Source organism: Schistocerca americana, chromosome 10, assembly GCF_021461395.2.
Source record: "Schistocerca americana isolate TAMUIC-IGC-003095 chromosome 10, iqSchAmer2.1, whole genome shotgun sequence".
Taxonomy (NCBI): domain Eukaryota; kingdom Metazoa; phylum Arthropoda; class Insecta; order Orthoptera; family Acrididae; genus Schistocerca; species Schistocerca americana.
Window position 1 is genome coordinate 100,294,584 of NC_060128.1, and position 72,089 is coordinate 100,366,672.

At 43.1% G+C, this 72,089-nt stretch overlaps 1 protein-coding gene across 3 annotated transcripts; it reads right to left on the bottom strand.

Moving 5' to 3' along the window:
* Positions 1-13,666: 13,666 nt before the first annotated feature.
* LOC124552426 lies at positions 13,667-47,712 on the bottom strand. 3 transcript variants are annotated; one of them, XM_047126699.1, is made up of 2 exons: positions 47,514-47,712; positions 13,667-16,824 (listed from the first exon to the last, which is right to left on the bottom strand). In XM_047126699.1, the coding sequence occupies exon 2, from the start codon at positions 16,757-16,759 to the stop codon at positions 14,981-14,983; it is 1,779 nt and encodes a 592-aa protein (XP_046982655.1). In that variant the 5' UTR covers positions 16,760-16,824; positions 47,514-47,712; the 3' UTR covers positions 13,667-14,980. The 3 variants fall into 3 exon arrangements, with proteins under 3 accessions (XP_046982655.1, XP_046982654.1, XP_046982656.1); XM_047126698.1 differs by having other exon boundaries at positions 47,445-47,712; XM_047126700.1 differs by lacking the exon at positions 47,514-47,712 and adding an exon at positions 36,351-36,373.
* Between the last annotated feature and the right edge of the window lie 24,377 nt (positions 47,713-72,089).

Genomic DNA, 72,089 nt, shown 5'->3' on the forward strand with positions numbered 1-72,089 from the left:
TCATCAGTCGCCTAGAACTTAGAACTAATTAAACCTAACTAACCTAAGGACATCACACGCATCCATGCCCGAGGCAGGATTCGAACCTGCGACCGCAGCGGTCTCGCGGTTCCAGACTGAAGCGCCTTTAACCGCACGGCCACACCTGCCGGCCACTATCAATGGACCACCCTGCATATACTGCTCTAAAACTGTATACGTTTTTCCCCTCAGTACCATTATGTCGATAGTGTTTTTCGATATATCGACGGCCGCAACTATACTTTAAATGTGGGTACATCGGAATCCCAATATAGAAATAGTGCAGTTGTTACACAAACAGCTTGCAGTTATCACTGTTGTCTTGGTGCTTTTTGGATCTGACGGAGTAGCAGGTGTCCGTACAATGCGTAGATAATCTTACATTCACTACATTCGGGGCTATGAATTTCTAACTGCATCGTGGTTTTGTTTTGTGGATTTTATGTCATACTATTACCACTACATTGTTACATGTGCGACGCTATGTTTACGAAAATTACTGGATATTCTATCTGACGCTGCACCGTAATACAACAAAAGAATGTACCTCGCCCTTTCAGGGTCAATTTCTAGTATCTATGTGATGTCTCTATCTATTTTGACGTTTTTATTTCGTAATTTATAGCGAGTATCTATGTCCCTCGTAAAATTACAATTTTTGAGGCTGCCACAAGTTCAGTAAAATGTTATACTGTTCGAATCACCAATTTGTTTTTCTTTTTTCAAGTTAATTTCCGTCTTTGAAAATACCGTACTGACTGGGAGACTAATATCGTTTTCAACAATGGACTTGAAGTCAGCGGAGGTACTGCTTACGCCTATATTTTTTCCATCAGTACAATTACTGCGATTTTTATAGAAATATTTGATGTTCCACAACAATATTTATGTAATAGTTCATTACGAACTGGCTTCGGCTTCATAGACCATTGTCAGATAATTCAATACCACACAGATAGTCCACATAACTTCAGTAAGAATTTATAGCTGTCCAAAGATAGTGATATTTTGTGACCTTTTTTTTCGGTCATCAGTCTTCCGACTGGTTTGATGCGGACCGCCACGAATTTCTCTCCTGTGCCAACCTCTTCATCTCAGAATAGCACTTGCTGTGCACCGAGGTACTCAACTATTTGCTTAACGTATTCCAATCTCTGTCTTCCTCTACAGTTTTTGCCCGCTACAGCTCCCTCTGGTGCCATGGAAGTCATTCCCTGATGCCTTAACAGACGTCCTATCATCCTGTCCCTTCTCCTTGTCATTGTTTCGTACATATTCCTTTCCACTACGATTTTGCTCAGAACCTCCTCAATCCTTATCAGTCCACCAAATTTTCAACATTCGTCTGTAGCACAACATCTTAAATGCTTCGATTCACTTCTGCTCCGTTTTTCCCACAGTCCTTCTTTCACTACCATACAATGCTGTACTCCAAACGTAAATTCTAAAAAATTTCTTCCTCAAATTGAGCCGTATGTTCGATACTAGTAGAATTCCATTGGCCAGGAATGTTCTTTTTGCTAATGCTAGTCTCCTTTTGATGTCCTTCTTGCTTCGTCCGTCATTGGTTATTTTGCTGACTAGGTAGTAAAATAACTTCATCTACTTCGTTACAATCAATCCTGATGTTAAGTTTCCTGCTTTCCTCGTTTCTGCTGCTTCTAATTACTTTCGTCTCTCTTCGATTTACTCCATATTCTTTATTCATTAGACTGTTCATTCCATTCAGCAGATCATGTAATTCTTCTTCACTTTCACTCAGGATTGGAATGTCATCAGCGAATCTTATCACTGAAATCCTTTCACCTTGCATTTTAATTCAACTCCTGAGCCTTTCTTTTATTTACATCACTGCTTCTTCAATGTAAAGATTCAGCAGTAGGTGCGGAAGACTACATCCTCGTCTAACACACTTTTTAATTCGAGCGCATCGTTCTTTGAGTTCTACCCTTATTATTCCCTACTGGCTCTTGTACATATTACATATTACCCGTCTCTCCCTGCAGCTTACCCACGTTTTTCTCAGAATTTCAAATATATTGCACCATCTTTGTCGAACGCTTTTTCCAGGCCGGCAAGTCCTATGAAACCGTTTTGATTTTTCTTTCGTCTTGCTTCCATTACCAACCGTAACTTCAGAATTCACTCTCTGTTGCCGTAACACGCCCTAGAGCAAAACCGATCGTCATCTAACTCATCCTTAATTTTCTTTCCATCCTTCTGTATATTCTTCTTGTAGGTGAGTTTGATGCTTGAGCTGTTAAGCTGATTGTGCGATAATTCTCGACTTGTCAGCTCTTGAAATCTCCGAAATTGTATGAATGATATTTTTCCGAAACTCCGACGGTATGTGCCAGACTCATACACTCTACATACTGAAGTGAATTTTCGTTTTGCTGCCATTTCCCCCAATGATTTTAGAAATTCTAATCGAATGTTATGTATCGCTTCTGCCTTATTTGGTCTCAAGTCCTGTAAAGCTCTCCTCAATTCTGATTTTGACAGTGGATCGCCTACCTCTTCTGAATCGACTCCTGTTTCTTCTTCTACCACGACAGATCTTTACTAATAGGGGCCTTCAATGTACTCGTTCCACCTATCCGCTCTCGCCTTTGTATTTAGCAGTGGGATTCACGTTGCACTCTGAACGTTAACACCCTCGCTTTTAATTTCACCGCAGATTGTTTTGAGTTCCCTATATGCGGAGCCAGTCCTTCCGACAATCATTTCTTTATCGATTTCTTCAAATTTTTCATGTAGCCATCTCGTGTTAGCTTCCCTGCACTTCCTGCTTATCTCATTCAGCAACTACTTGTATTTCTATATTCCCGCACTTACCTGAAGATTTTTGTTTTTCCTTCTTTCATCGATCAACTGAAGTATTTCAAATGTTACCCATAGTTTCTTTGCAGTTACTTTCTTTGCACTTATGTTTTTCATTCCAGCTTACGTGATTACTCTTTTTAGAGACGTCCATTCCTCTTCAGCTGTTCTGCCTACTGAGCTGTTCCCTATTGCTGTATCTCTACCCTTGGAGAATTTCAATATCTCGCCATTCCTTAGTACTTCCGTATCCCACATCTTTGCGTATTGATACTCGCTGACAAATCTCTTAAACTTCAGCCTACTCCTTACTGCTACTAATTGTGCTGCTCCTGGGTGCGCCTTACAAACCAGTATCTGATGTCGCAATCCCTGTTTGACCATGATGTAACCTAACTGAAATATTCCCGCATTTCCCGGCCTTTTCCAAGTACACCTCCTGCTCTTGTGATTCTTGAACGAAGCATTCGCTATTACTAGCTGAAGTTTATTACAGAACTCAATTAGTCTTTCTCCCCCTCATTTCATTTCCCAAGCCCATATTTCTTCCAGTCCTTTCCCTACAACTGCGTTCCAGTCTCCCGTAACTATTAGATTTTCATCTCCCTTTACGCACCGTATTACCCTTTCAGTATCCTCATGTACTTTCTCTATCTCTTCATCTTCAGCTTGCGACGTTGGCCTGTATACCTCAACTATCGTTGTCAGTGTTGCTATCGAGCCGGTGAGACCATCCCTATCACTGAACTACTTAACTTTTTATACCTGGGATTCACAGCCATGTAGAACTTCGTAAAAGACATCACTTTTACACCAGTGACTGTAACACTTTGTTTATTTCACGATTGCAGTTTCGGCCTTAGGCCATTATCAAGTGAAGATGTTATGGCTATTAAGCCATGTCAACCTAAAGTGAGCCGACACATTTATACACTCCTGGAAATTGAAATAAGAACACCGTGAATTCATTGTCCCAGGAAGGGGAAACTTTATTGACACATTCCTGAGGTCAGATACATCACATGATCACACTGACAGAACCACAGGCACATAGACACAGGCAACAGAGCATGCACAATGTCGGCACTAGTACAGTGTATATCCACCTTTCGCAGCAATGCAGGCTGCTATTCTCCCATGGAGACGATCGTAGAGATGCTGGATGTAGTCCTGTGGAACGGCTTGCCATGCCATTTCCACCTGGCGCCTCAGTTGGACCAGCGTTCGTGCTGGACGTGCAGACCGCGTGAGATGACGCTTCATCCAGTCCCAAACATGCTCAATGGGGGACAGATCCGGAGATCTTGCTGGCCAGGGTAGTTGACTTACACCTTCTAGAGCACGTTGGGTGGCACGGGATACATGCGGACGTGCATTGTCCTGTTGGAACAGTAAGTTCCCTTGCCGGTCTAGGAATGGTAGAACGATGGGTTCGATGACGGTTTGGATGTACCGTGCACTATTCAGTGTCCCCTCGACGATCAACAGTGGTGTACGGCCAGTGTAGGAGATCGCTCCCCACACCATGATCCCGGGTGTTGGCCCTGTGTGCCTCGGTCGTATGCAGTCCTGATTGTGGCGCTCACCTGCACGGCGCCAAACACGCATACGACCATCATTGGCACCAAGGCAGAAGCGACTCTCATCGCTGAAGACGACACGTCTCCATTCGTCCCTTCATTCACGCCTGTCGCGACACCACTGGAGGCGGGCTGCACGATGTTGGGGCGTGAGCGGAAGACGGCCCAACGGTGTGCGGGACCGTAGCCCAGCTTCATGGAGACGGTTGCGAATGGTCCTCGCCGATACCCCAGGAGCAACAGTGTCCCTAATTTGCTGGGAAGTGGCGGTGCGGTCCCCTACGGCACTGCGTAGGATCCTACGGTCTTGGCGTGCATCCGTGCGTCGCTGCGGTCCGGTCCCAGGTCGACGGGCTCGTGCACTTTCCGCCGACCACTGGCGACAACATCGATGTACTGTGGAGACCTCACGCCCCACGTGTTGAGCAGTTCGGCGGTACGTCCACCCGGCCTCCCGCATGCCCACTATACGCCCTCGCTCAAAGTCCGTCAACTGCACATACGGTTCACGTCCACGCTGTCGCGGCATGCTACCAGTGTTAAAGACTGCGATGGAGCTCCGTATGCCACGGCAAACTGGCTGACACTGACGGCGGCGGTGCACAAATGCTGCGCAGCTAGCGCCATTCGACGGCCAACACCGCGGTTCCTGGTGTGTCCACTGTGCCGTGCGTGTGATCATTGCTTGTACAGCCCTCTCGCAGTGTCCGGAGCAAGTATGATGGGTCTGACACACCGGTGTCCATGTGTTCTTTTTTCCATTTCCAGGAGTGTATGTCGTTGCCATTGCTATTAAATACATTGGTGACACTATGTAAGAGCATCCCCAGTGTATTTGGCTCTGAGCACTATGGGACTTAACATCTATGGTCATCAGTCCCCTAGAACTTAGAACTACTTCAACCTAACTAACCTAAGGACAGCGCACAACACCCAGCCATCACGAGGCAGAGAAAATCCCTGAGCCCGCCGGGAATCGAACCCGGGAACCCGGGCGTGGGAAGCGAGAACGCTACCGCACGACCACGAGATGCGGGCCCCCAGTGTATTTAATAGTAATGACAAAGACATATCAATGTGTCAGCTCACTTTAGGTTGACATGGCCTCATAGCCATAACATCTTCACTTGATAATGGCCCAAGGCCGAAACTGCAATCGTGAAATAAAGAAAGTGTTACAGTCACTGGCGTAAACATGATGTCTTTTATATCACTGAACTGTTCTCAATAACACACGCTCTGCCCTGCCTTCCTATTCATAACGAATCCTACTCCAGTTATACCATTTCCCGCTGCTGATGATATTACCCTATACCCATCTGACCATAAATCCGTGTCTTCTTTCCATTTCAATGGACTGACGCATACTATATGTAGACTGAGCCTTTAAATTTCCATTTTCAGTTTTTGTAACTTCCCTAGCACGTTCAAGCTTCTATCAATCCACGCCCCGTCTCATTCAAGGTCATCCTCTCGTCGGTTATTCAGTCTCTTTCCCATAGTCACCTACCCTTTGGCAGTTCCCTCCCGGACATCCGGATGGGGATCTACATGGGAATCTTTTGCCAATGGAGAGATCATCGTGACACTTTTTCAATTACCGGCCACACGCCCTGCAGATACACATTATGTCTCTTTAACGCAGTAGTTTCCACTGCCTTCTGCATCCTCATGCCGTTGATCATTGCCGATTCTTCCGCCGTTAGGGCAGTTTCCCACCCCAAGGAGGACAGAGCCCGCTGTCCTCTCCTTCGCCTTCTTTGACAAGGCCGTTGGCAGAATGAAGGTGACTTCCTGTGCCGTAAGTCTTCCGCCTCCAATAACGATTTAAGCGGTGGCGGGTTTCGAACCTGCGACCGAGGATGTTTTGATCACTAATCAAATGCACTACCCCTAAACAAGAGGTACTATATCGATACAGAAGGACTTAAAAGGAAATCTGAAGAAATAAATCTTATATTACAGTATATTCTAATACTGTACCTTTTCGTCACAATGTTAATGTCAACGTGAATATGTTGTGTCGCCAGTGATTGGGACAGTGCACGATGCTTATGAATCCACGAATAATTTTCCGGAAATGGTCAAACATTTATTATTATATTGTGAATTATGAATATATAGTGAAATAACAACAATATGTTTTATTATTTTATAACGAGTTTCCTACAAAGAATAACCACATAACAAAAGATAATACCACTAAAAGAGTGTGTTGGCTTTGTATTGTCTGTGGAATTCTTCCTTCTTATGTTCTTCTTCTCCGCGTTGAATGAAGCGGATGACATCGAAGATAAGCAGAGGTCTGTTCTTTTGAATATTGTAAAATGTAGTCAATAGTGGTCAATGGAAAATATAACGTAAAATTTACAAAATGGAATTCTATCATATGGACTTTCAATTGTAACTAAATAACCAACTATGAATGTTTTAAGTTTTGTGTCTGCAGCAGTCCAGACTGTGATTTGTTTGCCGCCATTACGTGAGCGTCTGGAGCGAATATTTTAAACTACAGAAATAATCAGACACCAATTCTTTCAATCGATATTACAATATTTGAACTCTGAGGACAAGAACCCGCAGGAATTTATTATTTTTCTATTGTAAAAGTGAAGGTAACATTCAGTAGAACAATCTTAAACTTTACGTGTGAAATAATTTTATGGCTGGTGCGTAAGATTAATTTTTCCAAAACTAATTCTTCAGTGACTTATAGAAATATTTACGACACCTGTGTTGTTACTGGTAGAGGTGATGGTGTGATATATTTTAATATCAAGCATGGAATTATTCAAACTCTTTATAGTAGGGCTCAGCAGCACATAAATAAGAATTATCAGAGTTTACTTATTTCTTTCAAATACTACTGTTATTCTTGCTGCTACATTTTCATTTGTTTTATAATAACACTTACACACCACAACAACATTAAATAGAACTCCAAAGCAGCCATTACAACATTCACCAGTTTGTCCATATGACTTAGTAGCCAGTGGAATTACTGACCTGTAGAACGTTTTCGGTTTATACATTCACGTATAGTTTCAGTATTTAAATATTCTGTAAAATAAAATTTATTTGTTCAGATTTTCTTTAGGCCTTACATTGTGGTTGTTTTTTGTATCGATGTACTCGTAAAATGTCACTTATATTTGTACATCAATCGCTGTACAGCTGTGAATCCTCGCTGAGCTATGTATACTATGTGTTTAGTATTATCTTACCTGACGATGTCCTAAGAAGCTGAAAGTCAGTTCATATCGAACTTTAAATAAATATTATTGTGGAACTTTGATAATTTGAATTCAAGTTATTGATATGCCTACGTTCCTCCAAGAACAGACGGAATATTCCATAATTATTAAGAAATATTTGAATATGACTCATCTTTTTCTTTTCGTTTATGAAGTACAAAAAAACTAAGGAGTAACGATCATATTTTCACTCTGCTCACTACGGTTCTGCACCTCACATTGCAAAAAATTGTAAATGAACCACATTAATTCACCACTGCTCACTTATAGGTCATTGTGGCCAATGGAAAAATTGAGAGATGATGTCATTCACTGCCGACTACACAGTTGCGCGCCTTACCGATCTAAATCTAACGGTTATAATTAAACTTTCCCTATTTAACACATTATAACACAGAATATAATTACCGCAGGAGTACCAAAATTGGTAGCATTAATATCCACAATATGGGGCGCATGATTTCCATGCATCACAGCGCCACGGTCCAGTTTCAACTATGGCCACCAGGTGCCATCATCAGTCATCGTGGTTCATAGTCTCACACACTTGACGAGTTACAGGGCAGTTGTTGATGTGTCAACATGACCTTGGACAAAAGGAGCAGGGCGTTATCGGTGAAGCACTGTTATCAAAACAACAGCAATACTGCAGCTGCACTTCGACAATATCGCCAGCTGAAAGGATTATGGAAGGGTCCTCTTCCTCCCCCTGTTGTGCGGAGCACGATGAAGTTTGAATCAACTGCAGAACTGGGTCCCACTGCCTTGATCCCCCTCACCCTCTGGTTGCTCCCCTCCTCTCCAACCCCCACCCTCTGCTGCGCCTTCACTGTTGTGTCCCCCCCCCTCACCCTCCATCTCTACACCCTTCATCTCCTTTCCCAAGGTGGCTTCTATCAACTCCCCCTCCCGAGTGATGCCCTCTCTCCCTCCATTTATCCCTCCTATCAACTCTGATCCTCACCCCCTCCTTTTTTTTGTCCTTTTCCCGGGCTGCCTCTTCCCCTCCTCTCTCTCCATCCTGTTTTTTTTCGCCTACCCTCTCTCTGCCTCCCTGCTCTCCACCGAGACCTTTTGCATTTTCCTTCCTCAGCCTTTCCCCATTGCCTTTCAGGTCAGCCCTGCTCCCCCCTTCATCGTCCCCCAACCCCGCCTTTCGTTTTTCTTCTCCTCCCCCCTTTTTCTTCCCCCTCATGTGTCCAGAACCCCCCTCCCATCTGCCCTTGAATGTGGAGTGTCATCTTCGTACCGACCTTTTAGTGCAGTGTTCCCAGTGATTGTTGAGTGTTGTGCGTCTTTTCCAAAGTGTTGCAAATGGACATCATGCCGTCACAGGGTGCAATCTTTTATACCTCTTGTGAACAGAATCCAGACTGTCGCCGTTATTTTTTAATTGCCTGTCTACTTTTTCTCTGTCTGCTTCCTGTATATTTTATTATAATCGCCCACCTATAGTTTTATGTTTTAACTTTCCATAATTTTCCGCCATTTTACATTTTATGTCACTGTTTTATCGCCTGTTTTTATTGTTTCTTATCTTCTTCTGTTTTAAGAATTCTGCAGGCTGAAGAGCGGCGTACTAAGCTGCTGCCAGCCCACCCCCTTCGGGGGCGTCAAATTCCAATAGAGGAAAAAAAAAAAAACAGAACTGGTCGTTGCTCCGGGAAGAGGCCGACGACAGGTTGCACCACTGGCGGTTGATGAAATCGCTGTTGCTGTGGCAGACAACGTTGCGCGCAATTCCTGATCTTCAGGCAGTGCGTGTGCTGTGTCATGACAGTTGAACATCCCGTGGTCCACTGTACGGAAGTTGCTTCGAACTGTTCTCAAATGGTATCGATACAAGATCCATATCGGACAGCAGCTTGCACCACAGGATGCTCAACAACGGGTCGATTTAGCTCTCCACCTTCTCGCAAGGATTGAAGTTGATGAGGGCTCGCACTGGACCATCCTATGGACAGACGAAAGTCATTTTTGTCAGGCGGGTGAGGTGAACACACAGAAGTGTGGAGGTTCTCTGTATGGTGAACCTGTCACTGTATGGTGTGCCTTCGTGGCTACATTGGTCATTGGCCCTTTTTTTTGTTGAACAGGTTGATGCTCAAGGACCAAACACGTGCTGTTTCGCTGGCCAGCATTACTGCGATATGCAGTTTTCATGTAAGAAGGGACCCCACCACACATCGCTCGTCAAGTTCGCCTGTTTCTCCGAAACACATTTGGAGACGATCGGATTATCAGCCGACCGTTTCCAAATGCTTGGCCTGCCCGATCACCTGGTTGTGGGGCTACCTGAAGGACAGGGTTTACCAGGGGAACAGTCATACATATGCTGATCTCAAGCGCAGCATACCTACAGACATGCTTCGCTCTGCTGTTGTGAATGCAATCCTGCTCTTTCAGACCCTTCTGGACACTGATGGGTGTCTACTGAGTCCCTTTCGTAGCAGTAATGGTACCGACATGACAACCACAAAGGAATTTACATGTTTTACCTAGTTTTCTGCATAGTCACCGTTGTTCTCAACACATTTCTCCCATCGCGGTACCAGTTTCAATGTGCACTGTTCGTAGAAGTCCGCATTAATGTTTTGACGTTCGTCGTGACGCAACCAAAGTTTTAATGTAAGCTGCAGCATTCACAGTGGACCTATGTCTATCATAGTCCACCAATAACACACCACATGTATCACACAACGCTTTTACAAGCACCTTCCTAGAAGACTGAGTCACTTTGAATTTGTTTCGTACTGTGGATCCAGCACGTTTTCAGACCATAGGAGCATGCCTGGTTTCAGGCGTGTGGTGGTACAGAAAGTCGTATGCTTCTGCGGAGTAACGCGATATGTGATCCAAGCTTGTAAACATTCACTAGCTCTAGTGGTTCTCTATCAACTTCTTCGGCACACGAGGAGCACTTATTTTCCAAAATTTCAGCGTTTCATGAATAATGTCGCACATTACGTCATAGGAAAGGTCGAACCGCTGCGATAAAGTTGGCAGTTGCACACGCCGGTCGTTCAAACTTGCTGCCTCAATGACTTCGACATTGTGAAGGTCCTAGGCGCTTCAGTCCGGAACCGCGTGACTGCTACGGTCGCAGGTTCGAATCCAGCCTCAGGCATGGATGTGTGTGATGCCCTTAGGTTAGTTAGGTTTAAGCAGTTCTAAGTCCAGGGGGACTGATGACCTCAGATGATAAGTCCCATAGTGCTCAAGAGACATTTGAACCAACCATTGTGAAGGGCAGCAGCTGTTACCGGCAGACCAGAAGAATGCACAAAGCCCAGGGACAGTGCTACGGTCCATACAGTAGTCCCGATACACTTGAGGCACGTGCCTCTGAATTTTATTCGGCCTGTGCCCTTTGGCCCACAAATACCGAACTACATTAGGCTGCCCTTCACAAGTTGACGACAATAACATGCGCGCCATGTTTGTTTCGTAGTTCAGGCTTCTCTCACTAGAGCTGCAAACAAAACTAAAGTACCCCCTGTTGCACACAATTCAAACTCTATCGTCATGAAATTTGAACATTCCAGCTGCAACACCAGGTGACAAAGAAGTTGTTGTGCTGTACTTTCCGAACCTCCCTTGTATCTTTTGGGGGACGTGCTTCAACATACCTGCGTTTACGATTTACTTAGCAAATTTTACTTATTTAAATGTCGTTGTTGATGAAATGCCTAAACTATGGCATCTCTTCATATTGCAGCATATTCGCAGTCCTGAGTGAGCTTAAATGCTTTTGTAAATACTGCTGAGAGTTACTGAAATCTGTTCGACCTTTTTTTCGCCAAAAGTAATGACGGCATCATTTATGAAATCAATATTCTTTTGTTGTTTGTTCACAAAATTCAAACGTGATCTTTTCTCTAACGTCGGCAACAAAACCAGATCTTCTGAGTCTAGAATTACTAAACTATATATCATCACGATTCAGACTTAACTATTTAGGCACAAGACTTTTGCGTGCCAGTTTCGTTGAAGGCGCCAGTCAATTAGATCACTTTGCCAATTCTTGCTGATTTTAAAATTTGGCGATTGTTATTAGTGCTCTATTCCAGAAGAGTTCAAGTTTGATTTATCAGTTTTTATGAAGCCAGTTTCTAAATCTCTGCATCGCTGCACTCCCTTTGCGAGGTTTTTCTTGTAAATAAACTAGTCTAATCGTTCTCTAAACGTTCTCGGTCACAACCGAAGCCAGCCTCTCTCTCTCCATCCAAAATACCTGGCCACTTAAGTGCTGGTAAGTACTTTGATAATGCTACTGGTGTGTTTTAGTTGTAATCTGTAACATATTTCATTAATTACAGCAGAATAATGAGAATATTCAGTTCGAATGCCTTATTCCTTTGAAATAAGTCTACAAGATGACCTTGTGTGAACACTGCACAGTAATGTCTTTCATTGTTCTGAAACAGAGTGACCAAAAAGTACTAAGGCCACAAGAGGTTAATGAGTGTAAATACGGCAAACGTACTGATGTATTCATTTGTTTCAGTCTTAGACTAATAAACAAGAGAACAGAAATTTCTAAACTTAACTACTTTAGAAAGACAATAATTTGTTCCTTCCAACTGAACTATTCCGTAATAGCTACATTTTGCACTAATTTTTAGCTCATCTTAATGTGCTGATTATTAGTACCTCATTTTCGGCAGGAGACATAATACTGTTTTCCTTGAATTACCAGGGAGTGTCTGCCGAACGGTGCTTTGAAAACAGCCACAGGCTGATACCTCTGCTGGTGTCTTACTCTGCTTGATGTATCTTGAGTGGAAGCTCATTCACCCGAGGAACAAGTAGGAATGAAGGCAAACTGATACATCAGTGAACACCTTTCCGGAATTTTCACTAGTTATTTAATTCACCTCCCATTCCTACCTCGTATGGATTATTGAATACCAAGTTTTCTTCTTGTTTGTTAAGTTTGCTCCCCATAACTTGATTAATATTTTAAAAATTTCGTGAATTATAACATTTTTATGACACACCATTAATGTTAGTTGCTGAACTTACCTTGCTGAGAAACTCAATAATCTATATCTTCTGACTGAAATACTTAAGTTCTCTCTCTATTCATATTTTCTTTAACTGTTGTTATGTTGGTTCTTCTGAATATATAATACTGTGTTTCTCAAGCGTGAGAGACAGTGTATTTATAGAGAACCATTTAATAAATGTTTGATAAACGTACTGAAAAATTTTTCTGTTGGTGTTCTATTCTGCTTTGTGTATGTTAAGTGGAACCTCATTCACATAAGCAATTAGTAGGAATGGAAGCAAAACCAAAACTTACTGAACTCCTGTTTGTAGTTCTCGCTACTTATTGATTTTGCCTATTCTTCCTATCTTGTATGCATTACTTAATACCACCTTTTCTTCTTGTTTGTTAAGCTTGATCCAGACCAGTCAAATGCAATACCATTACTCTCATAAAATGTTAACAATTCAACTAAAATCTACAAAAATATTTTGGACAGATAAGAAACTGGTGTTTGAGGCTCGTAATACGCACTGTGTAAATATGTGGACGTTAACATCACCAAATGGCTGTACTTTACTAGCTGACATATGTTAGGTACATGATGCAACAAAAACCCCAAACTTTCACTTAGGTTAAGACTAGGTGGTCGTATCTCATTCTGCATAAATTGTGGTTGATTGTTTCTCTGCCATTATTGCTTTTCCATTGTTTTAATTTTTTCTAACAACTGTTACGCCTTTGTGATGTTTGCTCTCTTATTGTACCCATAAGTATGTATTTCATAAAGATTTCCTTATCCCTAAATTATTTTAAATTCTTTTCTCATGCAATGTTTTCATCGTTTTAACAAGTTGAGTATGGGATTCTGAAGCAAAAAAAAAAAAAAAAAAAAAAAAAAAAAAAAAAAAAAAAAAAAAAAAAAAAAAAAAAACGTAACCTGCATAAAAAACTGAATTACAATTTTCTGCTGAAGTTCAGTTAAAATATTTAACTGTTTTCATGCCTTTATTCACTAAGATACAAACAAGTTATGAAAATGCCATTGTAAAATTCACGAAAGAAAATTCAACTTCACAGACAAAAGAGAACTTAAGGGACACTAGGGAAAAACATCTTACATACTGCACTAAAGTATTCCAAAAATATTAATGCAATCATCCTGGTACAAAAATATTTCAAAAGTACAAACTTTTCAGTGAAATCTTTTTGCACAGATGTTTGTTGACACGACAGTCAATACTTTAAAATAATTTTTTAGATTCGCTTAAAAAAGACAGCTATGGCGATTATAATGGTAGAATTCGATGTAAATGTACATAAAAATATTAATATTTTTATATGCTCACCTCATAGTCATGATTCACCAGACCTCCTGACTACAGCTATGATTAGTTTTATCACCATAGGACGCTAATTGCCCTTAAGACACTAGAATGATAATGTAAATCCTAACTGACTTGACAGTTGCACTTTTTAATATTTTTATGTTTAGCCAGGGATCAAGATAATATATACAGCGACAGGTGAATCTCGAGATGCACTGGTGACTTAACCATGCTAATCTGGATTTTGCGGAGTGGAGTGTATTTTGATTTTCATGTTTGTACACTGCAATTTCTTGGCTATGTTGCTTAGCTTTCCTGATTCACGAAAGCTGTTCCTCCAATTCCAATTTAGTTTCATTGCTACACAAAACTCCAGCATAGCATTCAATATAATCCAATAAATAAAACAAGTGAAGAAAGTCTATGACCCTCAGCTAGAATACAGCAGTCCCAAGAGACGAACTGTGATACAAAAATTTTGAGAAAACAGTGTGGTATTCGGAATTGCCAGAATTCCTTAACTAGACCTTGTACCCAAGCTGTCATTTCGTACTGATGACAACATTGAGCTTAAGTACAACATTATAATCAGTCATGTACTATTGTGATGATACCAACAGTTCATTTTAGGAACTGTCTTTTGGTAAGGCTATATTCATGTGTCATTTTTTAAATGAGTTACATTTATGGCCTGCAAATTTATGTTCCCAATGCTCAAGAATGCCAACACAGCTTTGTACAACAACTCCTTGCAAGAGTAAGCACAAATAACCTACCACAGCAATTTTATGTTCCTAGTGCTCTGGAGAATGAGGAGAGGAAACACCTAAGGATATCTAATATGATGTTAATGTGCAACCTAATAAGTGAATAGGTTGAAGCAGTAGAGTCAATGATATTCGAAAGATATTAATGGGCTTAAGTCTCTTTTGGCCATTTTGGAAATATGAGACAGTTCATATTAGCTGAATGTACCACTTTGTGTTAATCTATGATCTTCCTCATAATATAATTGAATGTCTGTGTACTTGAACTGTTCCATGCAACGACATCCCTTGGATCAGAAGCGTTTTGCGACTTCCTGTAGATGTGATGAAATAATCTGCCATCGAAGTAGGCGTCCAGGTGGCAGTCAGCTGGTCGTGGGAAGGACAAACCACACGCTCCAGCAACGTCCAACACGTGGAGTACAGTGCGCACAAACAGAGTGGCTAAGTAGATAGCGCGTTCGGTCGGGATTCTCACGTCAAGTCTCGACAGATCGTGGGCAGAGTAACTTTTGACAGACAAAGCGACAGTCATGAAGGTCTTGACCTCGTCCCTTGTTAGTACTTTAGCCTCATGGTACAAGAAGCAGAGTGCCGCTGCAGGAACCACTAGGTACTGGGGAGACAGTGAACAGAGAGCAGACAGGTCTTTCGTTGGAGATATCACCCAACTGAAGATACGCCAACGGGTATCCTCTGGACCTGACCACAGTTCTACGAGCCCTGGGTGGTGAATGCCCTCTGGCAGTCGTTTCTGTACCTCAACGGTCTCATGGTGCACCTCTCCTAACCCTGTCGGTATGTACTCGGTCACTCGGAATGGCCCGCTGCCGCTTTCCCATAGGAGCACCGTGTACATTCTCTGTAGCATCTCCCGCATCACCAGACCAGTTGGAGGGGAGGTTGAGCAACTTACAGACAGATCCTCGAGGACGTCACCAGCTCTCATGAGGCGGCACTTCATCACTGTATACACGTAGCCAGGAATCTCGCACGACACGTGTTTGGCCTCAATTTCTTGGAGCACTTCATCCCATCGGGAGACATTTCGAGTTGTCGCTGGCCTGATCTCTTCATACTTGTAGCTGTCAACACTTTTTTCGACCAGTTCGAGGCCTTTTCTCCAATTGCCGCCGAAAGCGAGCTCACACATTCTCCTCAGATCACCCCGAGGCTGTCTCCTCAACAGCTCTGCTACGAGGTCAGCTACTTGTCTGTGCCTGTAGGTCTGCCTCAGTTTTCGATGTGCCTCTTGTAAAGCCTCCCTTCTGACGATGTCGTTGCCCATAAAGGACGCTAACACTGGGAGGTCGTCCACCTCTATACGGAGGTGCCTGGCTAGATCAGTGGACCGGAAACGCCATCCTGTCACTCTCTGCTCTAGTCGCAGGTTGGAAAAAGTGAACAGGCACGGTACATTGGGATATATCAGGAAGTCTGAATCGTTGGATAGTACACCAATGCAGCACCTATTGCTGGCTGCAAACTTCGCCAGTTCAGTGTCGCAGTCATTTGTGGACAAACGTACCTCGCAGTCAAGATGCTTGGAGGTGCCAAGGTGCTTGAAGGTGACTGTTGCTAAAGGTACCACAGCTTCTGGTAAGAACCTACACGCGACATGGCCATTGTCGCGGGATTGCATTGCCCGCAATTTAGCAAATATCTTGCTGATTTCCTTTGCCTTATCTGCTCTCCTCTTCACCCACGTCAAAATTTTCTCCTCGACTGGAAGGCCATCGAAGAAGAAAGACAGCTTAATGCCCATGCCGTGGAACCGCTCGACGAACTGCTCACAGCTTTCCCGAAACTCCTTATACTGTCCACCATGAAGAGAGTCCATGTTTGCATACAAGTACCAAGCACACTGCGATCCGTCGACGGCAATCACAGGCTGCCCGACGTTACTGCTCCTGAAGTCGTTGGCAACTGCTTGGATGTCCACCTCCTGGTAGAGGCGATGGTCTTTGGCGTACTTTGACAGACCGTCGACGCCCATGCTGGAGACTCAGGTTCTCGCAGGTGGCAGGAGTGGAGAGGAGAAAAGTGGCGGTCGGCCAGTTCCTGTTGACAACAATTTTACACGAATGATTAAGTGTGAAACTCTCAAACCAGTAATAAAATTACCATAAAATAGCATTAACAAACAAATGTAGCACAACGCTGTGCTGGTTTATTAGTACAAGGATGTAGGATCTAGACTGTGATGACAAAATTTATGGGACAGCGACATGCACGTATACAGATGACAGTAGTATCGCATGTTGTTGTTGTGGTCTTCAGTCCAGACACTGGTTTGATGCAGCTCTCCATGCTACTCTATCCTGTGCAAGCTTCTTCATCTCCCAGCACCTACTGCAACCTACATCCTTCTGAATCTCCTTAGTGCATTCATCTCTTGGTCTCCCTCTACAATTTTAACCACCACACTGCCCTCCAGTACTAAATTGGTGAACCCTTGCCTCAGAACATGTCCTACCAACCGCTCCCTTCTTCTAGTCAAGTTGCGCCACAAACTCCTCTTCTCCCCAATTCTATTCAACACCTCCTCATTAGTCATGTGATCTACCCATCTCAACTTCAGCATTATTCTGTAGCGCCACATTTCTAAAGCTTCTAATCTCTTCTTGTCCTAACTGTTTATCGTCCATGTTTCACCTCCATACGTCGTTACACTTCATACAAATACTTTCAGACACTACTTCCTGACACTTAAATCTATACTCGATATTAACAAATTTCTCTTCTTCAGAAACGCTTTCCTTGCCATTGCCGGTCTACATTTTGTATCCTCTCTACTTCAACCATCATCAGTTATTTTGCTACCCAAATAGCAAAACTCCTTCACTACTTGAAGTGTCTCATTTCCTAATCTAATTCCCTCAGCATCACCCGACTTAATTCGATTACATTCCATTATACTCGTTTTGATTTGTTGATGTTCATCTTACATCCTCCTTTCAAGACACTTTCCATTCCGTTCAACTGCTCTTACAGGTCCTTTGCTGTCTCTGACAGAATTACAATGTCATCGGCGAACCTCAAAGTTTTTATTTCTTCTCCATGGATTTTAATTCCTACTCCGAATTTTTCTTGTGTTTCCTTTACTGCTTGCTCAATATACAGATTGAATAACACCGGGGAGAGGCTACAACTCTGTCTCACTCCCTTCGCAACCACTGCTTCCCTATCATGCCCCTCGACTCTTATAACTGCCATCTGGTTTCTGTACAAATTGTAAATAGCCTTTCGCTCCCTGTATTTTACCCCTGCCACCCACAAAATTTGAAAGAGACTATTCCAGTCAACATTGTCAAAAGCATTCTGTAAGTCTACAATTGCTAGAAACGTTGGTTTGCCTTTCCTTAATCTACCTTCTAAGATACGTCGTAGGGTCAGTTTTGCCTCACCTGTTCCAGCATTTCATCGGAATCCAAACCGATCTTCCCAGAGGTCAGCTTCTACCAGTTTTTCCATTCGCCAGTAAAGAATTCGCGTTAGTATTTGCAGCGGTGACTTAGTTTATGTAGTTCGATAATTTTCACATCTGTCAACAGCTGCTTTCCTTGGGATTGGAATTATTATGTTCTTCTTGAAGTCTGTGGGTATTTCGCCTGTCTCATACATCTTGCTGACCAGATGGCAAAATTTCGTCAGGGCTGGCTCTCCCAATAGTATCGCATATACACGATTTAAAAGGACAATACATTGGCAGAGCTGTCTTCTGCACTTAGGTGATGGAAGTCGTTAGGGAATTATGAGATTCACATTGTGAAGAGTGTGCCGAAAATACCATTTTTACTTCATTATTTATCACCACAGACAAGGCGGTGGCCGATGCCCATCATTTAAGGGGATATTTCTTCAAAAAATCGATTTTTCAAATATATTATTTTCTTGGTCTACACTGTTTAACCTATATTGTGCATGAATATTATCGTGATAGCAGTTTTGGTAATGCCTTTAAATTGTCAAACAGATTAACTCTGCACTGGCTGCCATTCACACCTTCTCCGACGTTTGGGAAACTGCTTACTTCAGCGGAATTTTTGTCAGTGTGAAGCCTATTTTCTTTTCGGTATCTTTGGCTGACATCTGTATCTCTGGCTGACATCTGAAAACTTTGGTTAGCATTCATCTCGCCCTAGGTGAGGAGAACTCTACGTCATAGTGACGTAAAGCTACGTTATAATGTAGCAAATAACCTAAATCGACTACATGAGTACGTATATCGATCTGTGCTGTTGTACCGATAACGTCAAAGCTAAATGCAAATACATGTGTACAAAGAAAGTGACAGGAATTGTGTGATATGCTCATCCCAGTGGAATAAATTATTACATGTAATCCCAACAACTAGCGATGTTATTGTGTGCTTCATGAACATAATGAATATCTGAATGAAGGAAACATACCCATAACGAAAGTTTAAATAAGTGTCTAGCCATTTTTTAAATTCCGATTAATCTCCTGTGAATAAAAACGTGAAATAGGAAGTAAACGAAGTGTTTGGTATTTTCATAAAAGCCACCGAATTATACATAATTCATGTGCGTAGGAACGTTAAACTGAGAAATTGAAGTGGTTCCGAAGATAATTCCGAATGTTGCTGGAAATATTAAACCATATAGTTCCAGTTGATTCTGCCTTCATATTGTAAATCAACTAAGGAAAATAGCGAAATCTTTCAGACTTATCTTTATGGATCATATCGAAAGCTTTCTCATCTCCGTGAAAGCCTATGTTCAGAACGACGTACACGCTAGCAACACCAGACAATAGGACAATGAAAGCACACAAACAAATAACAATGCATATTCAAGACGCACACAACAGTCGATATATCCAGAATGGAATCAATAGTCGATAGGACAACTCGTGAAACCCATTATGATGCGTGCCTACGTCACTATGACGTAGGGCTCTCCTCACCTAGCGTGAGATGAATGCTTCCCGAAAACTTTTTTCCATGCGGTTTATTTACGATTTGAAAATACTAACACGTATTAGTAGGTGGAAGGTTGAATTCGCAAACCTTTACGTGGATGTCACAATGTATACATTATGGGTGGTGAAAAACTGTAGTTAGGAGACAGAGGTTTCATGGAAATCGGTTTGCCCACAAAAAACAGGAAGCAGCTCGAAATGAAGAACGTAAGCTCTCAGCTTCAGCATTGAAACTTGGCACAGGAGAACTGTACAGGTGCGTGAATGATGTTGATATCCCACTGGATTCAGACTTATTGATTTACAGCTTCTCTGCCAGGCTATAAAGTTTTCATGTTCATATGTTATCTGTAAAACTATGGAATGCATTATTATTGTTGAAGAAAGAAGAGTGAGAATAGTTTGTGACTTTAAATTAATTTTGTTATTCGTGTGGCTATGGTGAATTTTCGTTTTCCTCCTACAAAATAGGTATGTATGATGAAGTTTTATGTTACAATAACAGAAATAATGGCAAGATTGAAGTGCTGAAGAGAGTTGGTATAGATTGCTGTTCACAACAAAAGCATTTACCACCGTCGACAAAAGCAGCGTCAAGAAAGCTAACAGAACTGCAAATACAGGCCAGGCAGATTCGAAGAGGAGAGAAGAGAAACCTGGGGGATGAGGAGTATCAGTATGGAGGATTTTAAAACTGAGGTAAGCTTATTACATGTAGACGTATGAGGAGAAAATCTTTCAACCTGATTTTCTGTTTTACATTTTGTACGTTATTAGAAGCATTTTCTGAAAAGGTATATGCGCTAAAGCTATGAAATTATCGGGAACTGCTGGCAACGTGCTGCTGTTTCCCTGGAACTGAAAAATACGAGATCCTGAAATTAAATTCTGATTTTTAGATGATTGTATGCAGAAAAAAAGTTGATTGTGGATGTAGAAAATTAAAAACTCTGCTAATGACACAATTTGTACCATGAATTAACAATTGTAATTCAGTAGTCTTATAACCTTCTCAGGACATTACAATAAAATTTACAGATTTGCTGCGTGATTAGAATTTGAGTTACGGCTTTTTATAAAAATGGCAATAAAAAATAAAAATATCTAGCAAAATATGAATCCTGTATATTTTATATTCCCGTTAAAACACAGATCTTTTGCTTTACACATGCAAAATCTTGCATTTGTACATTAATAAATATTGCTGTAATGATTTTTTAAGTAAATGTTTACATTTTGGTTACATCCGCACTTAACGATTAAAATGGTTCAGATAGCTCAGAGCACTATGAGACTTGACATCTGAGGTCATCAGTCCACTAGAACTTAGAAGTACTTACACCAAACTAACCTAAGGACATCACATACTGTTGTGTACATAGTTCTACAGAGTCAGCGCGTACACAACTTTCCCACTAGAGCGCGCGCCGCTAAGCACAACAGCGCAGGCGCAGCGCTCGTCCGTCTCCGCACTACGAGATGGCGCTGCCTTAGAGACGGACCAAATTCTGCTTCCGCCGATCCGCGTACTAATATGTAACACAGCCAGTGAGATTGCTGCTAACGTAGAACCTTTTCTCCTCGCGGATCAAACTCGCGCAGTGATACACGAACGCGCGAGGTATTATAATGAGTGTACAGACCTCCGATTAGTCAGTCTGCATTTGTCTGCACCAGTCCGTACCAGTCTGCATTTGTCTGTACCAGTCTATAGTCAAGTTTCAGTCTGCGCCTAATAAGATTATCATATTCCTGTACATAGCCATGAAGAGAAATGTGTAGACACTTTGTCAAGTATCAGAGATATGTGAGAATAAAATTAACGTACCAATACCAAAGGAACTTCAGACTGTCAATTGTAAATAGCATCCAGAATCAAGTTACTTAAGGTTTATGCTTCTTATTATTTTAATAAATGTGTGTGAAAATTAATCAAGGTCTGCTTAAAGTTGGTCACCGTCAATCTGCTAATCTGAGCGTGCAAGTGGCATTTCTATCGTCTGACCTAACGGCAGAAGATAAACACGCCACGATAAGACCACGAGACATATTGCAGACACTCGCCTACTTCGTTAGACGAAAAGTCGAATAATCTGATGGTGTGTGTACCGAAAGTCTTTCAATACGCACACCACACATGCATCCATGCCTGAGGCACGATTCGAACCTGCGACTGAAGCTGACGCTCGGTTCCAGACTGAAGCGCCTAGAACCTCTCGGCCACCACGTCCGCCCACCTTAACGACTGAGAAATGCAGTGTACGTGTATAGTTGTCCGTGTTAACAGACAAGCAACACTGCATGAAAGAATCGCAGAAATCAGTATGATGAACGTATCCGTTCGGACAGTGCAGCGAAATCTGTCGCTGATGCGCTTTGGCAGCTATAGACCGACGCGAGTGCCCTTGCTAGCAGCATGCCTCCGAAAGAAGTGGGCTCGTGACTGGGTAACCGTTTCGTATTGTATCGAGTGGATGGAAGTGTACGACTATGGAGACAACCTCATGAATAAATGGACCCTGCATGTCAGCAGGGGACTGTTCAAGCTGGTGGAGGCTCTGTAAGGGTGCAGGTCTTTGGCACGTGACTATCGATTACCCAGCTGTACTACGATCTTTGCCCCTGTTGTGAGGGTAGCATTCATCTCACACTAGGTGAGGAGAGCCCTACGTCATAGTGACGTTGTAGAATTTTAGAACATATTTTTTGCTCGCGTATCATGTCGTTTTTGGAAACCCAGAATATACTTTGTAGGAATCAACATAGATTCCGGAAACAGGGATCGTGTGAGACCCAACTCGCTGTATTTGTTCATGAGACGCAGAAAATATTAGATAGAGGCTCCCAGGTAGATGCTATTTTCCTTGACTTCCGGAAGGCATTCGATACAGTTCCACACTGTCGCCTGATAAACAAAGTAAGAGCCTACGGAATATCAGACCAGTTGTGTGGCTGGATTGAAGAGTTTTTAGCAAACATAACACAGCATGTTGTTCTCAATGGAGAGACGTCTACAGACGTTAAGGTAACCTCTGGCGTGCCACAGGGGAGTGTGATGGGACCATTGCTTCTCACAATATATATAAACGACCTTGTAGATAGTATCGGAAGTTCCATGCGGCTTTTCGCGGATGATGCTGTAGTATACTGAGAAGTTGCAGCATTAGAAAATTTTAGCGAAATGCAGGAAGATCTGCAGCGGATAGGCACTTGGTGCAGGGAGTGGCAACTGACCCTTAACATAGATAAATACAATATATTGCGAATACATAGGAAGAAGGATCCTTTATCGTATGATTATATGATAGCGGAACAAACACTGGTAGCAGTTACTTGGGTAAAGTATCTGGGAGTATGCGTGCGGAACGATTTTAAGTGGAATGATCACATAAAATTAATTGTTAGTAAGGCGGGTACCAGATTGAGATTCATTGGGAGAGTCCTTAGAAAATTTAGTCCATCAACAAAGGAGGTAACTTACAAAACACTCGTTCGACCTATACTTGAGTATTGCTCATCAGTGTGGGATCCGTGCCAGATCGTGTTGACGGAGGATATAGAGAAGTTCCAAAGAAGAGCGGCGCGTTTCGTTACAGGGTTATTTGGTAACCGTGATAGCTTTACGGAGATGTTTAGCAAACTCAAGTGGCAGACTCTGCAAGAGAGGCGCTCTGCATCGCGGCATAGCTTGCTCGCCAGGTTTAGAGAGGGTGCGTTTCTGGATGAGGTATCGAATACATTGCTTCCCCCTACTTATACGTCCCCAGGAGATCGCGAATATAAAGTTAGAGAGATTCGAGCGCGCACGGAGGCTTTCAGACAGTCGTTCTTCCCGCGAACCATACGCGACTGGAACAGAAAAGGGAGGTAATGACAGTGGCACGTAAAGTGCCCTCCGCCACACGCCGTTGGGTGGCTTGCGGAGTATAAATGTAGATGTAGATGTAGATCATGAGTTTCACGAGTTTTCCTATCGACTGTTGTGTGCATTCTGTACATATCGACTGCTGTGTGCGTCTTGAATCTGCATTGTCATTTGTTTATGTGCTTACATTGTCGTCTTGTCCGGTGTTGCTAGCTTGTACTTCGTTCTAAACATGCGTTCTAACGGAGATGAGAGAACTTTCGAGCAGATCCATGAAGATAGTCTGAAAGATTTCACTATCTTTCTTAGTTGATTTAGAACACGAAGGCAAAATTAAATGGAACTAGATGGTTTTATGTTTCTAGCAACATTCGGAATTATGTTCAGAACCACTTCGGTTTCTCCCCACATGAATTATGTACAATTCATTGGATTTTATAAAAACACGAAACAATTTAATTTCTTCCTATTTCACGTTTTTATCCACATGATTGATTCAATATTAAACGGATTGAAAACACGACTACACACTTTTTTAACTTTCATTATGGTTATGATTCCTTCATTTAGATATTCGTTACGTTCACGAAACACACAATAACATCCCACATTCTTTGGATTGCAGCTTAATAATTAATTACTTCAATTTTGTGTCCACAGAACTTACGCGCGATTCATCGGATTTAAAAAGAATGAGAAGCTTTTTTTTATTTCGTTATGGTTCCTTCGCTCAGACATTAATTATGCTCATGAAATACATAATTACATCGCAAATTGTTGGAATTACATTTAACAATTCATTCAGCTGGGATGAGCTTATCACACAACTCCTGCCACTTCGTTTGTACACATGTATTTACATTTCTAAATCTACATCTGCATCCATACTCCAGAAGCCACCTGACGGTGTGTGGCGGAGGGTACCTTGAGTACCTCTATCGGTTCTCCCTTTTATTCCAGTCTCGTATTGTTCGTGGAAACAAGGATTGTCGCTATGCCTCTGTGTGGGTTCTAATCTCTCTGATTTTATCCTCATGGTCTCTTCGCGAGATATACGTAGGAGGGAGCAATACACTCCTGGAAATGGAAAAAAGAACACATTGACACCGGTGTGTCAGACCCACCATACTTGCTCCGGACACTGCGAGAGGGCTGTACAAGCAATGATCACACGCACGGCACAGCGGACACACCAGGAACCGCGGTGTTGGCCGTCGAATGGCGCTAGCTGCGCAGCATTTGTGCACCGCCGTCGTCAGTGTCAGCCAGTTTGCCGTGGCATACGGAGCTCCATCGCAGTCTTTAACACTGGTAGCATGCCGCGACAGCGTGGACGTGAACCGTATGTGCAGTTGACGGACTTTGAGCGAGGGCGTATAGTGGGCATGCGGGAGGCCGGGTGGACGTACCGCCGAATTGCTCAACACGTGGGGCGTGAGGTCTCCACAGTACATCGATGTCGTCGCCAGTGGTCGGCGGAAGGTGCACGTGCCCGTCGACCTGGGACCGGACCGCAGCGACGCACGGATGCGCGCCAAGACCGTAGGATCCTACGCAGTGCCGTAGGGGACCGCACCGCCACTTCCCAGCAAATTAGGGACACTGTTGCTCCTGGGGTATCGGCGAGGACCATTCGCAACCGTCTCCATGAAGCTGGGCTACGGTCCTGCACACCGTTAGGCCGTCTTCCGCTCACGCCCCAACATCGTGCAGCCCGCCTCCAGTGGTGTCGCGACAGGCGTGAATGGAGGGACGAATGGAGACGTGTCGTCTTCAGCGATGAGAGTCGCTTCTGCCTTGGTGCCAATGATGGTCGTATGTGTGTTTGGCGCCGTGCAGGTGAGCGCCACAATCAGGACTGCATACGACCGAGGCACACAGGGCCAACACCCGGCATCATGGTGTGGGGAGCGATCTCCTACACTGGCCGTACACCACTGGTGATCGTCGAGGGGACACTGAATAGTGCACAGTACATCCAAACCGTCATCGAACCCATCGTTCTACCATTCCTAGACCGGCAAGGGATCTTGCTGTTCCAACAGAACAATGCACGTCCGTATGTATCCCATGCCACCCAACGTGCTCTAGAAGGTGTAAGTCAACTACCCTGGCCAGCAAGATCTCCGGATCTGTCCCCCATTGAGCATGTTTGGGACTGGATGAAGCGTCGTCTCACGCGGTCTGCACGTCCAGCACGAACGCTGGTCCAACTGAGGCGCCAGGTGGAAATGGCATGGCAAGCCGTTCCACAGGACTACATCCAGCATCTTTACGATCGTCTCCATGGGAGAATAGCAGCCTGCATTGTTGCGAAAGGTGGATATACACTGTACTAGTGCTGACATTGTGCATGCTCTGTTGCCTGTGCCTATGTGCCTGTGGTTCTGTCAGTGTGATCATGTGATGTATCTGACCCCAGATGGGTCTGAGCACTATGGGACTCAACTGCTGAGGTCATTAGTCCCCTAGAACTTAGAACTAGTTAAACCTAACTAACCTAAGGACATCACAAACACCCATGCCCGAGGCAGGATTCGAACCTGCGACCGTAGTGGTCTTGCGGTTCCAGACTGCAGCGCCTTTAACCGCACGGCCACTTCGGCCGGCTATATCTGACCCCAGGAATGTGTCCATAAAGTTTCCCCTTCCTGGGACAATGAATTCACGGTGTTCTTATTTCAATTTCCAGGAGTGTATATTGCTTGACTCCTCGGTGAAGGTATATTGTCGAAACTTTAACAAAAGCCCGTACCGAGCTACTGAGCGTCTCTCCTGCAGAGTCTTCCACTGGAGTTTATCTATCATCTCCGTAACGCTTTCGCGATTACTAAATGATCCTGTAACGAAGCGCGCTACTCTCCATTGGATCTTCTCTATCTCTTCTATCAACCACATCTGGCACGGATCCCACACTGCTGAGCAGTATTCAACCAGTGGACGAACAAGCGTACTGTAACCTACTTCCTTTCTTTTCGGATTGCATTTTCTTAGGATTCTTCCAATGAATCTCAGTCTGGCATCTGCTTTACCGACGATCAACTTTATATGATCATTCCATTTTAAATCACTCCTAATGCGTACTCCCAGATAATTTATGGAATTAACTGCTTCCAGTTGCTGACCTGCTATATTGTAGCTAAATGATAAGAGATCTTTCTTTCTATGTATTCGCAGCACATTACACTTGTCTACAATGAGATTCAATTGCCATTCCCTGCACCATGCGTCAATTCGCTGCAGATCCTCCTGCATTTCAGTACAATTTTCCATTGTTACAACCTCTCGATACACCACAGCATCATCTGCAAAAAGCCTCAGTGAACTTCCGATATCATCCACAAGGTCATTTATGTATATTGTGAATAGCAACGGTCCTATGACGCTCCCCTGCGGCACACCTGAAATCACTATTACTTCGGAAGACTTCTCTCCATTGAGAACGACATGCAGCGTTCTGTTATCTAGGAACTCTTCAATCCGAACCGATTCCTCGACAGGAAAACACGCCTGATACATTCTTTACGACACTGGTGACGGCATGTGCGTCACATGACAGGATTATGTTGTCGACCCACCTAACTTGCACACTTGGCGAATGGGTAAAAAGATTCTTCTACCTTGCCCTATTTAGGTTTTCTTGTGGATGTGATAATCACTCCCAAATAAGTGATGAAAACATAAGAGTTTGTCACATAAACTGCATCAAATGAATGCAACAGTTTCACAGTCGCACAGTTTTCCCTGTGCTCTGTCAAACATATGTATTGTACGTTTCCAAATGTTTCCGTGCGTAGACCGACAAATTCTGTATATGTCCAAGCAAATCTGAATATGTCCTGGAATTTTGGAGAGCGAAGTTGATTATGTGTGAGTGCCTGAACTTTGATAATTATCTGAAAATAAAAAATTAAACTTTTCACTAGAGAGAAGATTTGAACCAAGGACCTATCGCTCCGTAGCTGCTCACGCTAACCACGGGACCACGGCGCTCGTAAGCTAACACGCTCCTTGGTGTTGCCTACCTTGCGCATGGACTACTCAGTTTGTATATTTTGGTTATTTTTTTTTTAGTATTTCCATACAACTTCTTCCTGTTTTCTCGATTGATCTGTGTTCAGTTTTTCAAGGCCTATCCCTGTGCCAACTTATAACTAAATCTGAGGGGGGTGCGATGGGGAGGTTCCCTTGTGAGTCTCGTGGACGAATAGCGCGAGCTGGGTTTGACACGACCGTCTTTTTCGAAACCCTTGACGGTATCGGTGCAACTGCACAGTCGATATACGTACTCATTTAGTCGATTTAGGTTATTTACGTCACGATGACGTAGCGTTACGTCATTATGACGTAGGGTTCTCCTCACCTAGCGTGAGATGAATGCTACCCCGGTTCTGATATGGCGGTTGTTTCGGCGGACGGAGAGTTGGAGCCGGACTCGCTACGAGGTGGAAGGACGTGGTCGTGGGGACGAATGAGGAAAACACGCGGGCTCGGACAGCAGCGGCGCGGCCTGTCTGCCTTACACTGACGGTCGCGAGTTTGTGGAGGACCTGCCTGAAGCCAACTCCGGGCGTCACTCGTCGCACTGTTTCGGTGCCTATTTTCTCGGAGAGGCCCATCCCTCGAGACCATCTCCAACAACTCTCTCCATCGAAGGTGTGAGTGGTTTTGGTGCCTCCGTTTCGCTTAACCATTTGCGTTCCAGCGAGTGTACTTGTTTGCTAGTGTTGCTGAAGTAAGAGCAGCCGGCAAGGTGGGGAAAGCGTTTGACTCGGTGCCCCACTGCTGACTGCTAACTAAAGTACGAGCATATGGGATTGGTTCCCAAGTATGTGAGTGGCTCGAAGACTTCTTAAGTAATAGAAAAAATGGTTGGCTCTGAGCACTTTGGGACTTAACATCTATGGTCATCAGTCCCCTAGAACTTAGAACTACTTAAACCTAACTAACCTAAGGACAGCACACAACACCCAGTCATCACGAGGCAGAGAAAATCCCTGACCCCGCTGGGAATCGAACCCGGGGGAACCTGGGCTTACGTAATAGAACCCAGTACGTTGTCCTCGATGGTGAGTGTTTATCAGAAGTGAGGGTATAACCTGGAGTGCCCCAGGGAAGTGTGGTAGGTCCGCTGCTGTTTTCTATCAACATAAATGATCTTTTGGATAGGGTGGATAGCTATGTGCGGCTGTTTGCTGATGATGCTGTGGTGTACGGGAAGGTGTCGTCGCTGAGTGACTGTAGGAGGATACAAGATGACTTGGACAGGATTTGTGATTGGCGTAAAGAATGGCAGCTAATTCTAAATATAGATAAATGTAAATTAATGCAGATGAATAGGAAAAAGAATCCCGTAATGTTTGAATACTCCATTAGTAGTGTAGCGCTTGACACAGTCACGTCGATTAAATATTTGGGCGTAACATTGCAGAGCGATATGAAGTGGGACAAGCATGTATTGGCAGTTGTGGGGAAGGCGGATAGTCGTCTTCGCTTCATTGGCAAAATTTTGGGAAGATGTGGTTCATCTGCAAAGGAGACCGCTTATAAAACACTAATACGACGTATTCTTGAGTACCGCTCGAGCGTTTGGGATCCCTATCAGGTCATATTGAGGGAGGACATAGAAGCAATTCAGTGGCGGGCTGCTAGAATTGTTACTGGTAGGTTTGATCATAACGCGAGTGTTACGGAAATGCTTCAGGAACACGGGTGGGAGTCTCTAGAGGAAAGGAGGCGTTGTTTTCGTGAATCGCTACTGAGGAAATTTACAGAACCAGCATCTGAGGCTGACTGCAGTACAATTTTACTGCCGCCAACTTACATTTCGCGGAAAGACCACAAAGATAAGATAAGAGAGATTAGGGCTCGTACAGAGGTATATAGGCAGTCATTTTTCCCTCGCTCTATTTGGGAGTGGAACAGGGAGAGAAGATGCTAGTTGTGGTACGAGGTACCCTCCGCCACGCGCCGTATGGTGGATTGCGGAGTATGTATGTAGAAGTAGAAGGTGTGTGACCACATGGAGACCAGCAGTCACTACCTCATTTAAAATATCAGTGATCCCAAAAGATGTAGTAACTGTAAAGTGGTCAAGATAGTAGGTCATAGTAATTTTCTGGATGTCAAGCTTACACAATTGATAGCTACATCGCGGACCTATGCAACGAAAGTGCACAACCTGGTATCTTTGTGAAGTTGTGCATTTGAATAACATGATGTTGTCTTGAAATTATTTCCATTTCATGTTTCTACACATTGTCAGCCTTAAATCATATATATGTTGTTGTGTACATAGTTCCGCGTAGGCAGCGCGTACACAACTTTCCCACTAGAGCGCGCCCCGCTAAGCACAACAGCGCAGGCGCAGCGCTCGTCTGTCTCTGCACTAGATGGCGCTTAGAGACGGACCAAATTCTGCTTCCGCCGATCCGCGGATTAATATGTAACGCAGCCAATGACATTGCTGCTAACGTAGAACCTTTTCTCCTCGCGGATCACACTCGCGCAGTGATACCTGAATGCGCGAGGTATTATAACGAGTGTACAGACCTCCGATTAGTCAGTCTGCATCAGTCTGTACGAGTCTGCATTAGTCTGTACCAGTCTATAGTCAAGTTTCAGTCTGCGCCTAATAAGATTACCATATTCCTGTACATAGCCATGAAGAGAAATGTATAGATACTTTGTCAAGTATCAGAGATATGTGAGAATAAGATTAACGTACCAAGACCAAAGGAACTTCAGATTGTCAATTGTAAATAGCCTCCAGAATCAAGTTATGTTTATTCTTGTTATTATTTTAATAAATGTGTGTGAAAATTAATCAAGTTCTGTTTAAAGTTGGTCACCGTCAATCTGCTACTCTAAGCATGCAAGTGGCGTTTCTATCGTCTGACCTAACGGCAGAAGATAAACACGCCACGATAAGACCACGAGACATATTGCTGACACTCGCCTACTTCGTTACAGCGACAAGTCAAATAATCTGATGGTGTGTGACTGCTAAAAGGAATTCCTAAACTTCGATTACACGATAAATTAGCCAAACCTAAATGCCTTAAATACAACTAAATATCTGGGAATTACAATGACAAACAACTTAAACTGTAAGGAACACATAGAAAATGTTGGGGGAAGGCTAAGGAAATCCTGCGTTTAATTCGCATCTACTAAAGAGACTGCTTATGCTGTACTTATCCGTCGTCTTTTAGAGTACTGCTGCGCGGTGTGGGATCCTTACCAGGTAGGACTGACGGAATACATCGATGAAGTACAAAGAAGGGCAGCACGTTTTGTATTATTCCGAAGTAGGGGAGAGAGTGTTACTGACATGATGCAGGATTTAGCGTAGACATCACTGAAACAAAGGCGTATATCGTAACGGCGTAATCTTTTCACGGAATTTCAATCACCAACTCTCTCCTCCAAATGCGAAAATATTTGGTTGACGCCGAACTACGGAGGGAGAAATGACCACCATAATAAAGTAATGAAATCAGAGCTCCCACGGAAAGATATAGGTATCCGTTTTCTCCGCGTTCCGTACGAGATTGCTTTAACAGAGAATTTTTGTGAAGGTGGTTCGATGAATCCTTCGCCAGGCACTTAAATTTGATTTGCTGAGTATCCATGTAGATGCCGATACTTAAGTAATGACTTCTATTAACATGGGTTCTGTGTTTGAATCCAGTTTCTTAGATTTCCACAAGGCTTTTTACATCGTTCCTCACTATGGACTTCTAATGAAATTGCGTGCCTGCCGGGTATCGTCTCGGTTATGTGACTAGATTCGTGATTTCCTACCTGAGAGGTTACCGCGCAAATGAGGTGGCAGTCATTAAAACAATGCAGTTTTTCGTTGCGGCAGTATATCCTCAAGAAATTTCAATCACCGACTTGCTCCTTCGAATGATAAAATATCCTATTGGCGTCTGTCTGCATAGGGGGAATGGTCATGATAAAATAAGAGACATGACAGCTCGTACGCAAAGCTGTAAGAGTTTGTGTGGTGTCACCGCCAGACACCACACTTGCTAGGTGGTAGCTTTTAAATCGGTCGCGGTCTGGTAATATAAGCCGGTCCAGCGTGTCGCCACTGTCAGTTATAGCAGACCGAGCGCAACCCCACGGCAGGTCTAGAGAGACGTACTAGCACTCGCCCCAGTTGTACAGACGACTTTTCCAGAAGGGGATCACTGACAATTACGCTCTCAATTGCCGAGACTATAGTCAGCATAGCCTTCAGCTACATTTGCTACGACCTAGCAAGGCGCCGTATTCAATTGATATTGAGATTCTATTAATGTATCATCAAGAGCGATGTTCTACAAATGTGGATTAAAGTTAAGTATTCCAGAAGCTACGTACTTTTCTTTATAGCATTCATTACGTATCCTGTTTCAGACCTCACGCCAGCCTGCGTGAGTTTAAGCGCGTACCTTTCGGCTTCCTCTCATTGTGTCTAGGCTGTCTTGTCTAGACACAACAGTTTGTTTTTCCTTTAAGATAGAGAAATTGATTGAAGGTGGTAAATGAACGTAAATGTCGTGTGACTAGGTCCTCCCGTCCGATAAACCGTTCGCCAGGTGCAAGTCTTTCGATTTGACGCCACTATGGCGATTTGCGCGTCGATGGGGATGAAATGAAGATGATTAGGACAACACAACACCCAGTCCCTGAGCGGAGAAAAATCTCCGGCGCAGCCGGGAATCGAACCCGGGCCCTTAGGATTTACATTCTGTCGCGTTGACCACTTTTTTTATCTCATTTTGTTCGTTATGGTTCGTTGCAATTGTTCGTGGCGGACGTCCCCTGACGCCCATTGAAGTTCGTTATTGATCCATTTACTCAGTCTTTTTTTTTTTTTTACAGAGGGCAGCTAACCCTCTGACCGAACACGCTGAGCTACCGTACCGGTAAACCACTCAGCTACCGGGGACTGACGTTGAATGTGGTTTGATTACCACTTTGCCAGGCACTTAATTGTGGTTTGGGGGGTAATCACGTAGATGTAGGTGGAGAAAAAAGAATATTCCGTGCGATCTCTGATTTCTCTCATTACGGTGGTCATCTCCCCCCTTTTAAATGGGAGTCAAGAAAAGATATTAGCATTCGTAGGAGAAACTTCATGATCAACATTTCATGAAAAAATATGGTCGTATTGAACAACGACTGCGTCTTAATGATTGCCACCCAAACTCGTCTATCATATCTGCGCCCCCCTCTCTCCGCTATTTCGCTATAGTAAAACACGAGCTAGCCTTCCAAGTTTTTTCGACATGCTGCGTCAGTCCTATCTGATGTAGATCCCACACCGCACAGCAATACTGCAGGAGAGAACGAACATGCCTAGTCTCTTCAGTGGATCTGCCGCCTCTTCTGAGGACTGCGCCAACAAAACGCAGCGTTTGGTTTGCCCCTCGCATATCATTTTCTTTGTCATAATTTCAATTAACGTTGTTCGCAATCATAATCCCAAAGTACGGTATTTAGTTCAAATGACAACCTTTAAATTACTGTGAGTCATCATGTAACAAAAAAATTTAGCTGACTTTTTTGTACTATTCATGCAATTTTTAATGCTTAGCATTAACTGCCAATTTTCACACGACGCAGATATCCTATGCAAGTAATTTCGTAATTCATTTAGATCTTCCGATGGCGTTACTAGACACGTGACTACATCATTCGGAAACAATGCAAGAACGCCCCACGGATTGTTTGCCAAATCGTTTATGTAGATCAGGAACACATCATTCGATGAATCTGCGTCACTTACTATAGAATGTGTGATGTTTCTGACAGGAAATCAGGAATTCAGTCGCACAACTGAGACAATAATACGCGGACTTTGATTAGAAACCGCTTATGAGCAGGGTTGTTAAAAGCCTTTTGGTAATCTAGAAATATACGGGGTGTAACAGGGTGTTACAAAAAGGTAGCCGGCCGAAGTGGCCGTGCGGTTAAAGGCGCTACAGTCTGGAACCGCAAGACCGCTACGGTCGCAGGTTCGAATCCTGCCTCGGGCATGTATGTTTGTGATGTCCTTAGGTTAGTTAGGTTTAACTAGCTCTAAGTTCTAGGGGACTAATGACCTCAGCAGTTGAGTCCCATAGTGCTCAGAGCCATTTGAACCATTTGAACAAAAAGGTACGGCCAAACTTTCAGGAAACATTCCTCACACAAAAATAAAGAAAAGATGTTATGTGTACATGGGTCCTGAAACGCTTAATTTCCATGTTAGAGCTCATTTTAGTTTCGTCAGTATGTACTGTACTTCCTTGATTCACCGCCATAATTACATACTGGATACTTTACCTGTGCTACTAGAACATGTGCCTTTACAAGTAAGACACAACATGTGGTTCATGCACGATGGAGCTCCTGCACATTTCAGTCCAAGTGTTCGTACGCTTCTCAACAGATTCGGTCACCGATGGATTGGTAGAGGCGGACCAATTCCATGGCCTCCACGCTCTCCTGACCTCAACCCTCTTGACTTTCATTTGTGGCGGCATTTGAAAGCTCTTGTCTACGCAACCCCGGTACCAAATGCAGAGACTCTTCGTGCTCGTATTGTGGACGGCTGTGATACAATACGCCATTCTCCAGGGCTGCATCAGCGCATCAGGGATTCCATGCGACGGAGGGTGGATGCATGTATCCTCGCAAACGGAGGACATTTTGAACATTTCCTGTTACAAAGTATTTGAAATCACGCTAGTACGTTCTGTTGCTGTGTGTTTCCATTCCATGATTAATGTGATTTGAAGAGAAGTAATAAAATGAGCTCTAACATGGAAAGTAAGCGTTTCCGGACACATGTCCACATAACATATTTTCTTTCTTTGTGTGTGAGGAATGTTTCCTGAAAGTTTGGCCGTACCCTTTTGTAACACCCTGTAGAGTCAACTTAATTTAACATCCTGTGTCGAGAGCATGATGTGTAGATGACACTATGCTACTACTAGGCGCTCCTAACGGCGACATACGACAGGTACGTGCAACCGGAACCATACTTCATCCCAATTTGAAATTCGTAATAGAACATGAACACGATTAATCGATCAACTTCCTAGACCTAACAATGCAAAATAAACATTAACAGTAGACATTACTTTTAAATTTACAGAAATCCTACGACCTCAGGTAACATTGTTAAAGCAAATACTGTTATCCAAAAACACACAAGCACGCTTATTGTCACACAATGATTAACCGATTGCAAAACCTACCATTACAACAACCAACTATACAGAAAAAAACTTGAAAGCCTCAACCACATAGCTCAACAGAACAATTTTAATCCCAATATAGTCAGTACAGTAAAAGTTGTTGAGCAAAATCTGCTGTTGTTTCGACTTTTGATAGTTCAGCCCCCATAATTTCTGTTAGTCGCAGTATTTTTGAGGCACGTAGGTATGTCCGCCACCGGTAGCTTATTGGTCAGCGCGACAGAATGTCAATCTTATGGGCCCGGGTTCGATTCCCATCTGTACCGGAGATTTTCTCCGTCCAGGGACTGGGTGTTGGGTTGTCCTAATCATCATTATTTCATCCCCATCGACGCGCAAGTCGCCGAAGTGGCGTCAAATCTAAAGACTTGCACCCGGCGAACGGTCCACCCGACGCGAGGCCATAGTCTACCGACATTTACATTTATTTATGTGTAGGCAGAGATGTGGAAATATAAAAATCCTACACGTGCCCGAATTCATGCTGTCATAAAATTAACTCGAGAAACACCAACAAATCGGAAGATCCCCTATGTACCACGAACATACATACAAATATATCAGAGGAGCTAAATTCATTATTAAAAAAGTACTGCAGTAAGATTTACATACCGTACCGTACACAATATAAAAATACAAATCCATTCCACTAAAACAAAATCAACAATGTACACGAACGCATTTATAAAATCAATTGTAATGACTGTGAAACATTATGTATAGGCCAAACAGAACGATATTTCCTGATCGGATATCCAGAAAATATCACAAAGCGCAAGACAAATCGCTCTACAATTTTCTGCCACGTGGAAAGAGAAAACAATAACGTGAACCAGTTCGTCCACGCATTTAAATTCGTATATATAATACCTAAACGTGCAATAATGATCCTTTTAGAAGAAGTGAAAAATAGACACACACACACACACACACACACACACACAAAGCCACATACATACGCACACACGAACATACTAAGCCAAATCCTAAACGAACAAACAAAACTTAGGCATAAATTTTATTGCAAATTTTTCGAAATTTTAGAACACAGTTATAGATAACATGACAAGCAAAGACTACTCACACAGATCTATATGAAGAATCTGTAGCCAAAGCACAATTCCATACCTGAAAACGATAAATATGTGACGATACAACGTCCCTGACTCATGTCAAGTAAAGCTGTCAGATTGATAGAAAACGAGAAGTTAAATAAAAATTAAGTAACAACATCTACTATTGAGAATATATAAAACTCAGTCTGTGCTACAAATGCAATACTCAGAATGTTTGACAACTACAACGCCAAAGATCAGGTAGGGAAGTAAGTATTCGACACATTGTTACAAACCAGTAAGATGTATAACGTAAAAATTGTATAAGTTAATAGCACTGTATAACTGCAAATCACAGGAAATCGGCCTTGCAGCCGAAAAATGCTTATTGCGTAAAAGCACAACTCTTGAATCAAGCCTCAAAAAATAGCAGCGTTCTGGTATACACATACACAAAACGTTTGCTGCGCAGTCTGGGATCCTTACCAGACAGGATTAACGGAGTACACCGAGAAAGTTCGTAGAAGAGCAGCACGTTTCGTATTATCCCGAAATAGGGGAGAGAGAGTCTCGGACATAAAACACAAGTTGGGGTGCACATATTTAAAAAAAAGGCGTTTATCGCTGCGGCGGAATCTTTTCACGAAGTTCAATCACCGGCTTTCTCCGCCTAATGCGATAATATTCTGTTGACGCCGACCTACATAGGGAGAAATGATAATCATAATAAAATAAGAGAAATCAGAACTCGCACGGAAAGATATAGATGTGCGTTTTTTTTCCGCGCGATGTTCAGGAATGGAATAATGGCTCTGAGCACTATGGGACTTAACATCTGAGGTCATCAGTCCCCTAGAACTTAGAACTACTTAAACCTAACTAACCTAAGGACATCACACAACACCCAGTCATCACGAGGCAGAGAAAATCCCTGACCCCGCCGGGAATCGAACCCGGCAGGAATGGAATAATACAGAACAATTGTGAAGCTGGTACGATGAACCCTCTGCCAGGCACTTAGGTGTGATTTGCAGAGTATCCATGTAGATATAGATATAGAAACCTTGTGAATAAGAAGCCAGTGGTATTCCTCAATTACGATATTTTCCATATCCGTCCAGGTTATGACACAACAGACCGTTTGCTTCGAGGCATTCCAGAAATTATAACACTACTTTCCTCCACATATTTTGGATTGCGTATATTCGCAGTTGTTTTCTCTTTTATTGCATTAGTTCACGCTAGGCTGTGCATATGCTAGGAATACAGTGAGTCAATTCTTATGGCGATAAATAATTCCTGGACTGGGAAAAGAAATTCCAGACAATTGCAAGTTGGAATATCATGTGGGAAAAATGAACACTTAAATCTTTCCCTGAAATCTCGCATTTCTCGTACATAATTACGATGGTCGTTTTTCCCTATTTACGTGGATGTCAACAAAGTATTTTGGCACTTCCTAGCAGATTGAAACTGTAATGCCGGACCGAGATTCGAACTCGGGACCTTTGCCTTTCATGGGCAAGTGCCCTACCATCCTACCTACACAAGCACGATTCACGACCTGTCTTCATAGCTTTAATTCCGCCAGCACCTCCTCTCCTACCTGTGGCTAAGCAATATCCTTTCTTCCAGCAGTGCTAGTTCTGCAAAGTTCGCAGGAGAGCTTCTGTGAAGTTTGGAAGATCGGAGACGAGGTACTGGCAGAAGTAAAGCTGTGAGGACGGGGCGTGAGTCGTGCTTGGGTCGCTCACATGGTAGAGCACTTTGCTGCGAAAGGCGAAGGTCCCGAGTTCGAGTCTCGGCCCGGCACACAATTTTAGTCTGCCAGGAAGTCTCATATCAGCGCACACTCCACTGCAGAGTGAAAATTTCATTCTGGAAGTATTTCGGGATCCGGAGGAGAAAGCTGGTGTTTAGCACGTCGCTGAACAATCTCGCCACACAGAAAAACGCCGTTGCTTTAATGGTCGGCACTCCGGCATTACTGCGGTCTATAGACAACAGCCGTAGCTTTTATTGGTTCGTAATGGCACACTGCACTCTGCCGCACCGAGATACCGTGTAAGTTCATCCTGTGGCTGACTGAAGCGTATGACTAATCTGTCTCCCTAGACCCCACCAACGCGATGTGACGTGTTTCGCTGGCGCAGCACGCACAAGCAGAAATAGCTCGGAGACCTTGGAAGCGGTTGCACTTGGTGCGTCAGCTGTGGCTTGGCAGAAACCGCTGCTAGCGGCTCCAGTGCTGACAAGCGCTGGCACATTCTTCACCAGCGAAACTTGTTGGTATCGCACGGAACTTGTACAGCACGGTCCAAATGCGACACTAAATATGTTATATTTTGACTAAAGTTCAGTCTTGATCACAACATTTATGTTTCAATGATATAGGTAACCGGTTTCGGTTATTTTTACATAACCACCATCAGACCCATGGCTCCCTTAGGATGGTAGGTGGAGCTCTCCTCAGCTGCTACGAAGTTAATGGTGTGATCAAGACTGAACTTTAGTCAAAATATAATAATCTACTGATCACTGTATTCCAAAAATGTTTACCAAAATTGTACTAAATATGTTGTCGGTAGATTTCTGCGTGGATAGGAGAAATGCTACCCGCATAGCAATCCGAAAGTCTCGTTATCATTTGCACATGTTTCTTGTGCTCTTCTGCGAATACTGAGATGCTGTAAGCAATTTAAGTAACTCCTTCGGCAACCCGTAGGTTTGGCAGTACTGAAGCACTTGGCTGAATGTTCTGTTACTTCTACATCTACATCTACATTTATACTCTGCAAGCCACCCAACGGTGTGTGGCGGAGGGCACTTTACGTGCCACTGTCATTACCTCCCTTTCCTGTTACAGTCACGTATGGTTCGCGGGAAGAACAAGTGCCGGAAAGCCTCCGTGCGTGCTCGAATCTCTCTAATTCTACACTCGTGATCTCCTCGGGGGGTATGAGTAGGGGGAAGCAATATATTCGATACCTCATCCAGAAACGCTCACTCGAGAAACCTGGACAGCAAGCTACACCGTGATGCAGAGTCTGCCATTTGAGTTTGTTAGACATATCCGTAACGCTATCACGCTTACCAAATAACCCTGTGACGAAACACGCCGCTCTTCTTTGGATCTTCTCCATCTCCTCTGTCAACGCGACCTGGTACGGATCCCACACTGATGAGCAATACTCAAGTATTGTTGATGGACTACATTTTCTAAGCACTCTCCCAATGAATCTCAACCTGGCACCCGCCTTACCAACAATTAATTTTGTATGATTATTCCACTTCAAATATTTTACAGAAGTAACTGCTACCAGTGTTTGTTCCGCTATCATATAATCATACAATAAGGGATCCTTCTTTCTATCTATTCGCAATACATTAAATTTGTGTATGTTAGGGGTCAGTTGCCACTCCCTGCACCAAGTGCCTATCCGCTGCAGATCTTCCTGCTTTTCGCTGCAATTTTCTAATGCTGCAACTTCTCTGTATACTACAGCATCATCCGCGAAAAGCCGCATGGAACTTACGACATTATCTTGGTTCAAATGGCTCTGAGCACTATGCGACTTAACTTCTGAGGTCATAAGTCGCCTAGAACTTAGAACTAATTAAACCTAACTAACCTAAGGACATCACACACATCCATGCCCGAGGCAGGATTCGAACCGGCGACCGTAGCGGTCGCTCGGTTCCAGACTGTAGCGCCTAGAACCGCACGGCCACTCCGGCCGGCCGACACTATCTACTAGGTCATTTATATATATTGTGAAAAACAATGGTCCCATAACACTCCCCTGTGGCACGTCAGAGGTTACTTTAACGTCTATAGACGTCTCTTCATTGAGGACAACATGCTGTGTTCTGTTTGCTAAAAACTCTTCAATCGAGCCACACAGATGGTCCGATATTCCGTAGGCTCTTACTTTTTTTATCAGGCGACAGTGCGGAACTGTATCTAACGCCTTCCGGAAGTCAAGGAAGCTGACTCGAGCCTGTATCTAATATTTTCTGGGTCTCGTGAACAAATAAAGCGAGTTGGGTCTCACACGATCGCTGTTTCCGGAATCCATGTTGATTCCTACAGAGCAGATATTGGGTTTCCAGAAATGACATGTTACACGAGCAAAAAACATGTTCTAAAATTCTACAACAGATCGATGTCAGAGATACAGGCCTATAGTTTTCCGCATCATCTCGACGACCCTTCTTGAAAACTGGAACCACCTGTGCTCTTTTCCAATCAATTGCAACCTTCCGTTCCTCTAGAGACTTGTGGTACACGGGTGTTAGAAGGGGGCAAGTTTTTTCGCGTACTTAATTGGCAAACATTCCTTTTAGCAGCGGAAAAACAATACGATGATGTGACAGAAGTCATGGAAATGTGCCTGGCGTATGGAGCAACACGTTGGAAGCTCCGTGCAGAAATATTGAGCCATGATCCCTCTATAGCCGTTGATAAATTTGAAAGTGTTTCCCGTGCAGGATTTTGTGCAAGAACTAAGCTCTCGATTACGTGCCGTGTGTGTTCGGTGGGATTCATGATGGGCGATGTGGGGGGCCAGATTGTTTACTCGAATTGTCAGGAACCAATCGCGAAGAATTGTAGCCCGGTGTCATGGCGCATTGTCATCCGTGAAAATCCCATTGCCGTCTGGGAACATGAAGTCCATGAATGGCAATAATTATCTCCACGTTGCCGAACATAAACATTTCCAGTCAATGATTGAGGGCAATATAATGGAAATGGAAGAGGATGTAGATGAAGATGAAATGGGAGATAGGATACTGCGTGAAGAGTTTGACAGAGCACTGAAAGACCTAAGTCGAAACAAGGCCCCCGGAGTAGACAACATTCCATTAGAACTACTGACAGCCTTGGGACAGCCAATCCTGACAAAACTCTACCATCTAGTGAGCAAAATGTATGAGACAGGCGAAATGCCCTCAGACTTCAAGAAGAATATAATAATTCCAATACCAAAGAAAGCAGGTGTGGACAGATGTGAAAATTACCGAACTATCAGTTTAATAAGTCACGGCTGTCAAATACTAACGCGAATTCTTTACAGACAACTGCAACAACTGGTAGAAGCCGACCTCGTGAAAGATCAGTTTGGATTCCGTAGAAATATTGGAACACGTGAGGCAATACTGATCCTACGGCTTATCGTTGAAGCTAGATTAAGGAAAGGCAAACCTATGTTTCTAGAATTTGTAGACTTAGAGAAAGCTTTTCACAATGTGGGCTGGAATACCGTCTTTTGAATTCTGAAGGTAGCATGGGTAAAATACAGGGAGCGAAAGGCTATTTACAACATCGAGTATAGATTTAAGTGTCAGGATGTCGTTTCTGAAAGTATTTGTATGGAGTGTAGCCATGTATGGAAGTGAAACATGGACGATAAGTAGTTTGGACAAGAAGAGAATAGAAGCTTTCGAAATGTGGTGCTACAGAAGAATGCTGAAGATTAGATCGGTAGATCACATAACTAATGAGGAAGTATTGAATAGGATTGGGGAGAAGAGAAGTTTGTGGCGCAACTTGACCAGAAGAAGGGATCGGTTGGTGGGACATGTTCTGAGGCATCAAGGGATCACCAATTTAGTATTGGAGGGCAGCGTGGAGGGTAAAAATCGTAGAGGGAGACCAAGAGATGAATACACTAAGCGGATTCAGAAGGATGTAGGTTGCAGTAGGTACTGGGAGATGAAGAAGCTTGCATAGGGTAGAGTAGCTTGGAGAGCTGCATCAAACCAGTCTCAGGACGGAAAACCACAACAACACAACAACATGTAAAAATTTTAAAAATGTGTAAAAATTCCAGAATTCGAACGTGTCACATCTATATCTCCAGTTGGGAGTTACCCATTGCTCCGCCGAGAGCTTTCTATGATTCGTACCTCAGCTGAGTGTGTTCTAGAGGTGAACTCAGCACAAGTATTTGCCTAGAATAATTTTGTTATATTTTGGGTCGTAGCTCATGACTGACAGCTATGAATCTACAATACTGGCGATTAAAATTGCGAAACCAAGAAGAAATGCAGATATGGGTATTCATTGGACTAATATATTATACTAGAACTGACATGTGATTACATTCTCACGCAATTTGAGTGCATAGATCCTGAGGAATCAGTACCCAGAACAACCACCTCTGGCTAAAATAAGTAAACAATCCGTTCTTGGTCATCCTCGTCGCCGGCCTGAGTGACCGGCGGGTCTAGGCGCTTCAGTCTGGACCCGCGCGACAGCTACGGTCGCAGGTTCGAATCCTGTCTCGGGCATGGATGTGTGTGACGTCCTTTGGTTGGTTAGGTTTAATTAGTTCAAAGTTCTAGGGGACTGATGACCTCAGAATTTAAGTCCGATAGTGCTCAGAGACATTTGAACCATTTGACTTGCGTTGGCTGGTCTCTATATGTTTCTTTATGCCATTTGCCATTCCCCAGTCCGCACTTTTCCCTCCTGGAATTTCAGTTATTGTCACACAAGATTTTGATTCCATACCCCTTCTCTTGGTGGATTTTTTTTTGTTTCCACACGTTTCGAAACCGTTTTTTTTCCACCATGTGACACAAAAACGTCAGCAAGGCACGCAGAACACAAAGGACGCATTTCTTCCCGATTCGACAGTTAGATTTTTTTTTTCCCATGATGAGAAGCGAATCAAAATACTATGAATATGACGAATAAGACAGAAATGAAATACACAAAAATAAAGCCTCTCAGAGATTCAGGTAACATTTCCACTCTAAAGATTTATAAGATTATGGAAACACTGTATAATGAAACTTCCTGGCATATCAAAGCTGTCTGCCGGACCAAGAGCACTTGCCCGCGAAAGGCAAAGGTCCCGAGTTCGAGTCTCGGTCCGGCACACAGTTTTGATCTGCCACGAAGTTTCATATCAGCGCACACTCCGCTGCAGAGTGAAAATCTCATTCTGGAAACATCCCCCAGGCTGTGGCTAGGCCATGTCTCCGCAATATCCTTTCTTTCAAGAGAGCTAGTTCTGCAAGGTTCGCAGGAGAGTTTCGGTAAAGTTTGGAAGGTAGGACACGAGGTCCTGACAGAAGTAAAGCTATGAGGACGGGCGGTGAGTTGTGCTTTGGTAGCTCAGTTGGTAGAGCACTTGCCCGCGAAAGGCAAAGGTCCCGAGTTCAGTCTCGGTCCGGCACACAGTTTTGACCTGCCAGGAAGTTTCAAATCAATGCGCACTCCGCTGCAGAGTGAAAATCTCATTCTGGGAACGTTGTATAATAATCGACTTCACTTATTTTTATGCACAACGACAACAAACAAACCCAAGTCCCAGCAGAAAACAACACTGAGCAATAATATTATACACTCACAGAATGCGCGGGAAAAAGGAAAAATAACAGTCGATATACAGATGGTGCGCGAACTCCGTTTTCCTCGACTTCTATGAACTCCGATACGAATATCGATTAGAAATGAATGATGAGCGAAGTTCTTTCGACCACTGCCCAAGAACCTGAAATGGCGTGTTTCCAAAACAAATGTGCTAGGTGTGACCATAATCAGCAAGGAAAATATTTCACTCAACTGAATACGCTCGCCAACCAACGTCACAGTGGGATCATTCCGCTCCAGATCACAAGAAATATGGACTGATCATTCAGAATCTTTTATTTCGCTGCCAGCCAGAGTGGCCGAGCGGTTCTAGGCGCTACAGTCTGGAACCGCGCGACCGCTACGGTCACAGGTTCGAATCCTGCCTCGGACATGGATGTGTGTGATGTCCTTAGGTTAGTTAGGTTTAAGTAGTTCTAAGTTCTAGGGGACTGATGACCTCAGAAGTTAAGTCCCATAGTGCTCAGAGCCATTTTTTTGTATTTCGCGGAGAGGTGTGACATACCGAAACGAGGTTTTCAGCAAATGATAGCAACCAGAGAGGCACGTATATCTGTTATGGGGGTAATAATTTTAGGTTTTTATCAAGTGAGACATTCACGAGATGTTTTCAAATGCAACGGTATACATTTTTCAATGACACTCGAAATTGTTGCGTAAACGATTGGATTGATGTAAAGATTGTCAATGTTGGCGTTGAAACTTCTACGGTGGATCTTTGAGCAAAAGTATTCGGTCTTCAAGAGTACAGAACGCAGGGGTGCGTATTGTGAACTGAAGCGTCAAAGAAACTGTTATAGACAAGCGTATGCAAGTACAGAGATACGTGAAGAGGCACAAAAAGGCGCAACCGTCGGCAACGACTATGTAAGACTGAAAGTGTCTGGTGCAGTTGTTAGATCGGTAACTGCTGCTAAAATGGCTGGTTATCTTGATTTAAGTTAGTTTGAACGTGTTATACGAGACGCACGAACCATGGGACACAGCATCTCCGAGGTAACGATGAAGTGGAGATTTTTCCGTACGACCATTTGACGAGTGTACTACGAATATCAAGAATATGGTAAAACGCCAAATCTCCGACATCGCTACGACCGGAAAAACTTCCTGCAAGAACGGGTCCAACGACGACTGGAGAGAATCGTTCAACGTGACAGAAGTGCAACCCTTCCGTAAATTTGTGCGGGTTTCAATGCTGGGCCATCAGCAAGTGTCAGCGTGCGAACCACTCCACGAAACATCATCGATATGGGCTTTCGGAGCCGAAGGCCCACTCATGTACCGTTACTGACTGCACGACACAAAGCTTTACGCCTCACCTGGGACCGCCAACACCGACACTGGACTCTTGATGACTGGAAACATGTTCATGGACCCTGCATGTCACCAGAGGACTGTTCAAGCTGGTGGAGGCTCTGTAAAGGTGTGGGGCGTGAGCAACTGGAGTGATATGGGGCCCTTGATAAGTCTAGATTCGACTCAGATAGGTGACACGTACGTAAGCGTACTGTCTGACCACCTGCATACATTCACGTCTATTGTGCAATCCGACGGACTTGGCCAATTCCAGCAGAACAATGCGACAGCTCACACGTCCCACACGTGGCTCCAGGAACACAAAAGTGGACTAATATGACTGAAAAGTGGCTAGAACAAATCATCTTTTGTAATATGAGTGCAGTTTTGTGAAGGCTTAAGGGTTATATTAAATGCATTCAGTGGTTTAGGTTCAAAAGCATTGGGAAACAGTAAGTTATTTCGTTATCATTTAAATATCCTTCATAATATAAATTTTTTAGAGTAATAAATCATTTTCTGCTTAATACTGCTCCCTACAAAGGCATGTTCATTAATTAATTATCAGTTCTTACTTCCATGTCAATTTAAGTAAGAGACTTAAAATATATTTGTTTCCAGATTTATTGCTGTAAGAGGACATCTATAGGCAATAAAAATCACCATTGCAACTACAAATATGTTTTAAATTAGGCAATATTACCGTTTCACATTCAAGAAAATGAACTGTTTTACACAGCAGAAAGAAGTTCACCATTGCATTACTAACCAAAGCTGTGAAATGATTTTTATTCCTCCTGAAAAATTCAACAATAGTGAGTTGTCCCCTGCGGCAGCGCAGGTTGATTTCCGACTTATTCGCAATTTATGGGTGGCATCGTCTTTCATTAGCGTCAAATATTAAAAAAATAGAAAATGGGAAATGTTTTTCTAGTTACTTAGCGATAACTACGTTTGAATTTATACTCCATTTTTTATGCATCCTGTTATTCACCTCTTATTTTTCTTGGACTGCTGTATAATGTTTTTGTAGATGCTTAGCACCCCTATATAAGCAGAAACAGAGAAAGCTCAATGAAAAATTTTCAAAAGAGAAAAGAGAAAAAGCATCAGAAAAAACTGTACATTCGCATTACATGAAGTGAAAAGTAGCTATGCCAATGTCTGACTTCACACTTTATCGTTAACACAAACTGTAATATATATTTGTTTGGATCCGAAATTCGAGCATTGTTTGGGTACCTGATTAACGTTACAATGCAATTTATTTTCCATTATGCTCACTGCAGTGTGCGTACGTTCATAATAAATAACTGACCGTAGGAACATCATTTGCGAGAAAAAGTTTCAAATATTTGGCTGTCGCTATGATATACAGAAAAATCGCACTGCTTCTGTCTGTGTAATACGACTCAGTTTTGCGTTGTATCCAAAGTAGTGGTACTTCGAAATTTATCACCTACACAAACTACAATATACTGTACGTTAATATGGATTAGAAATTCGTACGTTGCTTCAGCGCCTGCCTAAAATGAAAACGTACCTGTGTCAACCATTTTTGCCATTTTGCTGAATAGACTGTTAACTTGCGTTTGTGATTTAATTTTCTAAAGAAAATACGTGACAACCGAAACGTTATTTTTCCGTGAAAAACTTGCGTAAAATACCAGAAATGGTGTATATGTGCAGAAGCATTTACTGCGTATTTGCAAGGATTCGTTATTCCGGATTCGAAGAGAAATTTACGTAAATGAAATTTGTATGTCACAGTTGTATGTTTGCACGGAGAAATTTGTGCTATGTAATCCGTCACTTACCTACATTACAGTGCAGACAAGTAAAGATAACAAAACTCGTACGTTGCTTCTGGTGTCTGCAATTCTGTGTAACGTGAAAACGCAAGTGACGCAATTTCTTTGTCCTACAGCCTTCCTAGATGTTACAAATTATCAGTAACGTAGTCTAAGGAAATTTGTTTTCACCTACGAAACACGTGCGAAGTTGTGAAAGAAATTGTTACACACTGCTTGGTGACGACTTTCTGTTATTAAATACATTCAAGTATATTCGCAAATGACGTTCCTATGGTCAGTTATTTACTATGAACTTATCTTTACACATAATGGAAAATAAATTGCGCTGAAACGTTTATCAGGCACCCATACGATGCACGAATTTCGGACCCGTACAAACATATCTTGCAGTTTGTATTACCGATAAAGTATGAAAGTCAAACTTCGGCACAGCTGCTTGTCACTTCCTGTAGTGCGCCCATGTCTAATATGTAAACGTTTTTTTTGATACCTGAAATGTTTCTTTTTTTCTGAGAAAACGGACGATAAATTAGATGAATGGTGTGTATGAGTGTGGTCGTTTACTATTAATTTGCAAGCTTTCGCGAATCCTTATAGGAGGTCTGGAGCACGCACTGTATGCATTACGCGACGATTTTGCACTAGTTGGAATTGCAGTACAAAGTAGTACAACGAAATCAGTTCTGCCAATAACGTTTATCCACACTGCACTATAAATCGCTAAACATTATAAAGTGCATAAATTGTTTATTTGCCTGTCTAATGTGGAAAACTACAAGAAGTAATTTGTTTGGCCTACGTTTTTTTACACATTTTCACTACTGTAGTTTTCGTAAATTGGGCTTCACATCCGAAACGCAAACACACATACAGAAAAACAGAAATGGTCGTTTAGTGCCTAGTGCCATTATGTGATTTTAAGCTGCAAACGGTACTCGTGTAGGTTACTATTTCCAGTGGAGTTTCTGTTTTCGCGGCTTGATTTTTCCGAAATCTACTGCACCAGCTAATGAAGAAAGTTCACACGCAAAGACACTTGTTACCAATCGGATCTTCGACTGTATGAACGAGCGAGGCCAGACTTACCTGAAATAGACGGGAGTGGCTCCGTATGCAGTTGTTAAAATTAGCCCCAGCTGGTCACTTGGCACTTACTGGTGGTTCTCCGTATCCGTGCCCAACTCTACGTGCTTAACCGAAGCGCAAACTCTCGGAGTATTATCTGCAGCGATATTACAAAGAGTCACTTGCAATCAGTTTCGTTAGCGATCGTGAAACGTTCTGCGTGCTGTCTGTAAGTGAGCCTACTGATAAAAAAATGCAGCGCCGGACGCACCCACCACTGTTGCCACTCCACAGTTGCGTATCGCCCGCCAGCGCTATCGATATACTGTAGTCGCTTCATCGGGTTTTGTAAATGCTAACTAATACGCAAAACAAGCAAAGAACATCGATCAGCAAGGAGAAAAACGTATACGCGCTATACACGCCGTTTCATTAAGTTCTCCTTGCGCGTCCCGAGGCAGAGATCACGTTTGTCGCCTAGAGGGCGTGCGGCAGAGGTTGCCAGCACTGCGTAGTGAATCCCCTCCCCTCTTCTACGCCAACCACCCACTGCGGCTACAGTTACGACAGACGCTCGAGCTGGCGGTAAAATCGTCAGTGCTAAGGCAGGTATTACACCATCAAATTCCTTTGACAAAGGAATATGATCAAATATTCGTCAAATCTCTTTGACAAAGAAAGGGGGTCTACTGAAGCAGGCGATACAATCCGTCGGCTTTGAGCAATGACGTCATACATTACTCATAGGTAATAATATCTTCACTTTCAGCCGCAGATAATAAAACCTGTGTTCTACATCTACATTTATACTCCGCAAGCCACCCAACGGTGTGTGGCGGAGTGCCACTGTCATTACCTCCCTTTCCTGTTCCACTCGCGTATGGTTCGCGGGAAGAACGACTGCCGGAAAGCCTCCGTGAGCGCTCGGATCTCTCTAATTTTACATTCGTGAAGTAGAGGGAAGCAATATATTCGATACCTCATCCAGAAACGCACCCTCTCGAAACTTGGACAGCAGGCTACACCGCGATGCAGAGCGCCTCTCTTGCAGAGTCTGCCACTTGAGTCTGCTAAACATCTCCGTAACGCTGTCACGCTTACCAAATGACCCTGTGACGAAACGCGCCGCTCTTCTTTGGATCTTCTCTATCTCCTCTGACAACGCGACCTGGTTTGGATCGCACAATGAAGAGCAGATACTCAAGTATAGGCCAAACGAGTGTTTCGTAAGACACCTCCTTTGTTGATGGGCTACATTTTCTAGGGACTCTCCCAATGAATCTCACTCTGGCACCCGCCTTACCAACAATTAATTTTATATGATCATTCCACTTCAAATACCGTTCCGTACGCTTACTCCCAGATATTTTACACAAGTAACTGCTACATGTGTTTGTTCCGCCATCATATAATCATACAATAAAGGATCCTTCTTTCTATGTATTCGTAATACATTACATTTGTCTATATTAAGGGTCAGTTGCCCCTCCCTGCACCAAGTGCCTATCCGCTGCAGATCTTCCTGCATTTCGCTACAACTTTCTAATGCTGCAACTTCTCTATATTCTACAGCATCATCCGCGAAAAGCCGCATGGAACTTCCAACACTATCTACAAGGTCATTTATATATATTGTGAGAAGCAATGGTCCCATAACACTCCCCTGTGGTACGCCAGAGGTTACTTTAACGTCTGAAGACGTCTCTCCATTGAGAACAACATGCTGTGTTCTGTTTGCTAAAATCTCTTCAATCCAGCCACACAGCTGGTCTGATATTCCGTAGGCTCTTACTTTGTTTATCAGGCGAGAGTACGGAACTGTACTGAACGCCTTCCGGAAGTCAAGGAAAATGGCATCTACCTGGGTGCCTGTATCTAGTATTTTCTGGGTCTCATGAACAAATAAAGCGAGTTGGGTCTCACACGATCGCTGTTTCCGGAATCCATGTTGATTCCTACAGAGTAGATTCTGAGTTTCCAGAAATGATATGATACGCGAGCAAAAAACATGTTCTAAAATTCTACAACCGATCTATGTAAGAGAAATAGGCCTATAGTTTTGCGCATCTGCTCGACGACCCTTCTTGAAAACTGGGACTACCTGTGCTCTTTTCCAATCATTTGGAACCTTCCGTTCCTCTAGAGACTTGCGGTACACGGCTGTTACAAGGGAGGAAGTTTTTTCATGTACTCTGTGTAGAATCGAATTGGTATCCCGTCAGGTCCAGTGGACTTTACTCTGTTGAGTGATTTCAATACCTTTTCTATTCCTTGGACACTTATTTCGATGTCAGCCATTTTTTCGTTCGTGCGAGGATTTAGAGAAGGAAGTGCAGTGCGGTCTTCCTCTGTGAAACAGCTTTGGAAAAAGGTGTTTAGTATTTCAGCTTTACGCGTGTCATCGTCTGTTTCAATGCTGTCATCATCCCGGAGTGTCTGGATACGCTGTTTCGATCCACTTACTGATTTAACGTAAGACCAGAACTTCGTAGGATTTTCTGTCAAGTCGGTACATAGAATTTTACTTTGGAATTTACTGAACACTTCACGCATAGCCCTCCTGACGCTTACTTTGACATCGTTTAGCTTCTGTTTGTCCGAGAGGTTTTGGCTGCGTTTAAACTCGCAGTGAATAAGTGCTATCATTGTACATTAAAATAATTGAATGTTATTTTAAAAGAGATCGCTACATATTGCTCCAAATATAATTCGTGTGCATTTATTTAAATAAATGATTGTTTGCAATTCATTCGGTACTTGATTTCATTCTTAATGATATTGAGGCAATTTGGACGATTAATTTCTTGTTTTAGGACAATTTTTAGTATCTCATTTCCGTTTGTAGGTATGGATTTATCTGTTCTGATAAATCTGGATGATATGAGAGAGGCTATAGGCGTAGATATGTTGGCCACGATTTTTTTTTTTTTTTTTTTTACAGATGTTGCAGAGTATGTTCGATCTCGTGAGTGCGGCGAACATATGCGCTTCACAAATGTATCTCATCGGCGTACTCGCGACTTACTCATATGGCGGTGCAGCAGGGATGGGTTGTGGCGGTCCATGAGACGAGCGACGTGGTTCGAAAAATGTAAGCTCGTCTTGAGAGATATTATGAAAATCACGTACTGTTGGTGTGGTGGCAAAAGGAAGTACAACAGTGGGAGGTCAAGTAGTACCCAATCGAAGGAAGAAAGTTTTGGTCAGCTTAATTGAAGATCAAGTTGGAGAGGGTTCCATTGTAATTTCAGATGGTTTTTCTTCATATAGGGATTTACGGGAAACGGGTTATCAGCATCTCGTAGTTAATCACAATACTGAGTTCTGATCGTTATCCACAGGGGCTTGCACGAAGAGCATACAGGGTTATTGGTCAGCTGTGAAATCTCTTGTAGGGATGGGGAAACGACGGATTTACACATTTCACAGTCACTTAGACGAATATTCATAGAGCCGTAGTATTCCCCAAACATATTGCCCGTTTACATGTTTTGTTAAACGCATTGGGCAAATGTACCGTCCGAAATATGTTAGGTAATTTCACATTAGAATAGGGGTTAGGGGGTGGGGGTCAATGTGTGTGTCTGTGCGTGTATGTGTGTGTGTTTGTGTGTGTGTGTGTGTGTGTGTGTGTGTGTGTGTGTCTGTGAGAGTTTTCGTAATGTTTTGTTTGTCGCTTATGTGGGTATGTGATTTTTGTTGATGTCTTTCTAGACGAGCTTCGGTTCTTTTGAAAAGTTCTCATGTGCTAAGTTCAGTTTCCATTTTTTTCTTTTACTGTATTTGAATATTTTGACATATTTCATTGTTGTCTTACACCATTACGTGTGTTTTCGTATACTCCAGTACGTACCGGTAACAGTAATTTCGCAGCCGTCGTTATTCTTTCGTTTCCCAGCACTAGTATGAGAACGATTTTTTCGAATCTGTACTAGCAATATTGAAGGCGAAACGGTCGATTCAATTAAAATATGTATCCCGTCCTTCAGTTGACTATTCGAAAAGAACAACATATGTAACATTGATGAGATTTACCTATATATGTCAACTGGAGACCAGGATACAAAGTTGTGTATAGCTACACTACTGGCTATTGAAGTTGCTACACCAAGTAGAAATGCAGATGATAAACGAGGATTCATTGCACATATATATTATAATAGAACTGACATCTGATTAGATTTTCACGCAATTTGAGTGCATAGATCCTGAGAAATCAGTACCAAGAACAACCACCTCTGGCCTTATGGCCTTGATACGCCTGGGCATTGTGTCAGAGCTTGGATGGCGTGTACGGGTACAGTTGCCCATGCAGCTTCAACACGATATCACAGTTCATCAACAGTAGTGACGTATTGTGACGAGCCAGTTGCACGACCACCATTGACCAGACGTTTTCTGTTGGTGAGAGATCTGGAGAATGTGCTGACCAGGGCAGGAGTCGAACATTTTCTCTATCCAGAAAGGCCCGTACAGGACCTGCAACAATGCACGGTCGTGCATTATCCTGCTGAAATGTAGGGTTTCGCAGGGATCGAATGAAGGGTAGAGCCACGGGTCGTAACACATCTGAAATGTAGCGTCCACTGATCAAAGTTCCGTCAATGCGAACAAGAGGTGACTGAGACGTGTAACCAATGGCACCCCATACCATGACGCTGGGTGATACGCCAGTATGGCGATGACGAATACACGCTTCGAATGTGCGTTCACTGTGATGTCGCCAAACACGGATGCGACCATCATGATGCTGTAAACAGAATCTGGATTCATCCGGAAAAATGACGTTCTGCCATTCGTGCACCCAGGTTCGTCGTTGAGTATGCCATCGCATGCGCTCCTGTCTGTGATGCAGCGTCAAGGTTAACCGCAGCCGTGATCTCTGAGCTGATAGACGATGCTGCTGCAAACGTCGTCGTTCGTGCAGAGGGTTGTTGTCTTGCAAACGTCCCCATCTGTAGACTCAAGGATCGAGACGTGGCTGCACGATCCGTTAGAGCCATGCGGACAAGATACCAGTCATCTCGACTGCTAGTGATACGAGGCCGTTGGGATCCAGCACGCTCGTGATGACTGGGTGTTGTGTGCTGTCCTTAGGTTAGTTTGGTTTAAGTAGTTCTAAGTTCTATGGGACTGATGACCATAGATGTTAAGTCCCATGGTGCTCAGAGCCATTTGAACCATTTTGATCCAGCACGGCGTTCTCTATTACCCTCCTGAACCCACCGATTCCATATTCTGCTAACAGTCATTGGATCGCGACCAACGCGAGCATCAATGCCGCGATACGACAAACCGCAATCGCGATAGGCTACAATCCGACCTTTATCAAAGTCGGAAACGTAATGGTACGCATTTGTCCTCCTTACACGAGGCATCACAACAACGTTTCACCAGGCAACGCCGGTCAACTGCTGTTTGCGTATGAGAAATCGGTTAGAAACTTTCCTCATGTCAGCACGTTGTAGGTGTCGCCACCGGTGCCAACCTTGTGTGAATGCTCTGAAAAGCTAATCATTTGCATATCACAGCATCTTCTTCCTGTCGGTTAAATTTCGCGTCTGTAGCACGTCACGTTCCTGGTGTAACAATTTTAATGGCCAGTAATGTAGTAATAACCATGCTCCAAAGATTTTACAGTTTTTCTTGACAAATGAATTTCTTTTATTTTCAATTATTATTTCATATATGAATCCAGGAATAAACTTAATAAACAGTACTAGATCGCGTAATTAATAATAGAAGTTTTAAGTGTGCCAAATAATTCGTAATTTCAAATGTTTAAAAAATTGAACTGTACTTTCAGAGCAAGTACTTATCGATCGTAACATCGAAAACAGAGTAATTCCTATTCAAAAATTTCAGCTTGGAAAATAACATATTGCGTATAAAATAATATGAAAGTTTCAGAGAAGCAGCTGAGATAATATTGACCCGTACAAAATTAGAAAAACAGTACTGGCATCGACAACTGCTGTTGAAGAAAAGTAATGCTGGAGGAGGATGTCACGTTACAAGACTCCATGTACTCGCAATATTCGATTTTAAAATGTACCCATTTTTGTGTGCTTTCCGACGAACTAGGAAAATCTTTTTCCCTCTGGTAATTGGAACGCACGTAAAGAAGTGAATAAAATCGCTGTCTCTGTACTTGTTTCAGTTCGCTACAAATCGTGTGAAACCGACCAGTGAGACAATAACTGCACGTTTTCTGTGTCAAAAAATTAATTACCTGATTCGGCGTGACACATCGTCGTGATGAAAAGTGATGCGATGTTGTCATTTTGCACTGTTTTTTCCTCATTTCATCAATGACTTGCGATATAGAAATTGTTTTATACCACTCAGCACTAACTGGTCTTTGATACTCCAAGTCAATCGTCGACTGACGTAACATATGAGGGAAGGAACAGCCTATCATCTTTCAAACGCTTCGCGGACGAATAGTTTTTGTGTGTCTAGGTTGACATTGAATCATCAGCGCAGATGATTGCTCGTAAGTTTCTAGGTGTCACGAATGTATCAAAGATACGTCTCTTGTTGGCTCGTTGTATTCAGACTTTGCATTTACTCGGTCGAATGTTTTGAGTGCCTCCAGACGACAGTTCGTACCAGCCTACAGCTGAGTTTTGGCCAGATCCTGTGCTAACCATCGTGAACAGATCTTTTTCGCAGTTAAATGCTGATGTAAATCACTTGTGCTGCAGTGGTGAATACGCCCAAGGTTGTCTTTGCAGTCCAAGTTCCAAATTTCATAGTCCATTTTCGTTTGTAGCGTCGTCTGCAGTTGAATCCGTCATTAACAAAGATGGTTCCAGTAGAAGGGAAATTTAGAACCATGTTGTCCACGACAGACACGTGATATAAATGCTAAGTGCAGTTTTATGGAAAATACGTATTAGATCATCAACGAAGATAAGGTTAACAGACACTGTCGTAGCAAGTTTAGCAACATGTGAAACAGAAACATGTGAAATACTGAAAGAACTAAGAGGAAAGTCTTGCCAATGGAGATGCAGGATTTCGAAGCTAAAAAATGGTCAAATGGCTCTGAGCACTATGGGACTTAACTTCTGAGGTCATCAGTCCCCTAGAACTTAGAACTACTTAAACCTAACTAACCTAAGGACATCACACACATCCATGCCCGAGGCAGGATTCGAACCTGCGACCGTAGCGATCGCGCGGTTCCACACTGTAGCGCCTAGAACCGCTCCGCCACAGACCACAGACGTCGGTGCGATTTCGAAGCTTTTGACGAGGGTTGAGACAACCCGGTAAGACTCCTGTTTTTAAAAAAAAAAAAAAAAAAAAAAAAAAAAAAAAAAAAAAAAAAAAAAAAAAAAAATTAAGAAATGGGTATGAGAATTACGAAGGTTGGTTTTAGTTGCAGTTCGTAAAATTTACTCTAGAATGTTCAATAATCTCTTGAGAGCAATAGTAGGGGAATGCGTGGAAGAAGAAGAAAATCGATTTAGGAGGAATTGCTTCCCAAACGAAAATATTTTCGGTATTAAAAGAAGTTTGAGAGAATTATGCGACGTCAGTCTAGAAACACGTGTTACTTCTACTTTCTTCGAGAAAAATTCTGTCTCGATCATTAGAAACGTCCGATTTTAAAGGTTGTCTAAATAAGGCTAAATCGTACTTAAAGGCTAACACGGGCGAAATGGGACTTCCCCAGAAACAGTAGAGGCTAAAAGGGAGCTTTTGCAGAAAATACGGTTTTTAAACGGGTCTTCTGAATTAATGCTAAGGAAAGTCAGTATTTTGAATTTGCCCATTTTAAGAAAATATAATAAATAAGCTTACACTAGTGCCACCTAGAATAACTCCGAAAGTATGACAGTAGCTGAAAAGTTTGTGGGACAAATGTTGAATGGGACAACGGGGGCCATAATATGACGCTCCTTTTGTAGCTAGGTGGGGTCGCGTCAGAGATGTGAAGGGCAAAATGGAATGCTATAGTTGTTGTTGTTGTTGTGGTCTTCAGTCCTGAGACTGGTTTGATGCAGCTCTCCGTGCTACTCTATCCTGTGCAAGCTTCTTCATCTCCCAGTGCCTACTGCAACCTACATCCTTCTGAATCTGCTTAGTGTATTCATCTCTTGCTCTCCCCCTACGATTTGGTGATCCCTTGATGCCTCAGAACATGTCCTACTAATCGGTCCCTTCCTCTCTTCAAGTTGTGCCACATACTCCTCTTCTCCCCAATTCTGTTCAATACTTCCTCATTAGTTATGTGATCTACCCATCTCATCTTCAGCATTCTTCTGTAGCACCAGATTTCGAAAGCTTCTATTCTCTTCTTGTCCAAACTATTTTCCGTCCATGTTTCACTTCCATACACGGCTACACTCCATACAAATACTTTCAGAAACGACTTCCTGACACTTAAATCTATACTCGATGTTAGCAAATTTCTCTTCTTCAGAAACGCTTTCCTTGCCATTGCCAGTCTACATTTTATATCCTCTCTACTTCGATCATCATCAGTTATTTTGCTCTCCAAATAGCAAAACTCCTTTACTACTTTAAGTGTCTCATTTCCTAATCTAATACCCCCAACATCACCCGACTTAATTCGACTACATTCCATTATCCCCGTTTTGCTTTTGTTGATGTTCATCTTATATCCTCCCTTCAACACACCATCCATTCCGTTCAACTGCTCTTCCAAGTCCTTTGCTGTCTCTGAAAGAATTACAATGTCATCGGCGAACCTCAAAGTTTTTATTTCTTCTCCATGAATTTTAATACCTACTCCGAATTTTTCTTTTGTTTCCTTTACTGCTTGCTCAATATATAGCTTGGACAACATCGGGGACAGGCTACAACCCTGTCTTACTCCCTTCCCAACCACTGCTTCCCTTTCATGTCCCTCGACTCTTATAACTGCCATCTGGTTTCTGTACAAATTGTAAATAGCCTTTCGCTCCCTGTATTTTACCCCTGCCACCTTTAGAATTTGAAAGAGTGTATTCCAATCAATACTGTCAAAAGCTTTCTCTAACTCTACAAATGCTAGAAACGTAGGTTTGCCTTTCCTTAATCTTTCTTCTGAGATAAGTCGTAAGGTCAGTATTGCCTCACGTGTTCCAGTATTTCTACGGAATCCAAACTGATCTTCTCCGAGGTCGGCTTCTACTAGTTTTTCCATTCGTCTGTAAAGAATTCGTGTTAGTATTTTGCAGCTGTGGCTTATTAAACTGATTGTTCGGTAATTTTCACATCTGTCAACACCTGCTTTCTTTGGGATTGGAATTATTATATTCTTCTTGAAGTCTGAGGGTATTTCGCCTGTTTCATACATCTTGTTCACCAGATGGTAGAGTTTTGTCAGGAATGGCTCTCCCAAAGCCGTCAGTAGTTCCAATGGAATGCTATAGTATGGTACTTATTTTCTGATAGCAGCTACCGAGACGAATCTAATGATGTGTGACAGGGAGGTCTCTGAAGGTCAATGAAGGTCAAAAAGGTGGCATGAACGTCCATTTACAGAAGGTGTTGGAAGTGATGACCATTGGTATCAATGCAGTGCTGCAATATTCTTGTCATGGATTGAGTGGTATTCCGTATCTCTTCGGCGCTTAACGGAGCACATGCCCTGACGGTTCTCCCTCGTATATCGTGCAAATAGTAAATATTCGTAGAATACAGCGTATCCATCTAACGTGTTATTGACATGTAAACGTGTTTCGACGGTTTCCCAATACAACACTAATAGGAACGGTAAGACTAGTATCGTGGAATCAAGCGAATGTGAATGATGTACTCCTTCGAAGAGCAAGCCGATACGCTTGTCATTTACGGAGAATGCCAACAAAATTCAGTGAGAGCTAGAGACTTATACGTTGAAATATATCCTCAATGTACTCGCCTTACACGTCGTACAATTAAATATGTGTATGATAAATTGAGAACAACGCATCGGAAACTTATCCGGCGAAGGAAAGTTACTAACGAGGAAACTGAAGTTGGTACAGTTGCCACTGCGGTAAGAGATCCTTGTGTTAGCACACGTCATATCGCAAGGGAATCTGGCATGAGCCAGAGTAGTGTTATTCGTGTTCTGCATCGCCATAAATATCAAGCTTACTGTTTCAGACTCCGCCAAGTATTAACTGGTACGGATTTTAATCATCGCATTGCATTCTGCCGATGGGCTCAGCTTGAGATTCAGAGCGGTGACACGTTTATTGACGTGATTTTATTTACTGACGAGGCTACATTCACGAACTATGGAAACGTAAATTTGCGTGACATGCGTTATTGGGCAACTGCGGCAAGTTGCACACCAAAAACCGTGGTCGGTGAATGTATAGTGTGGAATTCTGGACGACAGAATTATACGCCTCTATTTCATCGAAGAAAATCATAATGTTAGGAAGTGCACCACATTCCTGCAAGAAACATTGTCTGTTATTGGAAGAAATACCTTTAGGAACAAGGAACAGAATGTGGTATCAACACGATGGGTGTCCGGCACATTTTTCGCTGATGGCTAGAGATGAGTTGCAGAGACAATTCCCAAATCGTTGGATTGGACGCGGAGGAGATGTTCGCCAGACTTGTCACCTCTGGATTTTTTCTTGTGGCGATTCGTAAAAGACACTGTTTTGGAGATGTTCCGACTACACTTGAAGATATGCGAGAGAGAATTGTCAGAGCATGTGGTACGATAAGTGCTGATGTGATAAGTAATACACTCAATCCATGATAATAAGATTACAGCACTGCAGCGATACCAATGGCCATCAATTCGAAAAGTTTCTGTAAATGGACGTTCATGCAACCTTTGTGACCATCGTTGAACTTCAAAGACCTTACTGTTACACATCATAGGATTAGTCTCGATAGCCGCTATCAGAAAATAAGTAGCAAACTATAGCATCCCATTTAAAAACTACCTTCATATCTCTGAAGCGACCTCACCTAGCAAAAAGAAACTAAAGTTATACGAGGACAGTTCAATAAGTAATGCAACACATTTTTTTTCTGAAACAGGGGTTGTTTTATTCAGCATTGAAATACACCAAGTTATTCCCCAATCTTCTAGCTACACAACACTATTTTCCAACGTAATCTCCATTCAATGCTACGGCCTTACGCCACCTTGAAATGAGGGCCTGTATGCCTGCACGGTACCATTCCACTGGTCGATGTCGGAGCCAACGTCGTACTGCATCAATAACTTCTTCATCATCCGCGTAGTGCCTCCCACGGATTGCGTCCTTCATTGGGCCACACATATGGAAATCCGACGGTGCGAGATCGGGGCTGTAGGATGCATGAGGAAGAACAGTCCACTGAAGTTTTGTGAGCTCCTCTCGGGTGCAAAGACTTGTGTGAGGTCTTGCATTGTCATGAAGAAGGAGAAGTTCGTTCAGATTTTTGTGCCTACGGACACGCTGAAGTCGTTTCTTCAATTTCTGAAGAGTAGCACAATACACTTCAGAGTTGATCGTTTGACCGTGGGGAAGGACATCGAACAGAATAACCCCTTCAGCGTCCGAGAAGACAGTAACCATGACTTTACCGGCTGAGGGTATGGCTTTAAACTTTTTCTTGGTAGGGGAGTGGGTGTGGCGCCACTCCATTGATTGCCGTTTTGTTTCAGGTTCGAAGTGATGAACCCATGTTTCATCGCCTGTAACAATCTTTGACAAGAAATTGTCACCCTCAGCCACATGACGAGCAAGCAATTCCGCACAGATGGCTCTCCTTTGCTCTTTATGGTGTTCGGTTAGACAACGAGGGACCCAGCGGGAACAAACCTTTGAATATCCCAACTGGTGAACAATTGTGACAGCACTGCCAACAGAGATGTCAAGTTGAGCACTGAGTTGTTTGATGGTGATCCGTGGATCATCTCGAACGAGTGTGTTCGCACGCTCCGCCATTGCAGGAGTCACAGCTGTGCACGGCCGACCCGCACGCGGGAGATCAGACAGTCTTGCTTGACCTTGCGGCGATGATGACACACGCTTTGCCCAACGACTCACCGTGCTTTTGTCCACTGCCAGATCACCGTAGACATTCTGCAAGCGCCTATGAATATCTGAGATGCCCTGGTTTTCCGCCAAAAGAAACTCGATCACTGCCCGTTGTTTGCAACGCACATCCGTTACAGACGCCATTTTAACAGCTCCGTACAGCGCTGCCACCTGTCGGAAGTCAATGAAACTATACGAGACGAAGCGGGAATGTGTGAAAATATTCCACAAGAAATTTCCGGTTTTTTCAACCAAAATTGGCCGACAAAAAAAATGTGTTGCATTACTTATTGAACTGCCCTCGTAGTATGGCTCCCGTTGTCCCATGCAACTTTTTCCCCACAAACTGTTCAGCTACTATCATACTTTCGATGTTATTCTAGGTGGCAATAGTTAGTGACTCACCCTGTATATTGCACTGCAATCGAGGAACCGTATGGCGCAACCAATTTATACACGGTCCAGACACGGTTATCACTAGACCACGGATTTTTAGGTCGTAAAGAACTGTGTTTTAGGCAGCTAAAATAGGCTCCTTCAGTAGTTCATCTAGGCTATATAAAACCTAAAATAGGCTCTAATAAAAATGATGCAGAGAAAATGAAAATAAATTAAAATACACTGTGTTGACAGTATGAACTTCTTATTAATGGCCGCCTCTTCTGAACAAGCGAATGGAATCGACCGGTGCTTCAGATGAAAACATCTCACTACTGGCAAATTATATTTCGACCCGGAAAATTCACGTATAATACCTTCCACGAAACAGACTAGTTTCATAGGACTGCCTCTAGACAGCAGCGAGAAAATGCGCGAAGGACAGTAATTTTGCTATAGAGGGCGTCTACGATTAACACTGTGATTTTTTAATCCGTGCTGAGCTGAAGGCCTTTGAAACCGTTTCTTTGCGAAAATACACAGCTGACCAGAATCCTACGAACGAAATATTTTCAAATATAACATTTAGTACTCCCACGTTCGATTGTAATGTGTAACTCAAATCTTTGACCGGTTCCCGTTCGCTCACCGAAATTAAGCACTGTCGGGCTCGGCGCGTACTTGGATGGTTGACCATTCAACCGTGTCGAGTGCTGTTCGTAGTAAGGCAAGCAAAGGAATTGTAAACAGTCTCTAACGGCCTTCGCCTTCGACGAGGCGTAAAGCCCTAAGTTTACTGCCTTTTTCTAATCTTTGAAAACACAAGAACTCTATGTCAGATTAACGAAATAGGCACTTTTTAGGATTTTGATGCCGAAATAGGCAAAATTAGAAGTCAACGTCGAAATACGCAATTTTAGGTCCTATAGAAGTAACGTATTCAGTTTAGTCATGAAACGAGTAACTACCAACTTATATGCAAATTGGAGCTTACGAAAAAAAATAGGTTTTAACCTATAGATCCGTGATCTATTTTCTACATAGGAATAATAAAACACCTATAAACAGTATTTGGTATTAACAGGGATAGTGATATAAAAAAATAAAAACAGACCGAAGTGTTAGGCAAATACGAAGCATGAGCGCATATCAACTAGCCACCTTGCTGCACGCTGAGCAGAAAATATTTTTTTCCATCTGTCGCATAGTGTGGAAAAACTTGGAGCCACTGTCTTATATGATGAAATACGCACTTTTTAGGATATTAAAGCCGAAATAGGCAAAAATAGGCACTAATGTCGAAATAGGCTTTTTTAGGTCCTATGGAATTAACACTTGCCAACGATGCACATCAGCGTGCCATAACCATCCACAGTGGCAGCACTAGCAGTGGAGGGCGTGTCAAGGGGACGCTGAAACCACAGCAGGCGTTGTCCTAATGAAAAACGGAGCGATTTAGCTGACGTCCATAAGAGCATATCATTGGCTTTTGGGGCTAAGGGCGAAAACGTTTCCAATACGGCTCGCGCTATTCGTCCATAAGACTCAGAGGGCCATAGACACGGGTTCCCAGGTAGATGCCGTGTTTCTTGACTTCCGCAAGGCGTTTGATACAGTTCCCCACAGTCGTTTAATGAACAAACTAAGAGCATATGGGCTATCAGACCAATTGTCTGATTGGATTGATGAGTTCCTAGATATCATAACGCAGCATGTTATTCTCAGTGGAGAGAAGTCTTCCGAAGTAAGAGTGATTTCAGGTGTGCCGCAGGGGAGTGTCGTAGGACCGTTGCTATTCACAATACACATAAATGACCTTGTGCATGACATCGGAAGTTCACTGAGGCTTTTTGCGGATGATGCTGTGGTATATCGAGAGGTTGTGACAATGGAAAATTGTACTGAAATGCAGGAGAATCTGCAGCGAATTGATGCATGATGCAGGGAATGGCAATTGAATCTCAATGTAGACAAGTGTAATGTGCTGCGAATACATAGAAAGATAGATCCCTTATCATTTAGCTACAAAATAGCAGGTCAGCAACTGGGAGCGGTTAATTCCATAAATTATCTGCGAGTATGCATTAGGAGTGATTTAAAATGGAATGATCGTATAAAGTTAATCGTTGGTAAAGCAGGTGCCAGACTGAGATTCAGTGGAAGAATCCTAAGGAAATGCAATCCGTAAACGAAGGAAGTAGGTTACAGTACGCGTGTTCGCCCACTGCTTGAATACTGCTCAGCAGTGTGGGATCCGTACCAGATAGGGTTGATAGAAGAGTTAGAGAAGATCCAACGGAGAGCAGCGCGCTTGGTTACAGTATCATTTAGTAATCGCGAAAGCGTTACGGAAATGATAGATAAACTCCAGTGGAAGACTCTGCAAGAGAGACGCTCAGTAGCTCGGTACGGGCTTTTGTTAAAGTTTCGAGAACATACCTTCACCGATGCTGAGGGTATTAGATTAGGAAATGAGACACTTAAAGTAGTAAAGGAGTTTTGCTATTTGGGGAGCAAAATAACTGATGATGGACGAAGTAGAGAGGATATAAAATGTAGACTGGCAATGGCAAGGAAAGCGTTTCTGAAGAAGAGAAATTTGTTAACATCGAGTATAGATTTAAGTGTCAGGAAGTTATTTCTGAAAGTATTTGTATGGAGTGTAGCCATGTATGGAAGTGAAACATGGACGGTAAATAGTTTGGACAAGAAGAGAATAGAAGCTTTTGAAATGTGGTGCTGCAGAAGAATGCTGAAGATTAGATGGGTAGATCACATAACTAATGATGAAGTATTGAATAGGATTGGGGAGAAGAGAAGTTTGTGGCACAACTTGACCAGAAGAAGGAATCGGTTGGTAGGACATGTTCTGAGGCATCAAGGGATCACCAATTTAGTATTGGAGGGCAGCGTGGAGGGTAAAAATCGTAGGGGGAGACCAAGAGATGAATACACTAAGCAGATTCAGAAGGATGTAGGTTGCAGTAGGTACTGGGAGATGAAGAAGCTTGCACAGGATAGAGTAGCATGGAGAGCTGCATCAAACCAGTCTCAGGACTGAAGACCACGACAACAACAACCTTCACCGAATAGTCAAGAAGTGTATTGCTCCCTCCTAAGTATATCTCGCGAAGAGACCATGAGGATAAAATGAGAAAGATTAAAGCCCACACAGAAGCATACCGACAATCCTTGTTTCCACGAACAATACGAGACTGGAATAGAAGGGAGAACCGATAGAGGTACTCAAGGTGCCCTCCGCCACACACCGTCAGGTGGCTTGCGGAGTATGGATGTAGATGTAGCTGTAGATGTTTGTAAACTGTTCAAGTAAACTAAACTAAATTTCGTATGAACAGGCCTTGCAAGACGCATCGGCACCGACCGACCGCCGTGTAATCCTGAGCCCACAGGCGTCTCTGGATGCGGATATGGAGGGGAACGTGACCAGCACACCACTCTCCCGGCCGTGTGTCAGTTTCCAAGACCGGAGCCGCTACTTCTCAACCAAGTATCTCCTGAGTGTGCCTCACAACGGCTGAGTGCACCCCGCTTGCCAACAGCGCTCGACATGCCAGATGGTCACCCATCCAAGTGCTAGCCCAGCCCGACGGCGCCTAGCTTCGCTGATGTGACGGGAACCGACGTTACCACTACGGCGAGGCCGTTCCCTGACAACCATTACACATTCTAGCAAATAATACGACATGACAAATAGGAAGAAGTTGTTGTTGTGGTCTTCAGTCCTGAGACTGGTTTGATGTAGCTCTCCATGCTACTCTATCCTGTGCAAGCTCCTTCTTCTCCCAGTACTTACTGCAACCTACATCCTTCTGAATCTGCTTAGTGTATTCATGTCTAGGTCTCCCTCTACGATTTTTACCCTCCACGCTGCCCTCCAATGCTAAATTTGTGATCCCTTGGTGCCTCATAACATGTCCTACTAACCGGTCTCTTCCTCTCTTCAAGTTGTGCCACATACTCCTCTTCTCCCCAATTCTGTTCAATACTTCATCATTAGTTATGTGATCTACCCATCTAATCTTCAACATTCTTCTGTAGCACCACATTTCGAAAGCTTCTATTCTCTTCTTGTCCAAACTATTTATCGTCCATGTTTCACCTCCATACATGGCTACACTCTGTACAAATACTTTCAGAAACGACTTCCTGACACTTAAATCTATACTCGATGTTAACAAATTTCTCTTCTTCAGGAACGCTTTCCTTGCCATTGCCAGTCTACATTTTATATCCTCTCTACTTCGACCATCATCAGTTATTTTGCTCCACAAATAGCCAAACTCCTTTACTACTTTAAGTGTCTCATTTCCTAATCTAATTTCCTCAGCATCACCCGACTTAATTCGACTATATTCCGTTATCCTCGGTTTGCTTTTGTTGATGTTCATCTTATATCCTCCTTTCAAGACACTATCCATTCCGTTCAACTGCTCTTCCAAGTCCTTTGCTGTCTCTAATAGAATTACAAAGTTTTTATTTCTTCTCCATGGATTTTAATACCTACTCCGAATTATTCTTTTGTTTCCTTTACTGCTTGCTCAATATACAGATTGAATAACATCTGGGAGAGGCTACAACCCTGTCTCACTCCCTTCCCAACCGCTGCTTCCCTTTCATGTCCCTCGACTCTTATAACTGCCATCTGGTTCCTGTACAAATTGTAAATAGCCTTTCGCTCCCTGTATTTTACCCCTGCCACCTTCAGAATTAGAAAGAGAGTATTCCAGTCAACATAGTCAAAAGCTTTCTCTAAGTCTACAAATGCTAGAAACGTAGGTTTGCCTTTCCTTATCCAAACTGAACTTTATGAAAACTTTATGAAAATACAAATAAGAAAATTCATCAGTTTGACCTCTGAAAGCTGTAAGGAAATGTTCACTTGCCATGGAAGGTATTGGTCACGTACTGTCGCTAGAAATAATGAATCAAGTTAAACATTTTGTTCACTGGAAATACACATTTTTGTGAGGCTTTCGTAAGCAACAGCATAAAAGTTATAAAAAGTGGAGTTACTCGGTTTGGCCTCCGAGTGGCCCATATCTCATGCCTTCCGATCAAGAGTCACCGATGCAGCAGCGTGTACCGCAAGTCTCTAGAGGAACGGAAGGTTCCATATGATTGGAAAAGAGCACAGGTAGTTCCAGTCTTCAAGACGGGTCGTCGAGCAGATGCGAAAAACTATAGACCGATATCTCTGACGTCGATCTGTTGTAGAATCTTAGAACATGTTTTTTGCTCGCGTATCATGTCGTTTTTGGAAACCCAGAATATACTCTGTAGGAATCAACATGGATTCCGGAAACAGCGATCGTGTGAGACCCAACTCGCTTTATTTGTTCATGAGAGCCAGAAAATATTAGGTACAGGCTCCCAGGTAGATGCTATTTTCCTTGACTTCCGGAAGGCGTTCGATACAGCTCCCCATTGTCACCTGATAAACAAAGTAAGAGCCTACGGAATATCAGACCAGCTGTGTGGCTGGATTAAAGAGTTTTTAGCAAACAGAACACAGCATGTTGTTAGCAATGGAGAGACGTCTTCAGACGTTAAAGTAACCTCTGGCGTTCCACAGTGGAGTGTTATGGGACCATTGCTTTTCACAATATATATAAATGACCTAGTAGATAGTGTCGGACGTTCCATGCGGCTTTTCGCGGATGATGCTGTAGTATACAGAGAAGTTGCAGCATTAGAAAATTGTAGCGAAATGCGGGAAGATCTGCAGCAGATAGGCACTTGGTGCAGGGAGTGGCAACTGACCTTTAACACAGACAAATGTAATGTATTGCGAATACATAGAAAGAAGGATCCTTTATTGTATGATTATATGATAGCGGAACAAACACTGGTAGCAGTTACTTCTGTAAAATATCTGGGAGTATGCGTGCGGAACGATTTGAAGTGGAATGATCATATAAAATTAATTTTTTGGTAAGGCGGGAACCAGGTTTAGATTCGTTGGGAGAGTCCTTAGAAAATGTAGTCCATCAACAAAGGAGGTAGCTTCCAAAACACTTGTACGACCTATACTTCAGTATTGCTCATCAGTGTGGGATCCGTACCAGATCGGGTTGACGGAGGAGATAGAGAAGATCCAAAGAAGAGCGGTGCGTTTCGTCACAGGGTTTTTTGGTAAGCGTGATAGCGTTACGGAGATGCTTAGCAAACTCAAGTGGCAGGCTCTGCAAGAGAGGCGCTCTGCATCGCGGTGTAGCTTGCTCGCCAGGTTTCGAGAGGGTGCGTTTCTGGATGAGGTATCGAATATATTGCTTCCCCCTACTTATACCTCCAGAGGAGATCACGAATGTAAAATTAGAGAGATTCGAGCGCGCACGGAGGCTTTCCGGCAGTCGTTCTTCCCGCGAACCATACGCGAATGGAACAGAAAAGGGAGGTAATGACAGTGGCACGTAAAGTGCCCTCCGCCACACACCGTTGGATGGCTTGCGGAGTATAAATGTAGATGTAGACACGTTATCAAGTTACACGGTAGAGTACCATTAATGCGACAACCTGTCAAAAGCCTGAATAACCACATTTTTGCAGCGTGGAAGGTGTGAGATGTGCAGGAAGAGAGTCAGTAAGGTTCTGAGAGGTACGGACACGTACGTGGTAGCCATGACTACAACATCACCGTCGTCAGCTGCGCTAGGATTCTCCATTCCGAATGCATGGTGCGAACAGCCCGATCAAAGGATCACACAGATTCTCGACTGGGATTCAATCCGGGCACTTTAGTGGTCAGGGGAGTACGGTCAACTCATCCTGGTGCTCTTCGAACGACCCATACTGTTCCGAAACTCCTTCACCAAAGAAGACGAGGTAAATATTCCTGAATTCCAATCAAGAACAACTGAAATGACGAGAAACATAGAAGTAGATATCGTGTGGGTAGCGATGCAGCTTAAATCACTTAACAAAGGCAAGGCCTCAGGTCCAGATGGCTCTGAGCACTATGGGACTTAACATCTGAGGTCATCAGTCCCCTAGAACTTAGAACTACTTAAACCTAACTAACCTAAGGACATCACACACATCCATGCCCGAGGCAGGATTAGAACCTGCGACCGTAGCAGTCGCGCGGTTCCGGACTGAGCGCCTTAACCGCCAGACCACCGCGGCCGGCTCAGGTCCAGATTGTATACCAGTCAGATTCCTTTCAGAGTATGCTCATACGATAGCGCCATATTCAGCATTTATACAGACTGGTCCATTGATAGTGACCGGGGAAAATGCAACACGAAATACGCATCAAACGAAAAAACTACATAGAACGAAACTCGTCTAGCTTGAAGGGGGAAACCAGATCGCGCTATGGTTGGCCCGCTAGATGGCGCTGCCATAGGTCAAACGGCTATCAGCTGCGTTTTTCTGAATAGGAACCCCCATTTTTTATTACATATTCGTGTAGTACGTAAAGAAATATGAATGTTTTAGTTGGACAACTTTTTTCGCTTTGTGATAGATGGCGCTGTAATAGTCGCAAACGTATAAGTACGTGGTATCACGTAACATTCCGCCAGTGCGGAAGGTATTTGCTTCGTGATACATTACCCGTATAAAAATGGACCGTTTACCAATTGCGGAAAAGGTCGATATCGTGTTGACGTATGCCTATTGTGATCAAAATGCCCAACGGACGTGTGCTGTGGATGCTGCTCGGTATTCTGGACGACATCATCCAAGTCTCCGGACCGTTCGCCGGATAGTCACGTTATTTATGGAAACAGGAAGTGTTCAGCCACATGTGAAACGTCAACCACGACTGCAACAATGGATGATGCCCAGGCAGGTGTTTTAGCTGCTGTCGCGTCTAATCCGCACATCAGTAGCAGACAAATTGCGCGAGATTCGGGAATCTCAAAAACTTCAGTGTTGAAAATGCTACATCAACATCGATTGCACCCGTACCATATTTCTGTCCACCAGGAATTGCATGGCGACGACTTTGATTGTGGTGTACAGTTCTGCTACTGGGCACATAGAGAAATTACGGGACGATGACAGATTTTTTGTACGCGTTCTATTTAGCAACAGCGGTAACGAAAACCGGCATAATATGCACTATTGGGCAACGGAAAATCCACGATGGCTGCGACAAGTGGAACATCAGCGACCTTGGCGGGTTAATGTATGGTGCGGCATTATGGGAGGAAGGATAATTGGCCCCCATTTTATCGATGGCAATCTAAATGGTTCAATGTATGCTGATTTCCTAAGTAATGTTCTACCGATGTTACAACTATATGTTTCACTCCATGACAGAATGGCGATGTACTTCCAACATGATAGATGTCCGGTACATATCTGGCGTGCGGTTGAAGCGGTATTGAATAGCATATTTCATGACAGGTGGATTGGTCGTCGAAGCACCATACCGTGGCCCGCACGTTCACCGGATCGGACGTCCCCGGATTTCTTTCTGTGGGGAAAGTTGAAGGATATTTGCCATCGTGATCCACCAACAACGCCGACAACATGCGTCAGCGCATTGTCAATGCATGTGCGAACATTACGGAAGCCGAACTACTCGCTGTTTAGTGAAATGTCGTTACACGTATTGCCAAATGCATTGAGGCTGACGGATATAATTTTGAGCATTTATTGGATTAATGTGGTATTTATAGGTAATCACGCTGTAACAGCTTGCGATCTCAGAAATGATAAGTTCACAAAGATATATGTATATCATTGGAACAACCGAAATAAAATGTTCAAACGTACCTACGTTCTGTATTTTAATTAAAAAACGTACCTGTTACCAACTGTTTGTTTAAAATTGTGAGGCTTATGTTTGTGACTATTACAGCGCCAAAGCGAAAAAAGTGGTCGAGATAAAACATTCATATTTCTTTACGTACTACACGAATATGTAATAAAAAATGGGCGTTCCTATTTCAAAAAATGCAGTTGATATCCGTTTGACGTATGGCAGCGCCATCTAGCGGGCCAACCATAGCGCCACATGGTTTCCCCCTTCAAGCTAGACAAGTTTCATTCTTTGTAGATTTTCCGTTTGACACTTATTCCGTGAGATATTTGGCCCAGTCACGATCAGTGGACCACCCAGTATACAACCGATCGCTCACAGAAAGATCCGTACCTAAATACTGCTAAATTGTTTGAGTCACACCCACACCAAAAAAGGGAAGTAGGAGTAATCTGCTGAATTACAGGCCCATATGACTAACGTCGATTTGCAGTAGGGATTCGGAACATATGCTGTGTTCGAACAGTATTAATTACCTCGAAGAAAACAATTTATTGGCACATAGCACAGATCAGGAAATATCGACAGGGGATGTCAAATTTATTCCATATTTTTTTAGATTTCCATTTGGAAGGAAAGTAGCGAAAAATAAGGAAACATACTTGGGTGGAGTCATTAGCATTATGTCGAGATAATAAAAGCGTTCAGCAAAATTTGTTACGAGAACTGCAAATGGAGGAAGTCAAGTCTTACAGGGTGTCTAGAAAAGGACTTCCTGATTTCAAAATTAAATATCTCGAAAACAAAGACCGATAGAGGAATGCAGTAAACGGTATGTTTATTGTGAAAGCTGTAAGAAGTTTATACAGCAGTTTTAAATAATAGTTACAGAAGCTGCTAACAGATGGCGCTGTACGCTGTACAGCTCATATCAGCATACATAAGTGGAATAATCGTATGAAACAATCTTTGCAAACAATCACATCACAATGTTTTCAATATGTTCACCATTGGCACTACAGAGGTGGCGCAAACGAAGAATGAAATTCGGCGTCACATTTCGTAGTGTCTCAACCGAAATGGATTCACATGCGACAGAGATCGCCGATTCAAGGTCGTCCAGCGTGGCGGGATGCTTCGAGTAGACCATGTCTTTCACTGTGCCGCACAAAAAAAAGTCACAGGGAGTCAAATCCGGCGAATATGGAGGCCAATCCATGCCTGCACCAGTAAATTTGGGATATTCCAAAGCAATGACTCGATTCCCGAAGTATTCCTCAAGAAAGCGAAACACTTGTTCGGTCCGATGTGGTCGGGCTCCATCTCGCATAAACCATTCAGTACCTGGTCGATCCTCTAATGCTTGCTGTGTGGCGACAAATTGTTCCAAAATTGCAACGTAACGTGCACCAGTGACCGTTTCTCGAATGAAAAAAGGGCCTATAATGTCTCTGCTGCATACTGCAGCCCACACAGTAACTTTAGGAGAATACAGGGGTTTCGCTTCACACCAATATGGCTTTTCGGAACCCCAAAATCGCCAGTTCTGCTTATTCACGTATCCATTCAGGTGGAAGTGTGCTTCATCTGTAAACCAGATGCAGCCAACATCAAATCCTTCACTATCAATCATTGTGAGCATCTGATTAGCAAAGGCAACCCTTTGTTGCACAGCTCGTACTGGTATGGCCTGGTGCGTTTGAATTTTGAATGGATACATGTGTAGGCTCTTTCTCAGTATTTCCTGCGTGCTGGAACGCTTCAAACCAGTCTCAGATGCAATTCTACGGACGGATGACATTGGATTTCGCTGAATAATTCCAGAAACTGTGGCGATATTTTCAGGCGTAACTGCGGTTTGCTTGCGGCCAACATGCCCCACTAGATCACCAGTTACGCTGCCTGTTCGTTGAAATTTTGCGAAAAGCGTACGAATGGTTTTCGCATCGCGTCCTTTTGGAACATTAAATCGTGCTTGAAAACTTCGCCTTGTTGCCGTAGGACTCTCTTCTAACCTGTGGTACTCTAGCACCAGAAAAACGCGTTGTTCAATGGAGTACATGGTTTTAATCTCTTCCTTCGGTACGCTAACCTCCTTTCGCGTTTCAATAGTGGAACTGATCGCTCTGGGCTGCGAATCACTATTTATAGTAGGCATTACGTATGGCGATTACAGCTCTATCTGTTAGCAGCTTTTGTAACTATTATTTCAAACTACTGTATAAACTTCTTACAGCTTTCACAATAAACATACCGTTTACTGCATTCCTCTATCGATCTTCGTTTCGAGATATTTAATTTTGAAATCAGGGAGTCCTTTTCTGGACACCCTGTGTATAAATTACTTAGAAAAGGATGAGGGTGTATTTCATTTTTGCTCAGTAAAGTGGCTTCTCATATTACAAAACAGAATAATCTCTTATGAAATGCTATACGTGTCGAAGACACTTTCAACGTGACAATGCGATTTCTTGATACAGGAGAGAGCTACGACAGTTTACAACACAGCACTCGATTATTACATTGCACTTTCACCAAAATAATTCCACTTCTGTCTCTAAGCTGGTCGTAGGTTGTGTTCCAAAAATGAACATTTCAGAGAGACAAGTGATTGCACTTTCTGCAGGGTCTGACCATCATTTTGCAGGACAATGTCCAAGCGCATACTGAAGTGATATCAGGTGTTCTCCAGGGAAGCGTCCTGGGACCTTTGCTGTTCCTGATATATATAAATGACCTGGGTGACAATCTGAGCAGTTCTCTTAGGTAGCTCGCAGATGATGCTGTAATTTACCGTCTAGTAAGGTCATCCGAAGACCAGTATCAGTTGCAAAGCGATTTAGAAAAGATTGCTGTATGGTGTGGCAGGTGGCAGTTGACGCTAAATAACGAAAAGTGTGACGTGATCCACATGAGTTCCAAAAGAAATCCGTTGGTAATCGATTACTCGATAAATAGTACAATTCTCAAGGCTGTCAAGTCAACTAAGTACCTGGGTGTAAAAATTACGAACAACTTCAGTTGGAAAGACCACATAGATAATATTGTGGGGAAGGCGAGCCAAAGGTTGCGTTTCATTAGCAGGACACTTAGAAGAGGCAATAAGTCCACTAAAGAGACAGCTTACACTACACTCGTTCGTCCTCTGTTAGAATATTGCTGCGCGGTGTGGGATCCTTACCAGGTGGGATTGACGGAGGACATCGAAAGGGTGCAAAAAAAGGCAGCTCGTTTTGTATTATCACATAATAGGGGAGAGAGTGTGGCAGATATGATACGTGAGTCAGGATGGAAGTCATTAAAGCAAAGAAGTTTATCGTCGCGGCGAGATCTATTTACGAAATTTCAGTCACCAACTTTCTCTTCCGAATGCGAAAATATTTTGTTGGGCCAACCTACATAGGTAGGAATGATCACCAAAATAAAATAAGAGAAATCAGAGCTCGAACAGAAAGGTTTAGGTGTTCGTTTTTCCCGCGCGCTATTCGGGAGTGGAATGGTAGAGAGATAGTATGATTGTGGTTCGATGAACCCTCTGCCAAGCACTGAAATGTGAAT

Excerpts from the sequence above, each read along its gene's own strand:
- LOC124552426 (XM_047126699.1), bottom strand. The coding sequence starts at position 16,759 with ATGGGCGTCGACGGTCTGTCAAAGTACGCCAAAGACCATCGCCTCTAC.